We start from the raw sequence: 72,089 nt of genomic DNA on the forward strand, positions 1-72,089 counted from the left end.
TAACGAGTACTTCCTTGTATGCAATGCTTCAGGAACACCAGATCATAACAAAAGTGCCGATTGTTTATCCTTATATATACTAATCGTTCACATTTTTACTTGGATGTGTATACAAGCATCTATTTATTTCTATGCGTATTACAGTAAATTAGAATGCATATTTATGGGTTTTCCTTTTTGTAAACTTTTGTTATAATATTGGAGCTTACGTGTTTCATTATGTGGGTAAGTATGGAGTCAAACGTTTACAGTTGTCTACAAACATTTGAGAGGACGGGAACACTTGGAATATTATATGGGCCAAAATATTTGAGTTTCTTCTTGGAGTTTCTAAATTGAAGTCATGTCTAGTAACGAACCCACGACTCTTGCCAATGAGTGCGATACCTTAACGATTACGTCCAACGAGTACTCTTGTCATAAGAAGCAGCACTTATAATTTTCTTTTCTATATCATATTCCGGAGCCCAACATGATACACTGCCTCGAAACGACCCAAATTCTCAGGGCAGTTTTTTACATTTCACTACTTAAACATAAACGAACTCTTCATTCACCGTGAAATCATTGATATATACGTCAACATCATTAAGTACTCCGTTACTGATGGACTAGCACCACCCATGAATCTACTTTCCTGCATTTAAACCATATTAAGGGAAAAGCTCTCAGAAACACTGCACTGTAGAACTTTTAGGTAAGAAGACTGAAAATGTACTATAATTTATTTACGTAGAAATAGATAAAGATGAAACAAATATATTATTTTACATCTCGTTATATATATTTAGTAGTAATAACTAAAAATTGATCAAGGTAAAATACTAGCTTCAGATCAAAAATTCCATGTACGATAGTTGTTCCTCTATAATGTTCACGCATAAGCATTTGAGGAGAATATCTTTACAAAGATGGTTTTCACATGATTTATTTGAAAGCTTTTACGCAAATTAATGTTAAAACTACATTTAACGAACCGCTGTAACATAAATTAACAACTTAAAGAACTGCATAATGTTTTAAATAATGCAAATTTAATAACTTCATACTTACATATCTGATGAAATTTCTTTTGTTACAACAAAATTTGAAATTTCATTTGACGTGAAATATAGCACAATTTAGAGTATATTTAATTTATTGTCTCGCGTTACAAGTTTCTCTATGTAACTGAAAAATTTTATAATCTGATTTTTATTTTACTAGCATTAATATTATATTTAATTGTTTTAAACAATAAAATGTATGTAAAAGCCTCAATTCAAACAACGAGTATTGTTTCTATGGATACTTTTGCGAAAGTTTTCAGAGTTAGTTGAACATTGCGATATTCAGATTACTTACAATCGACTTGTAGGATTTAAGAGTGTTTGAGAGTTTTTCTGTTTTCTTTGAAAGTGAAAAGAGTTCTCTCAGATTCCACGTGAAACGAAATAAGTTAATTTTCTTGGCCGAAAAAGCAGTTTTTTGGTGCCAACAACTTAAGGTAAGATACGACATTATGTACTGTTATAAGTATAACTTTTCATGTGTACATTTGTGCTTAATATAATCTATTAACATATGTATAAAATTAGTTGCACGTTGTAATATATGTGCATGGTTATAAAGCGCATTAATTTACGTGAGCACAGATTTCTCATGAGACAAGAGAAAAATATGTTATAGCTATACTTGTTTACATGATATTCGGCCTCAAAGCAGCTTACCTTATTCCGCGCTGAGACGACACCCCTTCCCTTCCACCTTAAGTACGCTTTAGCGTGATAACACCACGTGTCCAGCTTTGCTTTGATCATTCTCATAGCTGACAAGTCAGTGCCACAAGGGCATATTAGCGAGTTGTAACTGCCTATCTCTGTAGCCCAAGTTACTGGTTATTTAAGTAAACTAGTTCATAATACAGAAAAAAAGAAATATGAGCGAGACTTTCAGTATTCGCCAGTGATATGCAAACATGTAAACTCAGTAACGAGCAAATTCACATGTTCTCATGTTGTTCATGTTTAAAAAAATACCTATAATATTAAACTCGAACACGAAATTTAACTTAGAATTATTAAAAACTAGCTGACCCGGCGAACCTCGTACCGCCTAACAGTCAATGAATGTCGTGTTAACTTTTAGCTAAACTTAATTTAGGATTTTACTAACGTAATAAAATTAATTCTAAAAATTCAATAAAAGTACAAAAATCAATTATTTCAATGGCATTTCAGCAGGACATTTGCTTTATTGAAGCTATGTATTTTTCTGCATGGGTTGCACTTGGTTGATTCTCTTCAGTGAAGAACCTTGTGGTATACATTTTTCGTTTTGTTATCAGACGCAAGAACAAATAAAGCGGATGGTTTGCCGACACGAACACATGCCACGTACAATTGACCATGATAAAAACATGCATTTTATAGATTCAGATCACAAACATTAAGGATTGGCCTTGTGAATTGTTAATCGTCATGGCGAATGCAAGATGAATTGGAAATTGAATTTGTTTAAACTCACAGAGCATATCGGTTGGGATCATCGGAATCCTCACCTTTTTATTTTCCTTTGTGTATCATCGCGTGAGTCACATTGATCATCAGTTTTCATATCACCAAACGCGTTCTATTGCATAGTTTTGGTTGGTTTAGATTTAGAAGCATGGTGAGTACCGAACCAACCTTCAGTTGTAAATTGTGTGGTGGTAAGCCAGACACATCTAAGGAGTTTAAATATTCAGTTAGATAATTGGTGGCTGCGTCTTCGTTTGTTACACAGTCAATAGATTTGAATGAATGCAGAGTACCAACGATTTTATTCTGAATTACGAAGTTTGTCATCCACATATTTGTTCTTAGCCGCCAAAATTGCTCGCACACTCAACCATTTTGTATTTTTGTGGTTATCAATGATGTTCGGTAACACTTTGCTGATGAGCATGTCTTTTGATAAGACGAAATTGCAAAAATTCAGAGGAAATGAAATCAATCCGCTCTTGTGTGTGTGAAGCACAAAGTCGGGCCATACTAACGCCGCGCTCTTCTCTTACGAATCCTCGTTCTTCTTCAGTGGATTGATTCGCAATGTTCCGAAACCTAATTGCATTACGGCTTTTTTGGGGAAAGATTAGATCTTTTTTGCGGCATTGTTAATAATAATACTCGCATAATAATATTTATTAATAACACCCGCACAAAACAAACAAATAAACCGGTAAACATTATATGCGTTTTTTAAAACAAATCATAGACATCATGAAACAAAAAAAAAACACTTTCACGACTTACAGATTATGTACTGACATGCAGCGGCACTGGAATTTTCCGAGAGTTTCTCATGCATTCTGTGTTGTCAATATGTTTTTTTTTTCTGTGGTAGTGCTGTAGTGTTAATGTGATTGAGTTATTAATTTTTAATAAATTTTAATGATAAAAGTAAACAAATCACAAAATTGGTAAAAACAATTGTCCCAAACATGGCGACGACAAACTGTTGAGCTTTAGTGTTTCTTACTCTCTCTACTTTATTCTTCAGAATAGCTTCGCTGCTATTGTTTGGCGGACATAGAGAAATAACACTCAGTTTGTACGTCTGTAACTTTGTATGTCTATGGGAAACCTGCGTGATATGAGCTGTCAATTGTGGAATATAGTGGAGTTCCAAACCTAATTTATTAAAAAATATTTTGTTAATTTTTTCTGTGAATTTTATCAATAGTTTAATAGTTATTCTGCTATTCGGGGTGGAGACGAATACAACAAATCAGAGATCATTAAAATCGGTCCAGCCGTTCTTTAGATTATAAATCGTGGAGCTAACTCGACTTTGTTTTATATATTTAATGTGGAGCGTAATAAATATACGCATTTTGGGTTTTAAAAACATTTCTTGACGCGAACAACATGCAGTTTCCGCACCCGCCGCTAGAATTCGTTGCCAAAGCAGATACGTCGACTGTTGAATCATTTTATTAGCAGACCGAAAATTTAAACTATGTAACGGCTCCGATAAAACGAAAAGGACTTTGGAAAAAATTATAAACGCCAGATTTCGACATGATATTCAACCAGGAATTTTATTAAAATACTACTCATCTTGTTAAAATTCATTAAATAGTTATTACTATAATGTTTCAATTTTGCTTTGTGAAATTTAGTTTTCGCCAATCACCACAGATGACAGCGCTGTGGTAAAACATTTCCGTTCCATACGACTTCCGAGCGATTCACGAAATCTTCTGCCAAATGCCGTAAACCAAGAGATAATATTTTACACGTCAAAATTTATATTTTAACAATTATTTTTCGTTTAGAATTGCAACTTTTATCAATACTAGCTTTACTAAAAAAAAAAAGGTTTAAAAAACATTAGTTTTAACGATACACCAGCTTACTGGCCATTACCCTTAATGGAAATTAATATAAAACTATATAAAATATGTCAAGACAATGCCGTTTAGATTTCCCAGTGTGTTTCTAGTGGTAGATTTCTAGTGGTAAAGTATATCGCGTAAACGTATTCCGGACATTTAATAATTTTTTTCTTAGAGTACGTAGAAATCACATAATATATATATATATATTCTTGAAAATCATGTAACAAATATATTGATATTATTTTATTGAAAACCTTTTGAATCAATAGACATGTTATTTGTAACTTCCTGTTAGTAGCTCCATGAGTCAGTTTCTAGAAAAATATTCAGTTTCTCCGCAGAAAACAAAAATTATATACCTTGAAAATTAAATAATTCATTTCAGATGTGATATGAGCTAAATCTGAGTCAGTTGAATGATAGAAGAAACTTCCTAGAAACCATAGTGTGTTCACTGTGGCTGTTCTAGTTAAGTTGTATATATTGAGGCTCTTACTACTGGGTTCTGGGTGTGGTGTCGATATGCCGGATTCTGCTGCCTTAGAAACTACATTTCCGATGACATGGTGGCCATATTAGGTGACCTTGACCTATGACCTTGAACTTGGTCATCCCTATTTTCCAAATTTGCCAAAAATTAATCAAAATTTGCCAAAATTCGCCAAAAGACGCCAACATTTCGTTTTTAGAAAAAAAAAGCCGAAAAAATCTAAAATAAATGGGTACAATAATAATATAACTATGTTCCCGTTTTGAGGGAAAAATTTAACGTTTTAGTCATCAAAAATGCCAGAGGCGTAAACATTCCCCATTCAGACTTAAATTCCCCGACATCAAGCCTACAATATGGCTCTGGAGAGAAGCTTTGACCTCTACCGTGATCTCGGCCATCACCATTGTACTTTTCGTTACGGCCGCCGTCTTGAAAATAGGCAAATTTAAGATGGAATAATATGAAATGAATAAAGAATTTACTTAATAAAATTTTAATAAAAAACCCCAGCCTTTTTAAAAAAAGTACACAATCTTGAAAATCCAAAATATTTGAGCTAGAATATCGGGAAATAATTTAAAATTTATAAAAAAAAATTAATAAAATTTAATTAATTAACATAAGTCATGATATTGGATACCTCGGTTTAAACCCGACAATGTCATTCGTATAAAAATGTTGATTGATTCTATCTGCTTGGAAGCCACCGACAGACTGAACTCCCACCACTAATGCAGAGCAGATATTTTGTCAACCAGTATTTCACTGCAGCCATAAGGTTTTTGTCTGCTGGAGGCCACCATCTTGGATCTTAAATTTTGTTTTCATCTGCTTGAGTGCGCTCCCACCATATTAGTTTAATTTTTACCCGCTAGAGTGCAGAATTCTTTTTTGCCAGAGCGGGCGCCAATTACTAAACTGGTAATGCAGAAAAAAAATCAAAAATCATCAGAAAAATCGCCTGTTAAAATAATGATTGACTTTATTGGCTCCTGATATAGGTTGGATCCATGAAAAAAAATTTACTCTAGGTTAAAACCACTTATTTAATAAATCATGTTCAAAATCCTAATCGTGATTACTTTCTTTTTCTACCAGCATCTAGTTAACCGATATGGCAGCCATCTTGGTAATTCGTAATATTTGACCTAGAAATTCGGAACAAATTCAGAAAATCATCTAAAAATGTTAATGGAAATATTTATTCTATATATTTTCGTCCACGGTTCAATCCTTGACAGATTAAAAAATAGTTAATTTAAATAAATTGTAATTAAAGAGACATTCGAGTAAAAACAACCAAATTACAAATAAAACATTATTATGTATTTCATACAAGTACAAAAAAAAAAACAACCACCAGCCTTTCTCGTTTATTACAGTTCTCTTAGAAGGCAAAGCGAGACCTTTATATGAACTGACATGAATTTTCAGGGCAGTTCTACCTGAAAGTCGATTAACCAGGCACATTTAGATGTTGGCTAGACACATTCAGTCAGTTGCTAGGCATTATATCGGCGGCCAAGAACATTCAGTTTGTGGTTAGGCATGTCCAGTCAGTGGCCAGACACATCCAGCAGTGACCAGCCACAGATATATGTAAGCTATTAATGTCAAGTTGGCGGACATGCACTGCAGGTTGTTGGCCATACACGCACGACAATTCTGTTGGAATGTCTATCACGTCCAGTTGGTGATAGGCACTCCAAGTTGATGGACAGACACGTCAATTCAGTGGACAGGAACGCATATTCAGTAGGTGGTGAGACGCATTCAGTTGGTAGCCAGGCGCATTCATTACGTGGTCAAACACATCCAGTCAGCAGCCAAGAGGTATATTCTTTGATAGGCCTACTCAGCGAGCATTTTAAACAGTTATGTACACATTCATGCACCTAAGCCAAGCATCTTTGAACCAAGAGATATTATTCGACGATACTCGATGAACATTTAAACATGTCATGTTCAATATCAGGCGTTAAGATCAGGCATCTCCGATACACGTGGTCTATCATGACCTGACTACAGTCTTGTAGATGCACATAGAAAGAAAAGGAAGCACATTAAAAAAAAAATCTACATTCAAGCAAGAATGCACATTTTTCAAAAAGGAAGTACATTTTAAAGCACATTCGACAGATAGGAAGCACATTTAACGAAAAGGACGTAGCTTTGGACAAAAATTTAACTCAGGATACGATCTCGTCACAGAGATACGATCTCATCAGTAAGATACGATAATACAGACTTCACTACGTACATTTAACGAAAAGGACGTACATTTTCACTGACATTCAATTCAGTAGGTTGCGATCGCCAATTTACGGTAAGCTACAATGCTTCAAACTGTCTTTGGGCCCAGCTGTATTTTGCCTAACTGCTCCAGCAACATTTGGCTACAAAGCGATTTGGCTACGAAGCTACAAATCTACGAGACTACAGGACTAGAACGCTGTAATGCTACGAGACTACATGGCTCTAACTGTCTTTAACTCCATTAAGCTGCGAGAGTTAAGTTACCTCATGTCAAAGAACTTGTTGCAAGTAGTCCTGATTCTGGCCAACAAAGGTAATCACGTGTTGTGTTGAAGTAAATATTATTTAATATTTTTGTGGGATGCAGGATGCTCACTTACGATCGCAAGAAAGAGGAGGGCTTTCCTAGACATCAAATAGAATGAAGTTCGTCTTGAATGTGAGTGTTTTTCACCTGTCTCAAAGGCATCGTAATTGATTGAGTAATAAATATTTTTATCTTAATTCCACCTGTTATAAAGTATTGGGGTGATTGTTAGGTAGCAGAAATTTATTAAACGTAATTACGTATAAACTTGCTTTTGTAATTACGAAAAAAATACATGAAGGTATATTTTGCTTAAGAATAACCAGAAACACTCTGAGAATATCAGCAGACGTCTCACGATTACACTGAGATAACAAAAAAAAACAATTTATACACGAATAATAAAGAGCATACCTATGGAGAAAAGATACAGAAAAAAATAATTTTTATGTATATTTTAAATTATTTATCGATTTTCTAGCTCAATTATTGTGGTTTTTCAAAATTGTGAACTTTTTCAAAATAGCTGAGGTTTTTTATTATAATTTGATTAAATAAATTCTTTATTAATTTTATATTTTTCCAGCTTAAATTTACCGATTTTCAAGACGGCGGCCGTAAAGAAAAGTACAATGGTGACAGCCGAGTTCTAGGTAGAGGTCAAGGTTTCTCTCCAGAGCCATATTGTAGGCTTTATATCAAGGAATTTAAGTATCAAAGGGGAATGATTAAGTCTCTGGTATTTTTTGAGGATAAAACGGGAAATTATCCATCGAAACCGTATTTTAACCTAACATAAAACCATTTATATATTCAAGAATAAGTTTTGGATATTTAGCGAATGAGTATAGCCAAAATATGCAAATACTAACGCTTTTTGCTCATTGTTAGAAAATTTGGTATTTTTTGAAGTAATTTTTTTGCTAATTTTGGCAATTTTTGACAGTATAATTCGTGGCGTCATAGGAAAAGTAGTTTGCAAAGCAACAGAACGCTCCATATCGAAACCACATACATAACCCAGTAGCAGGAGGCCCAATAATAAACAAATTAATATTGAAATTTCAATATGTGTAAACGGTAAACCAGATGTTAAAAAAATATGCATATTCTTTCAGGTACAGTGAATTCGGGCATGAAGCGCCATCGAACCTGGCCACTTATTCCATGTACTAATGGTTCGCCACCAAAGAGAAAATGCGTGGTTACTATGGACAAATCATTGCCCCCACTAGTCGAGCAGCACAGTGCCGAAACATGCTGGGAGGTCAAGAGTGGAGTGAGCCTAGCAGGACCCACGGGGAGAAAAAGAATACATTCCTCGCTTGATAGCGATGAGCCCAACGATGAGGAGGGATTCAGTAGAAAGCCACGGGTCACAGATAACATTGATCATATGGATATTGATTACCAGGCTCGCCGGAAGGTCGAGGATGGAGTGAGACTAGTAGAGCCCACAGGGAGAAGCAGAATACAATCCACTCTTGATAGCGATGACACCAACGAAGACGAAGAATTATGTAGAAAGCCTCATGTCACTGATAACATAGTCCATTTGGACCATGATTACCTGGCTGGCTGGAAGTTCGAGGATGGAGTGCGCCTAGCAGAGCCCACGGGGAGAAGCAGAATACAATCCTCTCTTGATAGCGATGACCCAACTGACAACGAGGGATTCTGTAGTAAGCCACAGGTCACTGTTAAAATTGTTCATATGGACCATGATTACTTGGCTCGCAAGAATTTCGTGGATGGAGTGTGCCTAGCAGAGCCCACGGGGAGAAGCAGAATACAATCCACTCTTAATAGCGATGACACCAACGACGACGAGGAATTCTGTAGAAAGCCTCATGTCACTGATAACATTGTCCATTTGGACCATGATTACCTGGCTGGCTGGAAGTTCGAGGATGGAGTGTGCCTAGCAGAGCCCACTGGGAGAAGCAGAATACAATCCTGGCTTGATAGCGATGACACCAACGAAGACGAGGGATTCTGTAGAAAGCCACTGGTCACTGATAATATTGTTCACATGGAGCATCATTACGTGGCTCGCAGGAAAGTCGAGGATGGAGTGAGCCTAGAAGAGCCCACGGGGAGAAGCAGGATACAATCTTCGCTTGATAGCGATGACCCCAAAAACAATGAGGGATTCTGTAGAAAGCCACTGGTCACTGATAACATTGTTCACAAGGACCATGATTACGTGGCTCACAGGAAAGACGAGGATGGAGTGAGCCTAGAAGAGCCCACGGGGAGAAGCAAGATACAATCTTCGCTTGATAGCGATGACACCTATGACAATGAGGGATTCTGTAGAAAGCAACAACATGCCACTGATAACATTAATTATATAGACTATGATTACCTGGCTCACTGGAAGGTCGAGGATGGAGTAAGTCCAGAAGAGCCCACATGGAGAATCAGAATGCAATCCTCTCTTGATAGCGATGACCCCAACGACGACGAGGGATTCTGTAGAAAGCCTAATTTCACTGATAACATTGTCCATTTGGACCATGATTACCTGGTTGGCTGGAAGGTCGAGGATGGAGTGAGCCTAGCAGAGCCAACGGGGAGATTCATAATAGAATCCTCTCTTGATAGCGATGACCCCAACGACGACGAGGGATTCGGTAGAAAGCCACAGGTGACTGATAAAATTGTTCATATGGACCATGATTACTTGGCTTGCTGGAATTTCTTGTATGGAGTGTGCCTATCAGAGCCCATGGGGAGAATCAGAATACAATCCTCTCTTGATAGCGATGACTCAAATGACATCGAGGGATTCTGTAGAAAGCCACAATTCACTAATAACATAGATCATATGGACCATGATTACCTGTCTCGCTGGAAGGTCGAGCATGGAGTGAGACTAGAAGAGCCCATGGGGAGAAGCAGAATACAATGCACTCTTAATAGCAATGACACCAACGATGACGAGGGATACTGTAGAAAGCCACATGTCACTGATAACATTGTTCACATGGACCATGATTACCTGGCTCGCAGGAAGGTCGATGATGGATTGAGCCTAGCAGAGCCCACGGGGAGAAAAGGGATACAATCTACGCTTGATAGCATAGACCCCAATGACAACGAGGGATTCTGTAGAAAGCCACAGCTCTCTGATAAAATTGTTCATATGGACCATGATTACTTGGCTCGCTGGAATTTCGTGGTTGGAGAGTGCCTAGCAGAGCCCACAGGGAGAAGCAGAATACAATCCTCTATTAAAAGCGATGACCCCAATGACGACGAGGGATTCTGTAGAAAACCTCATTTCACTGATAACATTGTCCATATTGACCATGATCAGCTGGCTCGCAGGAAGGTCGAGGATGGATTGAGCCTAGCAGAGCCCACTGGGAGAAGCAGAATACAATCCTCGCTTGATAGCAATGAAGCCAATGACGACGAGGAATTATGTAGAATGCCACAGGTCACTAATAACATAGATCATATGGACCATGATTACCTGACTCACTGGAAGGTCGAGCATGGAGTGAGACTAGTAGAGCCCACGGGGAGAAGCAGAATACAATCCTGGCTTGATAGCGATGACCCCAACGACGACGAGGGATTTGGTAGAAAGCCACAGGTCAATGATAACATTGTTCACATGGACCATGATTACCTGGCTCGCAGGAAGGTCGAGGATGGATTGAGCCTAGCAGAGCCCACGGGGAGAAGCAGGATACAATCTTCGCTTGATAGCGATGACCCAAATAACAACGAGGGATTCTGTAGTAAGCCACAGGTCACTGTTAAAATTGTTCACATGGACCATGATTACTTGGCTCGCTGGAATTTCGTGGATGGAGTGTGCCTAGCAGAGCCCACGGGGAGAAGCAGAATACAATCCACTCTTAATAGCGATGACACCAACGACGACGAGGAATTCTGTAGAAAGCCTCATGTCACTGATAACATTGTCCATTTGGACCATGATTACCTGGCTGGCTGGAAGGTCGAGGATGGAGAGTGCCTAGCAGAGCCCTCAGGGAGAAGCAGAATAGAATCCTCTTTTGAAAGCGATAACCCCAACGATGACGAGGGATTCTGTAGAATACCTCATTTCACTGATAACATTGTTCACATGGACCATGATTACCTGGCTCGCAGGAAGGTAGAGGATGTAGTGTGCCTAGCAGAGCCCATGGGGAGAAGCAGAATACAATCCTGGCTTGATAGCGATGACCCCAACGAAAACGAGGGATTCTGTAGAAAGCCAATGGTCACTGATAACTATGTTCAGATGGACCATGATTACGTGGCTCGCTGGAAGGTCGAGCATGGAGTGAGTCCAGAAGAGCCCACATGGAGAAGCAGAATACAATCCTCTCTTGAAAGCGATGACACCAACGACGACGAGGAATTCTGTAGAAAGCCTCATATCACTGATAACATTGTCCATTTGGACCATGATTACCTGGCTGGCTGGAAGGTCGAGGATGGAGTGAGCCTAGCAGAGCCCACGGGGAGATGCAGAATAGAATCCTCTCTTGATAGCGATGACCCCAACGACGACGAGGGATTCGGTAGAAAGCCACAGGTTACTGATAAAATTGTTCATATGGACCATGATTACTTGGCTCGCTGGAATTTCGTGGATGGAGAGTGCCTAGCAGAGCCCACAGGGAGAAGCAGAATACAATCCTCTCTCGAAAGCGATGACCCCAACGACGACGAGGGATTCTGTAGAATACCTCATTTCACTGATAAAATTGTTCACATGGACCATGATTACCTGGCTCGTAGGAAGGTCGAGGATGGAGTGAGCCTAGCAGAGCCCACGGGGTGAAGCAGAATACAATCCTGGCTTGATAGCGATGACCCCAACGAAGACGAGGGTTTCTGTAGAAAGCCACTGGTCACTGATAACATTGTTCACATGGACCATGATTACGTGTCTCGCAGGAAAGTAGAGGATGGAGTGAGCCTAGAAGAGCCCATGGGGAGAAGCAGGATACAATCTTCGCTTGATAGCGATGACCCCAATGACAATGATGGATTCTGTAGAAAGCAACAACATGTCACTGATAACATTAATTATATAGACCATGATTACCTGGCTCGTTGGAAGGTCGAGGATGGAGTGAGTCCAGAAGAGCCCACATGGAGAATCAGAATGCAATCCTCTCTTGATAGTGATGACCCCAACGACGACGAGGGATTCTGTAGAAAACCTAATTTCACTGATAACATTGTCCATTTGGACCATGATTACTTGGCTGGCTGGAAGGTCGAGGATGGAGTGAGCCTAGCAGAGCCCACGGGGAGAAGCAGAATACAATCCTCGCTTGATAGCGATGACACCAACGACGACGAGGAATTCTGTAGAAAGCCTCATGTCACTGATAACATTGTCCATTTGGACCATGATTACCTGGCTGGCTGGAAGGTCGAGGATGGAGAGTGCCTAGCAGAGCCCTCAGGGAGAAGCAGAATAGAATCCTCTTTTGAAAGCGATAACCCCAACGATGACGAGGGATTCTGTAGAATACCTCATTTCACTGATAACATTGTTCACATGGACCATGATTACCTGGCTCGCAGGAAGGTAGAGGATGTAGTGTGCCTAGCAGAGCCCATGGGGAGAAGCAGAATACAATTCTGGCTTGATAGCGATGACCCCAACGAAAACGAGGGATTCTGTAGAAAGCCAATGGTCACTGATAACTATGTTCAGATGGACCATGATTACGTGGCTCGCTGGAAGGTCGAGCATGGAGTATGTCCAGAAGAGCCCACATGGAGAAGCAGAATACAATCCTCTCTTGAAAGCGATGACACCAACGACGACGAGGAATTCTGTAGAAAGCCTCATATCACTGATAACATTGTCCATTTGGACCATGATTACCTGGCTGGCTGGAAGGTCGAGGATGGAGTGAGCCTAGCAGAGCCCACGGGGAGATGCAGAATAGAATCCTCTCTTGATAGCGATGACCCCAACGACGACGAGGGATTCGGTAGAAAGCCACAGGTTACTGATAAAATTGTTCATATGGACCATGATTACTTGGCTCGCTGGAATTTCGTGGATGGAGAGTGCCTAGCAGAGCCCACAGGGAGAAGCAGAATACAATCCTCTCTCGAAAGCGATGACCCCAACGACGACGAGGGATTCTGTAGAATACCTCATTTCACTGATAAAATTGTTCACATGGACCATGATTACCTGGCTCGTAGGAAGGTCGAGGATGGAGTGAGCCTAGCAGAGCCCACGGGGAGAAGCAGAATACAATCCTGGCTTGATAGCGATGACCCCAACGAAGACGAGGGTTTCTGTAGAAAGCCACTGGTCACTGATAACATTGTTCACATGGACCATGATTACGTGTCTCGCAGGAAAGTAGAGGATGGAGTGAGCCTAGAAGAGCCCATGGGGAGAAGCAGGATACAATCTTCGCTTGATAGCGATGACCCCAATGACAATGATGGATTCTGTAGAAAGCAACAACATGTCACTGATAACATTAATTATATAGACCATGATTACCTGGCTCGTTGGAAGGTCGAGGATGGAGTGAGTCCAGAAGAGCCCACATGGAGAATCAGAATGCAATCCTCTCTTGATAGTGATGACCCCAACGACGACGAGGGATTCTGTAGAAAACCTAATTTCACTGATAACATTGTCCATTTGGACCATGATTACTTGGCTGGCTGGAAGGTCGAGGATGGAGTGAGCCTAGCAGAGCCCACGGGGAGAAGCAGAATACAATCCTCGCTTGATAGCGATGACCCCATCGACTACGAGGGATTCTGTAGAAAGCCACAGGTGTCTGTTGACATTGTTCATATGGACCATGATTACCTGTCTCGCTGGAAGTTCGAGAATGGAGTGAGCCTAGCAGAGCCCACGGGGCGAGACTGAATACTTTTTCTCCTTGATAGCGATGACCTGAACAATGACGAGGGATTCTGTAGAAAGCCACAGGTTACTAATGACATTAATCATATGGACCATGTTGATTGCTATTATGATTTGTTTATTTTCGTGCGATATAAAAAATAAATAAAGATTTTTTTGTGTCTGATCAATCATCTACTTAAATATTATTTGATCCAAAATTTTTTATATAATTCATTTTGTATATGCACTTTAGACTAATGTTGTTAATACCTCGATGTCTGTAGTGTACATGTATACTTAACATTAATACCTTAATTAGGTATTTAAATGTGTTATTTTACTCAGCAGTATTTTCCGGGGAGATTTTTTATGTTCTTGATACATATATGTTTAGATTTAGTATCCCTTTTCACTACTACTTAGCTCATGCGATCTCTACGTTACCAACTCTTTGGGGAGAATGCATTTTAAGTTCTCATTACTTACACATACGAAACATACTATACTCTCACAATGTTCTTAGACTTTGTTTAATTTTCTTTTAGGCATCATTGCAACATTTTTGTTTATTTAAATACATATTTACTAATGCTTTATTTGCAATAAATACGAACAATATTTTTTTTTGTGAATGGCTCTGCAATACCACCAAAACCGTTTTATTAAACTGAAATACAAATGAACGCAACAAAACTTTCTGATTTTCAGTACAATTATTACAAATAAATTATAAATATTTAAGTAAAATTAATAAATAAAGTTTTTTCACTAAATTTAATTAAAAAATTAAATTGATTTACACATGTTTAAAACCAAAATTTATACAGACTAATTGGAAAGAGAAAATATAATATTTTTACGTTTATATTTCTTGCATATATTATTAAAAAAATTACATAACAGAAATTGTCTCATTTTTAAACACTTATATGCATCGATTTTTTTTAATTAGAGTGAGTAATTATGTTAGTAACATGCAGTGTTATAATAAAGTAACTTTAATAAGCATAGATATTGGCTTGAAAATTACACCTTTAAATCAGGTGTTCATTAATATCCATCCAAAGGGCCAACAGGAATATATATATAATATATTTTATGTATAAAGAATATGTGACAGCTACAAAATATATGACCGAATTTATACACTTTAATCTGTTTAACTGTTCATAAACCATATGAAGATTCTGTTTGGAAAGACAATAAAAATTCAGGGTGAGTGATTCCAGGGTTTCACAGATTGCAAGGTGGTCAAATGATCCGTCCGTGAGTGCTGTATGGGTGTGTACACCATCGCAACGATCAGGAGTCTGGACACAATGCACAGAACACGCGAAGAAAGCTCGCCCTGTAACAAAATAATTTAAAAAAAAAAAATATATATATAACTAGCTGTTATACAAAAACTTTCGAGTACATAAATTTAACCCCCCCCCCCCCCCAATCCACGTATCCCACATGTATCTAACAAGGATATATATATATATATATGGTTATATATATATATAACAATTATTTTGTTTATAAAGAATTTTCGCGAACTGTGGAGCAATAATTTAATGAGTGTCACGAAATGCATAAACCAACTATTTATACTGAGGAGAACATGTGCGCACACATGTCAGTTGTGCGGGCGTCGCAGGCAGAGACGTGCAGACGCCGCGCGGGAAGTAGGTCGCAGGCTGCGCTCATCAGGCTGTGCTCATCAGGCTGTGCTCATCAGGCTGTGCTCATCAGGCTGTGGGCGTGGGACTCCCGGCTCCAGGCTGTCGCGCGGATGTGTTCCCCACTGGGCGTGGCGGGCGCGTGGATCTACAGGCTCGTCGGCCGGGTGTTATTTTGTTGTTGTCACGGCACAGGAGGTCTAGTATAGGGGGCAGTTGTGATTTGTTATCGCTTTATAAAATTGAAGGATTACAAGGGTAAAAATTTACTTAAAATTTTGACAAGGATTCTGCCGTAAACTTTATATTAGCTTGTCTGTAACGCGAGAACGCTAAACCGCAATTTGGATCAATTTGCTTACGTGAACCGAAGACGGTGAATTTACAATACATTAAAAATAGTGTTTTTCCATCACACCCGAATTGAAGTGATTTTAACGTAGATAACCGAACGGAGTACGCTATTAGCCTACAATTTTTATGCCTGGCCGTACACCATTAACGTAGCGGCCATCTATGCGAGTTTTAAGTCTATCGTCAAATCTGTGAGGGAAGCCTTCTTTTTACAAACGAGAGAGCCAAACGCCCACTCGTGCATCTTCGGTTTTTTTTTTTTGGTTTATTGTAACTCATGATAACTAATGGTCAATTAGGTTAGGTTAGCTACACTATAAATACTTTAAAACATTGTGGACGGTTGATTTGGTTAAGATAGTTACATTAAAGATACTGTGAAATCATGTAAACGGTTTCCTAGCCCTGGATAGTTACATATTAAAAATTTATTTACTAAGCAACCATAAAATGATTTTACAGTATTTTTAATGTAGCTATACTTACCTAATATAACCAACCTCCACAATGTTTTAAAGTACATGTATTTATAATGTAGCTAACCTATCCTAATCGACCGCTAATTTTAATGCCACATCGATTTATACAATGAGATAAAACGAAGAAAAAAAAAAGCGAGCATGAACTTCGGGGAACTTCGGGTGTGGCTCTCTCGTCTGTGAAATGAAGGCTTCCCAATCTGTGAGGGCAGCGCCGCACTCCCTAACAGTGAACGCTGCGCTGAAAGAGCCGAGCCGAGGGTTCAAAAGGGTCGCAATCAGCCATGCAGCTGCGCCGTGCATTGGTCCGCTGGCTGCTATTGCGGGCGGATAGCTCAAGACTTCTGCGTCCGCCTCGTCGCCTGGCGTCCAACGCGCCCGAAATTTCCAGTTTGCGAGCGCCTGTTTGTGCGTGTAATTTCTCTGGGTTAAGTTCCCTTACACACGGTCCTTCATACAAATTGATTATATTTTCGGCATTCCCTGCCGCCCAGCAATGTGCGAACACCGTGCGTATAAATTGGCATTACTCCAGCTCGTTATGGTGTTCTGTGTTTCCAAATTTAGAATATTGTATTTCGAACAAAATTAGAGTTTCTGTTACTTTTTGAAGGTGTACGTCAGCACTGAACGCTGCCGTCTCAGCCATAACCCTCCCCCTTAACTTCACACGCGCCAGGCGAGTGCCGAGCGCTCGTAATAATTAATGCAATGCGTTTATAAGAGGAGGGGTTGGGAAAAGGGTGGGAGCAGGAGCCAGACTCTCGAGTATTTTACCAACTCGAGGAACAAAGGAACAGAGCGGCTCTTTATGCACGGCGCTGAGGGGGCGGTTCATGCGCCGCATAATAACGTCCTCCGCCCCTCTGCGCACCCCGCGGGTGGTGGAGGGGGGAATCAGCGACCCTCCCGCTAGAAATGCCCATTCACTCACTTAATTAGGCCCACCCCTCTTCCGCCCGCCACCTCCTCGCTGGCTGAGTGAAGGTAGAGCCCGTGTAGAGGGGGTTGGAACTGTAGTACATTTCTCACCGCAAGAGGAACGAAAAATGAACGAAAGCCTGTGTGTTTTTTTTATTATCTACTGATGTAATCTAAATCGCTGTCTATTGCATAATTGCCTCACGCTACAGATGTCTGAAGTCCTCCGTTCACACGCGAAAGTAATTGCATTACCTTGCTTACACGCCGGTGTATTGCAACAGAACGTACTGATTATATTATTATTGTTTTCTTTAAGCAGAGATCAATTCTGATCTGGCATTTGTTAATAAAGCTGTAAATTTTGTGCTTGAAATATAAAATACTCATTTGTTTTATAGTAAATGGTCACATGTTTTCTCAACTTAACATTCAAATTTTATAACCCAATGAAATTATTATTTATTATCTGTATACAACTTTTATAAGCCTTTAAGTATGGCGTAAATGCAGCCAGAAATGGAAAATGATACTGCGGATCCTTAATAGAGATTATATTGAATGTCAGCCTCGAACACTCTTAAACGTATGGGTTAGCCATTCGAAAATTGCTCGCTAACATTAAGTTTTTTTTTGCTAAAGAATAAGTTTGGACACCCCCTCCCCGATAGTGTTTGTGGATTATTCACAGCTTGCTGAAAAATAAACGCTGTCATAATTTTTGAAGTATTCTGGCCCAAACTAGTAGTAGCGTATCTGTTTGAACATACCTGAATTTCATGCTCCTTAAATAAAGAAATTTGACTTTCTTTAGTTAGCAGGATGCAGTGCCTGTCTGTAAGTCACTCCGCGCATACTCCCCGAATGTTCTCTTAATGTATAATCCACAGCAGAGTTATTCCCTCCTATAACATACTCTCTGCTGATGAGAGTTGAAAATATACTTAAAAGTACAAAAATGTTATAAAACCGATAAAATAAATTGATTGACCGATTTGCTGCAAATCGTACTTTCTGATCTGTCAGTAAAATAACTTCTGTGTTAAAAAATTCATTAAACGTCCAAACATTAATTAATACGTATTAGTTTTCGAAATACCGAATATAAAAATGTTGACTAGGAGCGACATTTTTAAAACTCACGCTTATCTGTGCGTGTAAATACTTGGTATGAATGTTTGTCAGGCCGCATGTAAGTACATACGATCGTTATAATTGCAAGCACATAATTATGTAAGCAGTGGAATAAAAATACCTTAACTTTTTCTTAAAAATTGTTTTAATTATAATTATATGTGTTTTTTTTATTTTGCGATCGTGCAAATTCTGAAATGCAGTGGGAGATAATAACAGAAGATCTGCTTCATAACTCTACTAATTTTTTCAATGTAACAGATATTTATATATTTTGCTTTATACATATTAATAAATGCAGAATGATTGTTGGTTTTTAGGAAGTAAACAATTGAATTGTTTTCCAAAATATGGATACAACCTACAAATTCATAATGTTAAAAAAAACCTTGCTCCAGTTCGGTTTTAACTGGAATACCAACTTTTAAACAAACACAAAAAAAATCTCATTTGAGAAATAGAGTTTTTTTTTACACGCTTTATATTAGCTTCACCTGTATGTTTGTATGTATGTTTGTAACCGACTCCTTTGGGTGCGATTTTGACCCACTTTAAACGGCCAGATTTCATTGAAACTTTGTAGATTTATCGAGGACTGATGACAATACACTAATTTGATAAGATTATATCATTAATCAATTTGCAAAATAAGATTTTTGTCAATTTGTTGGTAAAATTAACCAAAGACATATATGTAAAGAAAACCATTTCGCTCATGTGCGAACTCTTTTCTTTCAGTTTGTCTTTGGCGCGATATAAACACAGCCTACTAAATATTGTGACATTTAATTAAAGGAAAAGTGAGAGTGGGTTATGATTATTGTGAACAATATACTTTCTTGAAGAGAATATTATCTTTATTTGTAAAAATATGAAAGAAAAAAAAACCCTGAAATAAGGGCTTTAAATGTTATTTCTTTCGTTAAATAGAGAAACACAATTACGTCTTTGTTTCATTTTACCATTTAACCAAGAGTGAAACATTATTTTAAAACAACATTTTATGCAAATATTTCACGAAGCATGGAAAAATTGAGGTTTGATTTTGCTGTGAAACCAACAGCAGATGGGAAATCAAACACCATATGCATAACCTCAATAGCTTCACCTGATAAGCAGATTTTTGAAATCACTCGAACACCAACCTGCAAATTTACACCAAGCAGTTACAAATACTCCAAAATATGCCAAGGTCAGTAAATCATTAAATAAAAGACATCAAACACGGAAAATATGGATAAGTTTGACAGATGATATATCAAAAAACATATTTGGATAGAGAGCAAAACTTATAGTTTAAGGAATTTACCTGGAAGAAATAAAAACACTTTTAAAAATAAACCAAACTAAAAAGTAGAAAATAAATATTAGTTTAAAAAACTAAAAAACACGCTTTATATAGAAAACCAAACTAAAAAATAGAAAATAAATTTTAATAAATTTGAATTAAGAATAGTGTAAAATTTCTTTATAAATATAAATTATTAATAGTGTAAATAAGAAAATAATATATTTTATTTAAAAAAAGCGTGGGGTGATTTTTAAGATATTATCGAAATGATAAACCTTCTACTCATATCTGTCAATAAAATATTTATAACTATTGACACCATGCACCCCACCCTTTTTTTAAATAAAATATATTATTTTCTTATTTACACTATTATTAATTTATATTTATAAAAAAAATTACACTATTCTTATTTCGAAATTTATTAAAATTTATTTTCTATTTTTTAGTTTGGTTTTGTATATAAAGCGTGTTTTTTTTGGTTTTTTAAACTATTATTTATTAACTTTTTTGTTGGTTATATCTCTTTGATTAAGTAATGTAAAGAAAACCAAGATTCTTTTCTTTTGTTATTGTCAGTAAGATTTTTTTTTACTTAAGTGAATATATAACTAATTGAAAAATCATAGCGTCTAAAGTAACACTTAACATAACCATACCAGCCAAAAATTTCCCCTCACGATTTTCTTTTGGAATTTAAATTTTGAGAAGGATTTTATACCGTGCATGTATGTGAATTCGCACAATGAAATTTTTTTCAATACCGTCCACATCACCTGCATGCACTAATGCAAAACGCGCGCCACGGCCTACAATGACTATCTGTCGAGCGCTCTTCACTGTCGTGTCTTTCCATGCCTGTTCCACACTGAGCCCCACATTTACCCACGACTCAACCGGCTTCCGTTAATCCCTAAACCTTTTCAATTTTCTCAAACAGGTATGCTGCCACCGGATTATGTGGTCACATTCTATAAATACTGCATTGTTTCCCCTTCTTAAATATTCAAACCCAATGTCACGAAGGAAAATTTGCGTGTTGGTACGAGATAAATCTGGCAGCCATTCGTCACGATTCACTTTTGTTAGGATAACTTTTAAAGTGAAAAGAATATTAGCAAACATAAATTATGAATGATCCATATGTACAATCCTTAAGTTTGTTTACAGGTAATTTTCTGTTTGCTTTTCCTTTTCAGTTTTACTTTACCAGGCGTAGTTAGGGTAGAATTACGTCAATTCCGTCCTAAAGGCGTAAATGTTTCTTTCGGAACAGCCAGTTTCTTTGGAAGCTTCCTTATATTCATCGTCCGCACTCAGGAGTTTTGAAAAATTCTCAAATACTTCCAACACAACCGTGCGCTCTCTCCCTAGTCGCTACTAATGTAGTTTCATTTTGGTGTTCGACCATGCATAGAGTATATTTATGTAATCCATATAAATGCAGAGCGAATAAATGAACCTTCAAAATTGTATCTGTATGGAGTTAACGATCACAACGCCTCGCTTGGTCGCGAGACACGGCACTGACTGGCAGACTGGTATAAGAAATGCGTGTCGAAGGAAGTAGCTAAACTAAGGAAGCTTTTATCTTTGAACTTGCTTGCAGGCCAGAACCTCACTTCTCTAAACACACAGCCAAGTTTTCTCTCACGACAGCAGATTCCATTCATTGTGAACTTCATTCACGCTTTCGACCCCCATATAACTTAAACAGCAAAATTGTTTGCCCCTGATAAATCTCATTTCTGTTTGAGTTTCTGAGAATATATTATATGTATATATATATATATATGCATGTATAACTGAAACACGAAGAGTTTTTGTCTTGCGACATATTCGGTAGCGTCCTAAAACATAAATGTATAAACATAAAAAAATTCTTATAGAATACATCCGTAGGTAATGTTTTTATGTGATAGGGTTTGAAATGCTTCAAAACAGTTCCCGTTGAAGAAGTTAGGTTTATTAATATTTATGGCCCTTTTAAATGCCATTAAATGAGCAAAATATGTATCACCTAATGCATATTTCGATGCTATACAACATGAAAAAAAGTTTTCAATAAAATGGAAACATAATTTTTAATTCGTATGATAACAGCGCAAGCATAAACAAGGACAGTGCTAACGGCAGTCGGCGTGTGCCAGATAGAAAGAGAGATAAAGAGAGAGAGCCCATAAAGGGCTCCGCCTACCCGGGCACACATGCGGTGTGCAGAGCTTCAAGAAAAACAACGCGATTTCAAAACTATGCGAGATATCCAAATGGAGTATGATTACGAAAAACATATAAGAGTTCGTTGAGGGCTGAAAAGTACTTTTGATTTCGGATTAAATTTTTAAGCTGTATTTATAGATGAGTTAATTAAAATGGCTAAAACGCATGTTTTCAGAGTAATTTTTAGACGTGAAACAACCAGTATAGATTCTTGAAAGCACTTAAGGGACGTGCATTACCCCTTTATATTCATTTCTCGGCCATATAATGTTACGGTCACCGCTCAAATTTCACAGTTATCGACGAGATGACTGCGCGCCAGTTCAGAGGCGACACCGCGCTAGAAGCACCAGCGAGCGTCGCGCTTATCATCCTGCCTCACTAACACACATACACCTCTGAGACGGGCCCATTATCCTCCACGCTGCGATGTAAGAGTGGGACGCTGTGTAGTCGAACCAGCCGTGACGTCAGCTGACCTGCAGTCGCCGATGTCCCCCCCCTTGCTGGGTGTCGTTCGCTGTTGGCGCGCTGTAACAGTCACGTGATACGCTCGGCTTGATCCTCTTGTCGTTGATAGGTCAATTGCCTCACTCATCTTCCATGATTGTGTTGCCATGACAATACTCTGTTCAACTGCAGTGTCAGGCGAATGCGTTACTTTTATTACAAGCAGTTACGTGATGGAAATAACACTTAATTCTCGCTCACTGCACTGGATGAACTCAGTAGTAAAGGGTAACTGGCCGAATGCACTCAGGTGTAGCGGCGATGGGAATATATCAGGTAGGACCATCCGGCTATGTTTTTGACGTGATAAAGTCTTATAAATTCGTTGAACGCCGGCTGCACGCACGAAAAAGCATGACTCAATGTCACGTTCCGCCTGAGCCGAGCGTGCAAGCGAGAGCGCGGAACAAGCGATAGAGAGGCACGATCGGCTTGTGACGCATCTATCTCTCTTCCACTCCATCGGCCGATGCGTCCGAGTAGAAGAGAGACAGCGGCAGCACACAACCTACACGTGAACTGTTTTGTCAACTGTTTATAAAGTGAAGTGAAAAGTTAATGTGGTTTGTATGCAATTTTCCATCAATGTTTTATTATGACGTTATCGCGTAAAATTACCGTCCGTAAAACGACTTTACAGACAACCCCCTTTTTTATTTAGAACTTTTACTCAATATGTGACATGTTATTGTTATCAAAGACGGATAAATACACCATCCCCACATTACCCAACGAAGACAGCCATCGAAAAAAAAACTATGGTTTTAATTATCGTGGGGTTAGATTGGTATAAAATCTGTGAGACGCCAGCCTACGAAAGGAATGCGAAAGGTGACTGCAATACATAAGAACCTGAAAAACAATCAGGTTATCTTACACGCATGCTGAGAAAAATAAAATGTTGTAAATAACATGTGTAAGAATAGTACCAATTAAGTGTCCAAATTTTTTCAGGCTAAATGTTGTTCAAATAAGTTATTTTGGAGAGCCATTTAAGTGTTATAAAGAGGCTTTAGTTAGTTCGTTTGGAAACACTTAAAATAATTTATAATATATTGTTAAAAATAATTACATTAAATAATTTTTTCTAAATTTTTCATTAAAAAACTTTTTACTAATTAAAATTTAGTTTGGTTTTCTTTTATTATCGGAGTATGTTCTTAGGAAGCTTGAAGAAAAATATCAATTAATCACGACAGGTATTTTCTATGTTCTTAATTTTTAAGGTTCATGTCATCTGGAGCTTAATATTAATGACTTTATAAGGATGTCGTATCTAAAAACTAAAGCGGTTTTGAATTTTAAATGTCAACATTACGAGCATGGCTTGAATTTGGTTTTAACGTGTTTTTAACCTTTTTATTCTCACACTTAAAGAATTTTGTAGTTGTTTACCTAAAGGCAAATAACATAGAGCTACACAGCTTAAACTTTATAACATCATTTTTGAAATGTTTCTTCATAAAAAGGAAACAAAAAAAAAACACATCGAAAAAGTAGATTGCAGTGGCGTTCTTTCATTATCTCAGCAGTAAAGTCCCTCCGTCCAAGCACTGGCTACGCTGCTGCTCTCAAGTCTAAAGCAAACACAAACTTACAAAGTTACACGCTATTACGTGCACGAAATGAGCGTTCATGCTGGCGTAGCCGGACTCATTATTCAACTGGAAGTACTTTTCTAAACATTTCACATGCCCCAAGCACCAAGCACAAGCTGTTAGTTTCCATCCGCGCCGAAAGATGAAGCACGTCGAGAGGAGGAATAAAAAAAAAGCAATTAACGAAATTATAATTTTTAATTCCAAGACAGCGTTTACTTCACTTTTTACTATTACTGTTTCCATTTCACGAGAGCAGAAGACTGGCAAAACTTTCATTAACCAAATTCCCCGTCGCTTTCCAAAGACGAAATTAAACTTTAAAATTGCTTGCTTATCTTTCTTTCTACTTTGTGAAACTTGTTTCTGTGCCGGGCATTAATTCGTTCGTATCCCTTCGCAACTTTTTATATTCCGGCCAGCATGCCCCGCGCGCCCTCTCCGCGCGTAACGGTTTTATTTGAACTCGGCGTGGAACAAAGTGACGCCGCGCGGGCGAGGGAACCACGTAGCCGCGAAGCCACGCCCCTTCCTCCAACACCGCCGACTGCAGGCGTTCCGACTGTGTGTCTCACGTCACGAGTAGACTAGCAGACAAGTGTAACAAAATTCGGTACTTACGTATTAACGCCACCGCAGCCACAGATTTGGAATATTGTAAAATCACATGAAGGGTTGTTTAGGTCAGGATAGCTACATATTAAATTGGTAATTCCTCAGCAACAATGAGATATATTTCATAGTTTTGTATGATAGCTATAATAAACCAACCAACCGTCCACAATGTTAATTTTAGCGCAACTTCTGCTGCGGTGGAGTTAGTACGTAAGTACCCAAAAATCAAAGCGTCAAGTGGGAGGCACAGCAAGTTTTTTGGTATGTAGTACGCGCGGATTTCAGGCCTCGCAATGCTGTTGGCAGGTCCGTTTCTGAGCCACGGCTGGCATTGTTCTCACGCAAAGTGGGTCACATCGGTCATTCGTCGTGCAGCGTGTGGTAACCACTGGAGCCGGAGCTCACCGTCACTCTTCTGCCGCGAACTGCTGTGTCGCGGAGGTGAACCTCGGGGAACTCGCTCACTCGCTGGCGCCGACGTCACTCCGTGGCGACACTCGCTGGGGTTTCTGCGGCGTCTCCCTGGACTGGTCTGCATCTGGTAGTCGTCCTCCTCGCTCGCCTCCGCCGCAGGGTGCCCACAAGGAAAAAATATTTCGTACCAACTTAGGCGAGAAAAAAGTACTAGATTTGAAAAAAATAAGTACTAAATTATAATTTGTTATGGTATTAACAATTTAGGAAGTTATAATGAAAATGAAATACTCTAACTTAAAAATAACACCACACACATGCATTCCATAGTTCTTAAAAATAATAACGCTTAATAATAAAACATATTGGAGTTACTGTAATATTATTATATTAAAGAAAAAAGTACTAGATCTGAGCGTAAATGTACTAGACCACTAAAAAACTTATAAAAGTGCTAGATCTAGTAGGAAAGTAGTTACTAACTGTGGACACCCTGCTTCGCCGTGACACATGACCTGCCTGGCCGGCGAGGAACACGGGTGATGGCGTGACGATCCTGCACGCCCCTGGCTCTGCGCTACCGACCTCCGCGGTGACACGTGTCTCCTGCCACACGTGTTCCCTCCCTCCAGTGCCTCACCTAAGGAGCGTCCCGGGCCGAAGCCTGTACGCCCAGTCATGCTGGGATCAGCCACGCAGGGAGAGGGTCGCTTGCATCGCGTGCTTCTTTGTTCGGGGATTTGCCAGACGCGGCAACGATTCAGGTCATGATTAACTCCCCCATCTCAGATCTAGATTAAAACTATGTTGAGTTACGTGGAGGTAAAACCCCGCATAGACACAGAGCAAACCCTGGACACAGACATGCGGGATGTATCATAGGAGATAGAGGATGGCGTGGATGAAGAGCTGGAGAAGAGATGTAGAAGGGAGAAGAGAGTCAACCACGCGGGGGTTGGGAGTTTGGATGCGTAGTCCGCTTTCATAACTAAACCACGTCTATATTTTGTTAACGAAGGACGTCTGCCCTCTGGTCCCTCGGCTCCCTGCAGGCGGCGTTGACTCCGAGCATGTTGGCCTTGCAGCTGGCGACCACTGGCGATCCTCTACTTTCAGACGATTGGAAAGACTGTCTGTTCAGGCGGCCTATCCAGGTAATGCCGCGCCAGGGTAAAGGAATCGAGGTCCGACCCTCAGGTACGAGCATCGATTGCGTTGCAAATATGTTGCTAAAAATTGTCGGAAGCGAGGTGGGAATCAAACAAGTAAGACTGAGTCCCCGTGCAAGCTGTCCGGCATGCCTGGTTGCCAGAGATTGTGGTGTGGCCGGAGATGAGCTGAACCTGGGCGCAGATGGCCTCCGGCGATAAGATGCCGGCTCTGCGGGATGTTTCTTTGCGGAGGGTCGGTAGTATTGATCAGGACGGGCTGGAAACCCCCACGCCCTGCTTGACAAATAGAGCCGAAATAGCGCAGACAGAGTAATCCTATTAGTCCCAGCTCAAGGAGACTCCAGCTGTCCCTCCTTCCAGGCCGGCCGGAGGGTTGGGAGGGGGGTAGGAGGAGGTTGCAGACATTTGCTTGCGACTAGTCTCGCAGACACGTGCAGCCACCCTCCCCCCTTCCAGCCACCGTACTCGCCGATCTCGTTACACGTCGTGTTATTGCCGCCGCCACAAGTTGCTAACTTCCTTGCTCCCCCTCAGTCAGCAGCGGCGCAGTGACGGCATCTGCGGGAGCGAGTGAAGCGAGTGAAGCGAGTGAAGCGAGTGAAGCGAGTGAAGCTGGTGAACCGCTTCGCTCCGCAGCCCGCGACATGCGCAGTCAGCTGGCGCGCCTGCTCCCGGGAGAGATTTGTTGGCAGGAGACGAAACATGTGTGGTTTTTATTCAAGTTCCAGAAACATATACTGTTAACTGGCCTGTACACATTTTTTTTCGTTGACTCTATAAAACGAAGCTAACAGTTGTTGATTAAAAAAATAGCATACCTCATCCGTCAAGTCGAAATATTTTGTATCTTATTCCACTGGTTTCATGAAATGGAAAATGAACGAGTATTATCATGTCGTTCCGTAGACTTAAGATCAGTTACTCAGCATAACTAATTTTTTTTAAAACAATATTTATTCACTGTAACGGTTTTCTAGAATTTTATTAATTTACGTCTCTTTTACCTAATAACCTTAAACTTACATCTTGAAATTAAAATCACAAATTTGTTTGTATGAAAAGCTACCAAAATGAAACAGGTACCAAATCTATATCGGAAAAGTAAGAACTTGAGTTCTCCAAATTAAGTTTTCAAAAAAAAAATTACTTAAATGTAAAGATGTTAATATTTCGCAAATAAATAATAGTAATAAAATTAATATGTGGCCGTCACGCATACTAGAAGTGAAAATTCGTATATAGAGTACAGGAAATTTGTAGGACACACAACAATTTAAAACATATGTACAAGCGTTCAACTGTACAAGTGTACAAGCAAATGTACAGGTATGCGAGTGTATAAAAATTTATTTATTGGATAAATTGGTTTATTAATGTTGGCATCAATATACAAAATAAAAATAAAATCTTCTACCCCGCCCTTAGTACGGTACAATGTATCTACTGACTGGACTACAGCGAGAAAAAATAATGATGATTCGCAAAACTCCGCAACCTTAATATCGAGTGGTCGGTGGTCGTGCGCTAAACCAACGATATTGAAGTCATGCTGTAAGGGCTGGTATCGTTAACGTGACCCTCATCACACAGCTTAGCTCAGCACATCTCAGCTCATCACATATCAGCTCAGCACATATCAGCTCAGTATGTATCAGCTCAGCTCGGATCAGCTCAGATCAAACAGAAACTGCTTTTAACTCTGTAAGAGAACGGCGTAAAACGCACTAAGGCCTCTTAGGAGATGAAGTTTCAAGAGGAATGGAAAATAGATGGAGTTGTAATAGTTATGCCAATTTTTATTACACTTCTCCAATATATAAGGAAAAGTGTATGTGTTTGCAAATAAACGTTTATTTTATGATTGTTATTATGTTATAAGAAAAACCATTTATTTTTATTAGAAATAATTGTGTTACGCAGCATAGTATTAATCTATATTAATACAGGAGAGAGTTAGTCTGTCCGTCTGTCGAGGCAGAGAGCCTCGGCATTTGGTGCGCTGAATCTCCAGGAGTGGACTGTTCGCACCTCGAAACAAATATTTCGAAACTCATCTTGGTTACTATTTTGTTTAATTTTATTTTTCAGAGATTTTGAACCACATTTTCCCGAAGGACTTATTGACAACGGCCGTTGCGTTGTTAATGCTTCCTTCGCCTTCATGGCAACAGCTGTAGCATTGTTGATGCTTCCTTCGTTTCCATGGCAACAGCTGTGGCATTGTTGATGCTTCCTTCGATGGAGTCTTTGATTTATATTTATTTAAGTTTATCTCAGTTTAAGTGTTTTTTGTTTTTTTATTTATTTATTGTGACATTGTCCCATGTAAGGGCCGAAGGCTTTAGGGTTGGGCCGACACTAAAATAAAAATACACAGATAGTCCAGTAAGTGCGCGCACTCACTCCTCCATTATTGCCAACGGCTATTTACATTACTGAGAACTCCAAAATATAGTTTTTAATAGTTTTGTCTGTTTGTCTGTTTTTTCAGGCATCATTCGAAAACTACTGGACGGATTTTGATAATTTTTTTAATGAAAAGCTCTTTTTGTAACTTAGAAACTAGGCTATACCTAAATACAGATTTTCATCCCAAAAGGGGTAAACAAGGGGTAAATATGGTTTTACAATAATAATTAGATTTTTGAAACTAATCAAGCTTAAGAAATGATAATAGGTACTTAACATTAACATTCGAAAACTACCCAAGAAAATTGTAATACTTTACAAATGTAAACCCCCTAAGCGGTGAAAAAGGGTTAAGTATATTTTAAATTTTAATAATTAGAACTCTGAATTTAACTAAGCGTAATGAATGATTATGGGTACCAATGTTAAACATACGAAAACTTGCAACAACAATTTTTATATGTTGTACCAGGGACAGAGTAGGGTGCCAATCAGCATGTTGCTACTCCCCTAGGAGTCAGACATCCCACCATGTCCGAGGTTCAGCGCTTGTCCGTACACATTCGTGGTCGGAACAACAAAAACACCAATCAACGAGAATAGTTAATTTTACGAATTTAGAAAATATTAAAGATATTGCTGACCTAACATAAATTACCTTTTATTTTAGGTACGATCAAAAATACGCGCGCAAACCTACCAATCCCGAAAAAAAAGAAGAGATTGTAGGAATTTTCACAATAATGTTATGTATGTAATGGACCTAAATTGATATACGTATTACTCTTACATCAGGGAAAAATAAACCGAAGACGCACAAAAGCGTATTCTTCAGTGAGCGAATGTTACGGATTGCATGTCTTGGTGGACCAATAGGAGCCGAGCAAGTCGCGCGCAGTGCACACAGAGCTGCGGTGTAACTCGAAGAGGTCGCCGCGCCCTGTGACTGCACACGGTCTCCCAGGGGCCGGGGGTGGAGGTGTTTGCCTTGCCCTACAAACACAGCCGGAGCAACACCCTGCGCATACAGAGCGACCTCCGAGGGCCTCCTCCACTCCAGACCGCGGCCATCCTTCAACCGCCTCTTATCTGCCGCCTGGTCGCGGGCGTCCGGCCCCCTGCGCCGCTCATTCACACGCAAACAACACAGACCTCTGTGAGCCTGTGTGCGCTCCTGATTACCGCCGATTAGCCGTCTCTGCCTTCCCCGGAGGAACTCAATAAGCCGTCAGCCCCGCGCGACTCGTTCCGTGCTGCGTCACTCGGTCTGGCTCTACGTCATTCCATAGTAACTGCTCGTCACATGGGCCCTTGCAGTGGATGAGTAGCCGGCTGTCCAGCGCGAGGGATTCCGGGTCCGAGTCCCGAGAAACGCTTCAATTTAAACTTGTGTTGGACTTAAACACTTAGAAAGATACAACAAGAGTCAAGGAAAGCAATGCCAAGCCTCCCACGCAAAACATCAACAGGGAAGAAAGAAAAGAACTGAAAGACCTTCGCAGTGACAAACATGTCGTGATTCTAAAGGCAGACAAGGGAAATGCGACTGTAGTCATGAATACTTCAGATTATGGAGCCAAGATCCATAAACTTCTTGCCGAACCTACACATGCAGCAGTCAAGAAAAATCCTCTAAAACAAATAGAATCAACCGCAAAGAAACTGGTTACCGAATCAAGCTTAGAAGAAAACTGTACGAAACATCTAATTGTCAAAGATCCGAGAACCCCGACATTCTATGGCTTCCGAAGATACATAAGAAGGAAATTCCTCTTCGCCCAATAGTGAGTGCAATTGGCTCTTCTACCCATGCACTAGCCAGATACTTGAATTGATTCATCCGACTTTATTTATCCACTCCAACTTCTCATGTCGTAAATTCCACACATTTAATTTCTATTATTAAACAACTTTCTCTTCAACCAACAGATCTCCTGGTCAGCTTTGATGTGGTTTCTCTCTTCACTAAAGTACCTGTCCCAGAAGACCTTCAAAATCTCCTCACACATCTGGGAGAAGACAATCTGAGCAAAAACATAGTGAAGCTCACAGAACACTGTGTTTCTTCGACCTTCTTCTCGTTCAAGGGGCAGATCTACAAGCAACAGGAAGGCACTGCCATGCGCTCGCCTCTCTCTCTCTCCTATTAGCTAACATTTTTATGGCCGAATTTGAGGAGAAAACAATAAATACCAGCAAGCTTAAACCCAAGTGCTGGTACAGGTATGTTGATGACACATTTGTTATTTGGAGCCATGAAAAAAAAGCTACTAGATTTTCTAAAACACCTGAACAGCATCCATCCGAAGTAGTATACAAATGTATTTCCTGGCGCAGGCTCCAGGCGGTGGTGCCGGTGCCGGTGTCTGCCATATTGGATTGTGACGTCACGGCAGCCATCTTGGATAAGTGTAACCTTGAAATTAGACCTTGACCTTGAATTTGACCCTCAAAAATTGCCAAAATCGCCCAAAATTCCTCAAAAATCGCCAAAATTTCCATTTCTGTGGAAAAAACTTCCGCCAAAAGATCTCAAGAAATTCCACAATTCAGAAATTAGGATTTAGAAAATCCTCAAAAGTCAATTTGCCTTAGAAACCACGAAAATTCCTAAAAGAGGCTTAAGCATCCTTGTCTACAGCCTCCGATAAGCCTCTGACATCATCTAGGATTATGACCGCCATTTTGGATTATGTCGTCACCGTTGCAATTTCCGTTACGTCCGCCATCTTGAATATCTTTATTTATTATCCGATTTTAATGAATTTTTTTTATAATTTATAATAAATTCATTTAATAAAATTTTAATAAAAAACATTTAAAAAACAAGCATTTACGACGCGGAGCTCAGAGTCCTCGGTTCGAAACCGACGAGTGCAAAAAAAATTAAAAACGGCGACAGGCTGCTTTCTCACAGTGGCTGCAGGCAGACTGACCCCCACCACTTTTTACCATGCATATATATCATCAGGTAGAATGACGTCTTGTCCGCCATCTTGTATTCGTTTGCTGGTAGCCATAATCATGTTATCGTTGGCTAGAGTGCAGTAATCATTTATTACTGTGGCACCCGCCATCTTGAAATTTGGGCGCCATCTTGGAAATCCGTAATTTTTATGCTAGAAATTCGGGAAAAATTCCAAAATTCAATAAAAAATTAACTAATTAAAATAATGATTGATTAGATCGATTCCCGTCCTTGGTTCGATCCCTGACCGATACCAAACAAATTTAATTTAAAAAAACTACCACAAAAAGTGTCAGGTTTGAGGAAAAAAAACACCACAAGTTCTTTTAAAAAAAATTATTAAATAATGTATATTCTTCTACAGGATCACTTGTGAAAGCCGGCAATCCTATAATCATTTAGTTCCGCATCGGTGTGAAATGACTAATTCTTAGCTCCAATCGGTTTACACTAGACAGAGTCCAACCAGAACCTTTACTGACATAGTCCACCTCTTCTTCACAGAGTTTCTGGATACCGTGTTTAACAGTTTTCTTCACATCTTCAGAACTGTAAATTACTGCAGCCGATGTCTTGAATGCACATTATTTCACTTTGTCATCAAATGGATATGGCTTTCCATATATACAGTCCAACCACAAGTTATATTTCAAAGATCCGTTTGTTGCTACGTCATCAGTAAGCGGATTGATTATGTTCTGTCTGATATCGTCAAGAAAATTACAAATGTCTTTCGACTCACTAAGCGTATTTAGGTAAAAGTGGTCTTTCAATGTTCCACGAAATGCAGAATGTGCCAAGTAGAAAACATTATCATTCACCTGTAGAGCACCGAACACAGTCTTAGGTTTAGTTCCATTTCCAGATGCCATAGCAATCGGTTGCTGCACATCGATTTTTTTGTTTGTACGCTCACGAGTCACCAATCTAAAGCGTGGAGCCGAGATGTCTGCAGGTAGTTCAGCAGTAGGCGCACGGACTTTACCGTTACATTTGTTCGCATGTCGTCGCAAATTATCTATTCGAGTAAACCATTCATGACACTCATCGCAGCGAAACTTCATGCGAGACGGATTCTTCTTGCATATTCTCCGTTCATGTCTTCGTGCATCATGGAAAAATGCAAACGACATATCGCAGTAGCTGCAAGGATACCGTGGTGATGAAGACGAGCCTTTCAGACCTGATCCAGATACTGACGTTGCCGCAGTTGTATCATTTCCAGGCATACTCTTATGCACATCAATCATTCGCTGTTGTATAGAAACCTTTACTTTCTGCCGCGCAGCTGGTCCTTTGCATGTCTTCATGTGCGTTTTCATATTATATTTTCTGGCAAACTGCCTATGACATTTCTCACAAACAAACATTTTACGATATAGGTTCTTGGCACATTCGCTATTCTCGTGTCGTCGAGCATTGCTGTTGTTTGAGAAAATGTTGTCGCAGTAACAGCACCGATGTTCGTTAGTTGTTGTCAAATCAGCAACCATTGATGCCTCCAACGAGGGCGAAACAGCGTTCGTCGAGGTTTCCTGTACAGCTAGTACTACCGGCATTAATGTCTCTTCTGGTGGTGGTATCTCGACTTTTAAAGTCTCCTCCAGTGTTGAAGTTGACGTTGCCAACGGGATATGCCCCACCATCGTCGTCGCTGAAGTCATAGTTCCCGTAGTTGATGGTACAACCTCTATCGAGTTCGACGTTAAAGACGGTAAAGATGCCATCGAGGTCTCAAGAACAGATAATTACGCGACTTATGCACCAGAAGAAACAAACTAGGTGATCCTTACACCGTCGTCGTCAGTAACAAACTGAGCGACCTGCTGTCTAGGACTCGCTTATATACATGCAAAGGATGGAATAATACGCTAGTCATATCAGGAACCATTTACTATAATACTATAGTCTAAACAACATTTAAAAAAGAGTATCATATGTTCGAAAAAAATTGATGAGGTGTTATACGTTCGCGTCTCATGACTTCGATCTCTCCAATATACGCTAGGCTCCAAGAGTTACAATTCGCGCCACCAGATCCAAAGCTCCAACACGCAATGTACGCAATGTACGCGCAATACACGCACTTTACACGCAATAAATGTAATGAACACACAGTACACGCAGGAAACGAAATGAAGTAATAGTACACACAGTAAACGGAACAAACACGTAATATTCTCGCAATTGACGCACAGTACACGCAAAGTACACGCAATGTACGCAATATACGCAATGTACGCAAAGTACACGCAATGTACGCAATGTACGCAATATACGCAATGTACACACAATGACTACGCTTCGTTCGCGCAGGACAATCATTTAATGAAAACGAAGCACGTTGGGACGGAAATTCTATAAACCGAAAGCTCATTTAATGAAAAGGAGGCGCATTCTCTCTCGTTCATTCAACTCGGTAGGATGCGATCGTCAATGATAAGTTAGAATAGAATGTATCCATCAGTCTATGAATCCAACAGTTTTTAATTCCATTAGTCAATGGCTCCAATAGTCATTGGTTCCATCAGTCATTGACTCCAATTTTCAAAGGCTCCAATATTCATTGGATTCATGAGTCATTTACTCCAAGAGTCTTTTGGCTCCAAAATTCATTGGCTCCTACAGTCATTGGCTCCAACTGCCTTTTGTTTCAACAGCTCCAATGATATTTGACCAGAATGCTACGAGTCTAAAAGACTATGAAGCTACAAGGCTAGGAGTCTAAAAGGATCTAGCTTGTTATGAGTTATAAATGGCTGCGAGACTGCATGGCTAAAAGACCGCGTGGCTACGAAACTGTGCATGTCTACGAAGCTACTAGGATACAAGTCTTCTCGGCTCCAAATGCTCCAACAGCTCCAAATGCTCCAACCGCTCCAAAATGCCCCAAATGCTTCAAAAGGCTCAAAATGCTCCAACAGCTCCAAAAGGCTCCAAAATGCTCCAATTGCTCCAACAGCCTTTTGTTTCATCAGCGCCAATGATATTTGGCTACACTGCTACGAGTCTAAGAGACTATGAGGCCACAAGGCTACAAGTCTTCAAGTTTACGAAACTGCGAGGATACAGGACTAAAAGTCTACAAGGCTACTTGGTTACGTAGCTGCAAGTCTACAAGGCTCCAATTGTGGCACCTGTCTTCGGCTGAATTTTCTCTTTGGCTCCAACCGCTCCACCAGCATTATTTTATAACAGTACAAGGCTACTTGGTTACGTAGCTACAAGTCTACAAGGCTTCAATTGACGTATCTGTCTTCGACGGAATTTTTTCTTTTGCTCCAACCGCTCAAACAGCATTATGTTATGTTATAAGATTACAATGCTACTTGGTTACGTAGCTACAAGTCTACAAGACTCCAATTGACGTATCTGTCTTTGACGAATTTTTTTCTTTTGCTCCAACTGCTCAAACAGCATTATGTTATAAGATTTCAAGGCTACTTGGTTATGTAGCTACAAGTCTACGAGGCTCCAATGCATCGTGACTACGTGACTACGAACCATGTGGTTACAAGACTGTGCGATTGCAAGTCTACATGGTTACGTGATCGCGAGGCCACAAGACTACGAAGCTACCAGAACACAAGATTACCTGATTACGAGGCTACAGGACTACGAAGCTTACAAAACACAAGATTACGAGACTGCGAGGCTACATGACTCTAACTGACTAAAATAGCGCCATTCAGTGGTGAGAGTTAATTTATCTCATGCAAAATAACCTTATTAAAGTATTGTCGATTATTGTCAACAGACGAGACCACATGTTGCTTACAGGTAAATATTATTTATTTTATGTAGGATGTGGGATGCTCACTAACGTTCGCAAAAGAAGGTTGGCTTCGCTAGACACGAAGGAGAAGGAAGTTCGTCTTGCATGTTAGTGCTTCACAGGTGTCTCACGGTATATTATTTTACTGAGTATCTGAATAAAATTACCTGTCTTAGCCACCAAGATCAATGCAGTTTGTCTCGAAGCATATTATTTGACTGAGTAATGGTTGTTTATGTTTTATATTCCATCTGGTAAAATAATATTGCAAGTACTGATTTAGTAGCAGAAATTCACGAATTAAATGTAACTCCAAATAAAATGTCATGTCTCATTAGGTAAAAATTCCTTCATGCAGAGAGCGGTTTCTCAGAATAGACAGAAGCACTTGAAGAATCCACAGGAATATTCAGGAGCACACGGAGGAAACCACCTTCATATTAACAAGAATGATCGGGTGCACACGGAGAAAACCATCACACCTTTCTTTGATATTTGAAAATAACAGAAAAAATATTTAATAAAAATAAATAATAAAAGATTTGAAATGAAAAAAAAAAAATACATAAAATTCTGGCTTGTACTAGAACTATCTCTTGGCTCATCAATGAGAAGTTCACAAGCTAATTACATTTAATTCGTGAATTTCTGCTCGAAATCAGGTAATCTTGTGTTCTGGTAGCTTCGTAGTCTTGTGGCCTCGCGATCACGTAACCATGTAGACTTGCAATCGCACAGTCTTGTAACCACATAGTTCGTAGTCACGTAATCATGATGCATTGGAGCCTCGTAGACTTGTAGCTACATAACCAAGTAGCCTTGAAATCTTATAACATAATGCTGTTTGAGCAGTTGGAGCAAAAGAAAAAAATTCGTCGAAGACAGATACGTCAATTGGAGTCTTGTAGACTTGTAGCTACGTAACCAAGTAGCATTGTAATCTTATAACATAACATAATGCTGTTTGAGCGGTTGGAGCAAAAGAGAAAATTCCGTCGAAGACAGATACGTCAATTGAAGCCTTGTAGACTTGTAGCTACGTAACCAAGTAGCCTTGTACTGTTATAAAATAATGCTGGTGGAGCAGTTGGAGCCAAAGAGAAAATTCAGCCGAAGACAGGTGCCACAATTGGAGCCTTGTAGACTTGCAGCTACGTAACCAAGTAGCCTTGTAGACTTTTAGTCCTGTATCCTCGCAGTTTCGTAAACTTGAAGACTTGTAGCCTTGTGGCCTCATAGTCTCTTAGACTCGTAGCAGTCTAGCCAAATATCATTGGCGCTGATGAAACAAAAGGCTGTTGGAGCAATTGGAGCATTTTGGAGCCTTTTGGAGCTGTTGGAGCATTTTGAGCCTTTTGGAGCATTTGGGGCATTTTGGAGCGGTTGGAGCATTTGGAGCTGTTGGAGCATTTGGAGCCGAGAAGACTTGTATCCTAGTAGCTTCGTAGACATGCACAGTTTCGTAGCCACGCGGTCTTTTAGCCATGCAGTCTCGCAGCCATTTATAACTCATAACAAGCTAGATCCTTTTAGACTCCTAGACTTGTAGCTTCATAGTCTTTTAGACTCGTAGCATTCTGGTCAAATATCATTGGAGCTGTTGAAACAAAAGGCAGTTGGAGCCAATGACTGTAGGAGCCAATGAATTTTGGAGCCAAAAGACTCTTGGAGTAAATGACTGATGGATCCAATGAATATTGGAGCCTTTGAAAATTGGAGTCAATGACTGATGGAACCAATGACTATTGGAGCCATTGACTAATGGAATTAAAAACTGTTGGATTCATAGACTGATGGATACATTCTATTCTAACTTATCATTGACGATCGCATCCTACCGAGTTGAATGAACGAGAGAGCTTTCGGTTTATAGAATTTCCGTCCAAACGTGCTTCGTTTTCATTAAATGATTGTCCTACACGAACGAAGCGTAGTCATTGTGTGTACATTGCGTATATTGCGTACATTGCGTACATTGCGTGTACTTTGCGTACATTGCGTATATTGCGTACATTACGTGTACTTTGCGTGTACTGTGCGTCAATTACGAGAATAATACGTGTTCGTTCCGTTTACTGTGTGTACTATTACTTCATTTCGTTTCCTGCGTGTACTGTGTGTTCATTACATTTATTGGGTGTAAAGTGCGTGTATTGCGCGTACATTGCGTACATTGCGTGTTGGAGCTTTGGATCTGGTGGCGCGAATTGTAACTCTTGGAGCCTAGCGTATATTGGAGAGATCGAATTCATGAGTCGCGAACGTATAACACCTCATCGATTTTTTTCGATCATATGATCCTCTTTTTTAAATGTTGTTTTGACTCTAGTATTATTGTAAATGGTTCTTGATTTGACTAGCGTATTATTCCATCCTTTGCATGTATATAAGCGAGTCCTAGACAGCAGGTCGCTCAGTTTGTTACTGACGACGACGGTGTAAGGATCACCTAGTTTGTTTCTTCTGGTGCATAAGTCGCGTAATTACATGTTCTTGAGTCCTCGATGGCATCTTTACCGTCTTTTACGTCGAACTCGATGGAGGTTGTACCATCAACTACGGGAACCATGACTTCAGTGACGACGATGGTGGGGCATATCCCGTTGGCAACGTCGACGTCAACACTGGAGGAGACTTCAAAAGTCGAGATACCACCACCAGAAGTGACATTAATGTCGGTAGTACTAGCTGTACAGGAAACCTCGACGAACGCTGTTTTGCCCTCGATGGAGGCTTCAATGGTTGCTGATTTGACAACAACTAACGAACATCTGTGCTGTTACTGCGACAACATTTTCTCAAACAACAGCAATGCTCGACGACACGAGAATAGCGAATGTGCCAAGAACCTATATCGTAAAATGTTTGTTTGTGAGAAATGTCATAGGCAGTTTTACCATAAAATATAATATGAAAACGCACATGAAGACATGCAAAGGACCAGCTGCGCGGCAGAAAGTAAAGGTTTCTATACAACAGCGAATGATTGATGTGCATAAGAGTATGCCTGGAAATGATACAACTGCGGCAACGTCAGTATCTGGATCAGGTCTGAAAGGCTCGTCTTCATCACCACGGTATCCATGCAGCTACTGAGATATGTCGTTTGCATTTTTCCATGATGCACAAAGACATGAACGGAGTAAATGCATGAAGAATCCATCTCGCATGCAGTTTCGCTGCGATGAGTGTCACGAATGGTTTACTCGAATAGTTAATTTGCGACGACATGCGAACAAATGTAACGGTAAAGTCCGTGCGCCTACTGCTGAACTGCCTACAGACATTTAGGCTCCACGCTTTAGATTGGTGACTCGTGAGTGTACAAACAAAAAAATCGATGTGCAGCAACCGATTGCTATGGCATCTGGAAATGGAACTAAACCTAAGACTGTGTTCGGTGCTCTACAGGTGAATGATAATGGTTTCTACTTGGCACATTCTGCATTTCGTGGAACAGTGGCTGCAGTAATTTACAGTTCTGACGATGTGAAGAAAACTGTTAAACACGGTATCCAGAAACTCTGTCAAGAAGAGGAGGACTATGTCAGTAAAGGTTCTGGTTGGACTCTGTCTTGTATAAACCGATTGGAGCTAAGAATTAGTTATTTCACACCATGCGGAATTAAATGATTATAGGATTGCCGGCTTTTAAAAGTGATCCTGTAGTAGAATATAAATTATGTAATTTTTTTTTTTAAAAGAACTTGTGGTGTTTTATTTCCTCAAACCTGATACTTTTTGTGGTAGTTTTTTTAAATTAAAGTTGTTTGGTATCGGTCAGGGATCGAACCAAGGACGGGAATCGATCTAATCAATCATTATTTTAATTAGTTAATTTTTTATTGAATTTTGGAATTTTTCCCGAATTTCTAGCATAAAAATTACGGATTTCCAAGATGGCGCCCAAATTTCAAGATGGCGGGTGCCACAGTAATAAATGATTACTGCACTCTAGCCAACGATAACATGATTATGGCTACCAGCAAACGAATACAAGATGGCGGACAAGACGTCATTCTACCTGATGATATATATGCATGGAAAAAGTGGTGGGAGTCAGTCTGCCTGCAGCCACTGTGAGGAAGGAGCCTGTCGTTTTTTTTAATTTTTTTTGCACTCGTTGGGTTCGAACCGAGGACTCTGAGCTCTGCGTCGTAAATGCTTGTTTTTAAAATGTTTTTTATTAAAATTTTATTTTATGTTTTTTTTATAAATTTTAATTTTTTTCATTAAAATCGGATAATAAATAAATATTTTCAAGATGGCGTACGTAACGGAAATTGCAACGGTGACGACATAATCCAAGATGGCAGTCATAATCCTAGATGACGTCAGAGGCTTATCGGAGGCTGCACACAAGGATGTATAAGCCTCTTTTAGGAATTTTCGTGGTTTCTAAGGCAAATTGACTTTTGAGGATTTTCTAAATCCTAATTTTTGAATTGTGGAATTTTTTGAGATTTTTTGGCGGAATTTTTTTCCACAGAAATGGAAATTTTGGCGATTTTTGAGGAATTTTGGGCGATTTTGGCAATTTTTGAGGGTCAAATTCAAGGTAAAGGTCAAATTTCAAGATCATACTCATCCAAGATGGCTGCCGTGACGTCACAATCCTATATGGCGGACACCGGCACCGACACCACCGCCTGGAGCCTGCGCCAGGAAATACATTTGTATACTACTATCCGAACATACAATTCACCATGGAGGTGGAAGTAGAAGGGAAATTACGTTTTCTGGATGTCTTGGTCACAAGAGGAAATGATAATCACGTCGGCCACCTTGTTTACAGAAAGCCAACCCACACAGACATGGATCTACAGGCAAGTTCACACCACCCTCCATCTCAGAAGTGAACAGTCATCTCAACTTTGGTAAACAAAGCTCGAGCCGTTTGTGAAGAAGACAATATTGGGGAAGAAATGAAATATCTTACAAGTGCTCTTCAAGCGAATGGTTATTTAAAGTCAGAAATCAGGAAAGCCATGAAACCACCTCAACATAAAAAGAAAGAACCTCTTCCTAATAAAGCCTTTATTTCTTATGTCAATGGAATTTTTGACCAAGTGGCAAGAATTCTTAGGAAGCATGAAATTCACACAGTTCTCAAACCCATAAACAAGACTGAGGGGTCTCTGATATCGGTTAAAGACAAAAACTCCTGCCGAAAACATAGCCGGCGTGTACAAGATTCCATGTTCCTGTGGCAAGGTATATATAGGATAAACTGGCAGACGAATAATCACAAGGGTTAAAGAACACATCAGTGACTACAAACATGAAAACCCACGATCAGCTATAGCAGAACACTCCATGGAAACCAGACACAGCTATGATTTGGACCAATTCCACACCATATCCAACATCCGACAATACAAGAAAAGATACATTCGAGAATCAGTAGAAATATTAAAACACCCAGCATACATTAATAGAGAAGATGGCTACAAATTAAGCAAAATATGGAATCCACACATTAAAAAAATCTCTAAACATAGCTCCACATCCAACAGACAGATCGCCCCTGATTGGCAAAACAGCCCAGCCAACCAGAAGAAAGGAAGGATCTGAATGGCCCACAGCTGCAGCCAATCAGGAAGCACCTTTCCCATAGGAGAGAGTATATAAAGGCAGGATAACTGATAAGAACCTCAGTAGGTAACTGCTCCCTGATGATGGCGACTTTAATGTTGACCGAAACGTCGGTGAATTATTTGCCAAGCACACAGCTACAACCCAGAAGCCAAGCTACTTAAGAGTCAAGGATTTGAGAAGTGAAAAAAATTGATTACTATTAAAGGAGGAATGGTTGGCAGATTGGTAATAAAAGAATGCTCATGTACGGACGTGTGAAGTTATACTTAATTCGCTTAGTAAAAAATTAACTTTAATTTTGTATGCAAATAATTAATATGCATAAAATAATAAAAAAGTACTGGAGTGATATTATAAAGTTATAAGGTTGTTAAAGTATAAATTCAATCAAATTAAAATAAAACAATACTCAGTATTCGATATTAACATAAACACATTTATAAAAGTAAATTTTTAATTTAGTAAAATTATCAAGATATATCTTAATTATAACGAAAATCAATTAATAAGCTTAATGTTTATCCTAATTTCTAAGTTTTAATTATTAATTAAATCTTAATGTAATCATTTATAATGCAAATATGGTCTACATGCGGAATATAACCTCACTTATATAATTACACATAATAATAAACTCGAAAATGTTTATAAACAGAATTTATATCACTAATATTCACAATAAATAATTGTTTTTGTAAAATGTTCAAGTATTCAATATCATTTTAAAGCATAAGTTTTAAAAGCACATATGTAATTGTTATTTGTATGTAGATTTTTTACATGAAGCCTTTATTCGTCCTGTGATAATTACGTTGCATGGTGCGCGTGCATCGTAAAAATTCATTCTAATTATTTCGTAGCGCTTGAAGAACTATAACATCAAAAATGGTTTCGGATCACGTGTACCATGCTATCCTCGATTCCTTGTGGTCTAACCCGGACTTATTTTGCTAGCGGGGAAACGTGACGGACGTTGCCATGCCCGGGTGTGTTTTCTCCGGTTAATCTCGTTTCCCTCCAATCTTCAATTCTACAAATTCTTATCAGTCCATTACAACATCTCCTCTCGACATATCTAATGACATCGATGTCGACGTGACAGTATAGCTAAATCAGCTTAATGTCTCGTCAGGTACTAATTACGTCAGGGACTGAAGTGTTTATAATAATAAATTATTCGCAGTGATTTTTCAATGGTTTACTCATTTAACAGCAAATATATTAATAAACTTCATGCACCAATTCTCGATAAAGTACACTGATTTGTGGGTTAGCAGAAATTTGTTAATTTAATTTTTATTAAAATTTTATTTTAACTGACTGAAGCAACGCTGCCATCTTTGGGTTAAAATCCTGTGTAACGTGAAATACTATCCCACAACGACATTCAAATTTATAAGTACATAGGGTACAGTTTAATTTTCTCTAAAATTTTCTTTCATTTCTGTTAACACATTTAATCATCGGAAATATCACATGTAAATTTATTATATGGTATACTGCATTCTCTTAAAACTCAATCCCTTGCTGACAAGAATCATTAGATATTTCCTTACTTTTTATGAACATAGTGAATATTTTACTAAAGTACATTGGATGCTTAGCTTTTTATGGAACTGTTAGTACCCTGTGAACATTTTATTGGATTATTTAGACGCGTGATGGATATCTGTAGCTTTAACTTGAAACTTCCAGAGCCGACGATCTTGAAAATAATTTGTCATAATCCATAATCCATAATCCGTCTTCAACATCATTGCACATATTATAAAATTCATTTTACTTACCATGTGGTATCCATACAGGTCAGAAGCCCATTGCAGTCTGCAGAGAAGTCAGATTACTTAGCTTACAGTAGCTCGACACTTTGCCAGTTCAGAAGACGTTTAACAACCGGTTTAAATATAGTCCCCAACCCACTTCAGTATCAGTGAAGATTAGAGACAACATTTCTTTGAGATGACTGTGAGTTTGGTTACTGCCATTCCAGTCAGGAGCGGCAGATATTCATGCTTCCAGTATACTCAGTTACAAAAGATCGGGAACACAGCTATTTCTTCGAACCATGGGATATGCACGCGCGCAATATTAACATTCCGCATGCACAGAGCACAATTCAATTTGAACTGCCTCTTTATGTCAGACATCCCAGCATGTTGAGATGCACGAGGTATTTATGTTACTGCATATCGTTTTAAGCAAGAAGGTTTTCGGAGAAGGGTTCCTTATATCCTCCCCCGGTTGTAACCATATTAAATTAGGCCAACTGATTTCCTTCGTATTCAGCCTCGTGGCTTCCACGCTAGCGCCCCCCCCCCCCCCACCCCCACTAGAGTTCCACTCGGGCCAAAGTCTGTCTCTTACACACCGTACTACATAAAATAAGAGTCCCCACCATGGGCAGTGTGATTTTACACCTTCCAGAGTTGATGGTTTTTACTATTGTGCTCAAGTAAAATATTATTTATAAAAAGTGTAAAACTACAATAGCAACTGTTTGATAAATATTTCAAATATTTTGGTGTATTTTCACTAGTTGTTATGTAAACAGAAAAATGCATGCGGAAATTACCGCTTTACTTGTTGACAGGCTAGAGTCTTAAATTCGTGACCATCTTGCACATTAATTATTAATGAAGTGATGGCTAAACCGCATCTATAACTTACTATATGCGTTATAACCTAATGTAAATGAAATGGGATTTTGTGGAAATGAATATGTCTTTTACATGATCGTTGTAAATTAACTGCGACAAATGTAATTAATGGACTTAAAAATAGAATTATAAAAGATTTGTTTTTTAATTAAGTTAACTTTTTTGTATGTGTATATTTCACAATAGAGACCCAATGTGTAATATAATACTGAATTAATTTATAGATAATATGCTTGTTCGTGGATTTAATTGGAGCCTGTGCCACAATTTTAATTTTTTAGATACTTCTGTGTAAATTTCCCAATTGGTATATGTTAAAAAAATAATATTTAATATTACATAACTTTATAGGTATAATTTTAGGCATATTGTTTGACAGTGTAGTGCTGGAGGATGCTGTAGCCGCGCGGAGACCGCGTGCTTGCAAGCAGGCCCTCAGCCTCGCTGGCAGAGACCGCGTGCTTGCAAGCAGGCCCTCAGCCTCGCTGGCGGAGACCGCGTGCTTGCAAGCAGACACTCAGCCTCGCTGGCGGAGACCGCTTGCTTGCAAGCAGGCCATCAGCCTCGCTGGCGGAGACCGCGTGCTTGCAAGCAGACACTCAGCCTCGCTGGCGGAGACCGCGTGCTTGCAAGCAGGCCCTCAGCCTCGCTGGCGGAGACCGCGTGCTTGCAAGCAGGCCCTCATCCTCGCTGGCAGAGACCGCGTGCTTGCAAGCAGACACTCAGCCTCGCTAGTGGAGACCGCGTGCTTGCAAGCAGGCCATCAGCCTCGCTGGCGGAGACCGCGTGCTTGCAAGCAGACACTCAGCCTCGCTGGCGGAGACCGCGTGCTTGCAAGCAGGCCATCAGCCTCGCTAGGCGGCCGCCTGCAGTCAGCGGAGGAGCACGTCGCAGTCGCCAGACCAGGCCCTCAGTGCAGAGGCTGCTGGGCACTTCTGGTTCTCTCTCAGCGTGTCTTGAGAGGCATAACTTAAAACAGTCATAGCTTAGAATTATTGAAAAAAACTATGTAACTTAGAACTGTCATTAGACATAACAGTTATAAAGTAGACACATAACTTAGAAATACACAACGCTGAAACACGTGAATTAAATACATTGTAACTGAGAAATTAATAACGTAGAACTATCACATCTTAGAAACACACAAATTAGAACTATCACAACTTAAAAACAAACAACTTAGAAAAATCATATCTTAGACAGTCGTAACTTAGAAACACGCAATTTAAAACGGCCATAACTTAAAAACACATAATTTAGAAACACACAACGCCGAAAAACGCAACATAGAAAATCATAACTTTGAACTAAAATAACTTATAAATATCAAAATAAGAACTTTTCATGTAACTTAGAAACACATATCGCCGAAACACACAACTTAGAAACTTCATATCTTAAAAAATTCATAACTCAGAACTGTCACAACACAAAATATTCTATTTTGTGTGTTTCTAAGTTATGTTTTTTTAAGTTGTGTATTTCTTAGTTATGGTAGCACTCCAATCAGTGTTTTCTTTCTGCCAAAAATTATTAACCTTAAATCTTCTTTCTGTTAGATAAATTTTAAACTTCAAGGTCAGGCTTTCAAGCACTGCAAGAAACGGAATAGCGCAATCACGCAACAGTAACACGCAACTAATGCAATAAAACTACGGTCGTTTAAAAAGCACGAACGTCTCAAGTCGTTACCAACACTACAAATTAAAATTGTAAAAATATAAAAAAAACTCTCTCTAGGTGTTTTTGGAGATGCATTTTTATAATAAAAAGGATAAAATGTTTAAATTAATAAAAATAAATTTACATATGTTATTACTGTAGTACTAAGCGAGTTTTTAATAAGTGATTAAGCGAAGCATACAATAAAAAAAATCGTAGCTTTCTATACATACAAAATCTGTGTCTGTCAAAGTTTTCGAAATTATTTATTTTATATAGAAGGTGGAAAGCAAGAATTTTAAATGAGAATAATACTTACGTTGGTTTTTTTGCGCCTTGCGTGATTTCCAAACCGTGATTTGGTTATTTAACGTGTTGTTTTTTTATTATTTTAATTTTTTTTGCGTTTCCTTTGTAGTTTATTAACCCCATCTAGAGATAAACAAAACGCTTGGCCATAACATGAGGTCAATCGGAAAACCTAAAGTTAAATATTATGGAGCTTCTATAGATAATGTTTGTCAAAAGTCGATTCCTTAATGTCCAGATCAGATAGAAAGCTATTTACGTAAAAAAGAAAGAATGTATAGTGATGGCGCTGTTTATGTTTACCTGTACACTATTGCGGAGGTGAAGAATTATCGTATGTTAACGAGCTTGTACTTATTACTGGGATGCATAGTAGTGGCACATTAAGTGTGGATAGTCATAGTGTATATAGTTGCTGAGAAGTTAATTTTTAAGAACTCAAATGTGAGACCTACAATTTGATAAATTAATACTGTTAGTTTAACACACAACAAATAGTGAGTGAGGAGGAAGTTACTGGAAATAAGACTGGTCTGCTATAGTTATATAATAAGCTGTTGAGTTAATGTTGTTGCAGGCTTGTATTTGTGAGACCTAATATTAACAGATTACATGGGGGCAATTAATGTATTTGTGTAAATAATTTATTTATTTATGTATTATTTAATAAAGTTGCATGCAGCACTCCGCTAATATATTATTTATTTAACTAAACCAAAGAATTTAGGAGTAAGTTTACACCGTTGGTAAATATATATAACTGGTAATGTTTTGTGTTTACATTGAAATTAAGTGCTAATGATAATCGGGACTTGGTATAAAATTAAAGTAATCTCAGACTGCTATATTAAAGTAAATTATTGTAGAATAATCTACGAAGTGTTGATGCATATTTTACTTGCATGTATGTAAATGGTTTGTGGGATTATTTAATGACAGTATTAAGTGCAGTGTATAGTGTGGCACTGTGCAGGGCGCAGTCCTGTTTCCACTGCTTCACGAGCCATGTACAGGTATCCCCCCTGCGTGTAGTTGTTGTTTAGATGAATGAGCAAATAAAAAAATGTCCACTCGTGACAGAAGTGAAACTTCTTGCTTATTAGTTACAGATAGAGATAAATTACTAATATGTTTAATAGCACAAGTTATAATCATTGAGAATAATAAGAACGCAATTATGATCTCAAATGAAATAACTCTTTTCCACACGAATAAATACATTGTAGATTCTTTAAATAAAAAAAAAATGTACTAACATTTTTTCTCGTACATTTAAAACAAACTTTGATTTTAAATAACTCTTAAACTCGAAGCTTGCCGATAATTACGTAGTTTATGCAGCTTAACTAATTTTCCGAATGGACGTGTGTAGTCTGAAGTAGGTATATCTGGCATGTGAAATTGACAACATGGCATACAAATAGGACCTAGCTCAATGCTACTTTGTTGAGCTCCATTCACCCACAACTATACTACAATTGAGAAATATTCATGCCTCTTAGTTTAACTTAACATATTTACACACTCGTGAGCTCATAACTATAATACAGTATGTGATTTAGTTAATCAAATGATAATTCGTGACAAAAAATTACTCATGTAAAACTAAAGCATGAGAAGCATTATACCAGCAGAAATATTTAGTTACACAGTTAAAACAATACTCACATAACAGAGTTTAACAATACTCATTTACACAAGTAATTAAATTAATAATTCAGTTATGAAATATCAATATTTTCTTTCCAATATGGCCCGTGACACGGTGCACAACAATAAGCTCAACCCCGCTGTGTTGCCCTCTGCCCAAATACTAGATGCCAGCAAGTCGGGGTGGCGTCAGGCGCAGGCGACCCGCCTATCCCTGCAGCATGGCAGGGTTCAACCTGAGCCGCACGCCGCCACGTGGAGCCCGCTCAAGGCTGCTCCAGCGATCACCGCCCGCACCAACGGCCTCGGAGTGGGGATAGCACGACGTCCACCCACAAGGAACAACTGTGCACAAGGGCGTAAGTGAGTGAGAGCGCAAGAGAGCAAGAGCGCAATAGCGGAAGAGCTCTAGAGCGCAAGTATGCTGCGTCATTTCTACCTTTCCCTGCCTTCACCTCTATTGGTTACCCCACCATGTGCATAATTATTCCCCTCCCCTCCCGGTTCCACCACCACATGCATAGCTATTTCCCCTCACGCGAACAATATTTCGTAACACTCGAAAATTGTTACCCCTTCAGCAATGAAGTTTCACTTCAAAAATATTTTGGAAATGCGCCAATCTGTCAGATCTTTTCTTTGGTGCTTGGTGCAATTTGTTTACAGATCTATTTAAGGAGCTTTGAACTAACTTCACTTATTTCCCTAGTTTCTTTTGTTTTTACCGTTCTCTTTCCTCTCGTAGATTGTCCCTTTCGTTTGCTTGGAGCGTGATAAGGGAGTGGAAACAGCTCAAAGTCACATACAATCCTACATTAAAACGCCAACCGCTCCAGTTGTTACGGAGACCTCATTACTTTAAGAGTTGAAACATGTTTACAGAGGCTTAATGTTCAACTATCGCGATAGAACCAAACTTAAAATATTTGTTTACTAACACTATCAACAATGGTAGATTTATCTCGAAACTACATTGGCTAACATTTACGTTTCGAACTAGTTGTGGCGTGCACATTCGTGTACATAGCCTGACGTGCATTCGCTTGGGGTTTTTGATGTGTAACATCTTAGATCTCAGTATACGGCATTTACTAGGAACGGAATTCACATGGAACAGAAGTATGGAAACACGGTGCTGCCATCCGTCAGGGATGGAACGAACCAAAGTTCACAAAGCCAAAGGGATAATTTACAACATTAACTGTTTAGTGAATTTTAACAAGGTGGATAGTATTTTAATAACATTTCTCGTCGAAAATCAGGTCCAAAGCTGGGGTTTAGTGTTTTTGAAATCTTTTTCGCTTTTATCGGAGCTGTTTCAATATAGTTAAAAATTTCGGTCAGCTAATAATATGATTTAACTGTCGATCTAGTTGCTACGGCAGCGAATTCTAGCTGTGGTTGCGGAAACTACGTGTGATTCGCGTGAATAAATGTTGTTGGTAATACCATTTGCGTATATTTATCACGCTTGGCAATATTTTAAATAATTCTACGTTGAAGTTCGTGTTCAATTGTTCGTATTGTAAGTGTATTTGCAACATGAGACCACACGGATTTGCTGGTTGCCGTGGTTAGATGTTACACATCACTGGCGATCACTGAAAGACTCGCTGACATTTTTTTTTTGTGAACCCAGCATTACTCGCGGTTCCGCCATTGACTCAGTTGCGTGTGGTTGGGATGTTCCTCCTGCGGGGGTGATCACTGTCCAGTGCCTTCCTTCCCAGGCCGGCCTCGGGTCTAGCGGTCAGGGGTCGTAGGTTCGCATCCCAGCTCGCGCATTGGAGCTTCTGTAACCAGCAAGTCTGGAAGCCGGTGCATGGCTCCGGTTTTAATATCCTCTACATTTTAAAAATTGCTCATTCTGCTCTTCAGCGAAGTACAGACTAATTCTCTATCATCAATTTGTTAATCAATGTTGTAGCAAACAGGTGGTATTTTCGTGTGACTGTGTCCCCAGAGACTTAATTATCCAGTTTTAACTAGAATCAAACGTCTTAGTGATTAGTGAATCCTTCATGCACCATTTATATTTCTCCTTTACTTAGAAATTTTTTGAGCCCTGTTTGAAATATGAATTTATTACATCTCTGTTATGGAGTTGATATGTACCTAGAAACTTAACTGTAACTGGCTATCACAAATATTAAAATGCTAATTTTACTCCAAACCTGACTATCCTAATTTATGGACATGTTTCAGACGTAAGAAATTTTTATCTTTTCACTTTCAATATGATGTTAAGTCATGCAAATAAAATTTTATTGATTTTCTACCAACTTAATAGGGATAATTCCACGGTTAAGTTTATGATGTACTTACTACATGCAGTTAAGGTCATTAAAGCATTTTTTAGGTCAGTTATAAAAGTGTTTATATCAGCCTGAATGAAGACAGTGTTTGATTCAACACACATCTGCAGTTTGATGGAGTGTTACACCACTTGCCTCTCGCCGAAGTGACACAGCTTCGAGTCCTGAGAAACGTCACGAACGACTCTGTGGTAAGTGGTATTTCCCTACTTTCTGTCGCTTCCTCTGTCTGTTTGCACTTCATCGCTGCTTTCACAGGGGGATCGGAGAACACATTCCCACATCTAATCCACCTGTTTCCTGTCGGCTTATAGCGGGTTCAAGTCATGACCGCAACCCTGTCAGTTGATTGAAATGAGACTGAACTCCACTGTCAGCCCGCAACTACTGCACCTCATACACACCCAGAGGTGATGTGGCTTTTCAGGGCCTGCGGTTCGATGCGGAGGGCGTGACAGTGTGTATTTATATAATTATAATTATTGTGTATTGTATTTTCGACTAAAATATAATTATGAGTTGCTTTTTTGGAGTAAGAGAGAAGCTCCACTCTAGTTGGATCCTCTAGGGTTTATTCTATTGTTATGTTGCCTTTAGGGAGTTTTTTTTTTCTCTCTACCTTGTTCAATACCTGGTTCTAAAGAGTCGGACCACGAAATCTGCAAACTGCTGCTACCAATGTTATGAAAATACAGTTGTGTGAGGAATAAAGAGAGAGACCACAAAGGATGTTTTTATATAGATAATTGTCGGTTTTTTTCTGTGACAGCCAGTATTATTACAAATGTTGATTTTTAACACTTGTGTAGTTTGTAATAATAAGCTTCATGTTGGTTTCTTCTTGTGTAATGACGATACTTAAATTGTGTTTCATTTACGTGGTACCGCACACCTGTTAAAATACAGTGAAGAAAGTTATTTGTACTATAGTTCCTTATTTGTGCTCATTAATTTATTTCATGTGGGCAGTTTTCTTCACTAACTATTGCGAGTATTTTTGATGGCCATCTTTTACTCCGAAAAAAATATTTTAGTTTTCCAAACATAACGTCATCCTTCAAATTGTAAGCAATAATTAGTTTGTTTCTTGACCTCCTTTATCCGTTATAATGTTTCTGGTGATTTAGTTTTCTTTATAAGTGCTATTGACCTTAATTCTATATTTATTGTGATTGGTATCACATTCTCTGCGTTTGATTACCTTTCTTGAATTACACCTTTGTGGGTAACTGATTATGTAAATATTAATTCTAATCATATGTGTATATGATAAAATTAATTATATAAGTATAGAATTTATCTGTACTGTTTGTTAAATAAAGTAAGTGGTATATTTTTTATTTAAAAGAATGGAATCAATATCGATATCACACAATTTTCTTCTTGTTAACGTTCCGACACGTTTAAAATTGTGACTTAAGTTATTCATACGTAAAAAATTTAGGTTTTGTACTCCACATAATTTTTTTTTCCAGAAAACAAAATAGCAGTATTCTTTTGAAATGAACGATGTAGTGAACATTCGGTTCCAAAAACACCACTCTTTTTTTATTCTGTAAATATCAGTTCGTAATACCGGCTGTGGAATAAAATAAAGGACCGATATAGCTTTTTTTTACTGTTTTTCTCAAATGCGTTCTTTTGTGGGCGGAGTGTCATTTTAACGCCTTTCCATTATCTTTATGGTGTCATTTCTACCCGCAAGCGTTTTCTTAGCTCGCTAGATAGCCCATCTAGTGCATTAGGGGAAGGTAGGTGGGGAGAATGGCGTAAAAAAATATTCGCGCTATCTCCCTTCATTGTGCCCACAGGTCTCGCTTTTAGGCCACGGATATCCAGTTCGCGGTACGCACTGGTAGCTTCTGATAACCGAATACTTCGTGTCTTGTAAATGTATATATCCAGATTATTTTAGTTTTCCCCTTCAACCCATGTGCGTATCTGCTGTGTCTGTTTAGCTTTATGGTAACAATATTACCTTTTTGTTGGAAAAAAACTCAAAATTATTTGATGTAAAGTAACTTAAAGTAATTTTCAATATCATTTGCCACGTTAAAATACAAAAGTCAAACTTTAAACGTAACGCTGCAAAAAGTAATATTTTAAGGACTGTAATAGAATCCAACTTCTTACATTATAAAAAAATGTATTGTTAATTTTTAAAAGACAGTTTTTTTTTCTTTTCTTTCAGTAACAAACATACTCGTATTTAGTTAAAAATAAGGGCTGATGTGGATATCCATATAGTAAACTCATTTGCATTTATTAATGTCAACGTACATACAATTTTAAAATTTTACATAACTTAATAAAATTTATGGGGGAAATCACATTTTGTTTTACTAAGCAATTATTTTCTCTGTGCCATTCCAGCGACAAAATATCCCTCAAGAAATTGTTAAACTAAAAAACTTTAAAAAATAAATGAAACACCGTTTCCCTTTTAAGTTGTTGGATCAGTAACGGTCTCTAAGTTAGTTCACGTCCGATTAACTGTGTACGTAATAACGACACCACGAATACGTGTGCATATTCGCCCATAAATATTATGATTCGTTCTGAATTGAATACTTGTTTTGTGCTTCACAAATCAAAAATAACTAAACTGATGGTCTCAGGAAAATTAATTAATTTTGTTATTCCATAAATGAATATTCATCAGAATAGAAATCTTATATCTCATTATTACTTTGCCAGCACACTTTTATTACTTACACCAAATTAACTTTTTATTAATCTCTAATAACTTCATCAAATCTCTTAAAATCACCCTCACGTTTAAATGCAAAGATGTTCACGAACATGATAGTAAGAAATAACATTTATTAATATTAATAACATAGGTCATAGTATTGATCAAATGGATTAATCATGTGTATGGCGCTTCACATTGATAATATAATCGCTACTGCGCTATATCCAGCAAGTATTAGCAGCATGCCACCTTCCCGAAACTTGTTTTTCACCAACAAAAACCGTTTAATCTTCCAGTAATTACTCGGTATATTATGATGATAACTCTTACGACGAAAACTTTTGTATAAGATGCCCGTGGTCAGAACTCCGCGGAAAATGTGAACAAAAACCAGTACCACATGAAACTTGAAATTCGACACTTACAGTAGCTGAAGTCGTCTCGCCGGAAGAAACGGCCGTGTATTGCAAGGCCAACAACCCCGCTAGCTGTCTTTCCTCGTATCAGGCGCACAAGGAAAATCGCCCATTTTTCAAAACAGGCAGGATACAGCCCATTTCCCACAGCACAGGAAACCAGCAACGCCACAGTGTGACTTTAAACTGTCGAACCGTTGATTGGCATTTTCTTAAAATTTGGTACGTAGGCAAGTATGGCCGTTAAAATTTTTAAGTTCGCCTGTGAGGAAAATTTGCCGAAGGATTTTCGATATAATTAACAATCGCATTACTTTAATTTTTTTGCATGGAATCCAAAGAGATTAGTGTGATCATGATACGGCATGCCTCAAAGTGAACTGAAGGAAATGACAAACCTGTTAAATGTGATTGATTCATATCTCATACTTCTGTAAAAATTTATTCGTTGCGTAATCTTATAAAAAAACTGCTCAATCATCTACATTTCGTATTATTTAGTTGGTAGTCTATCGACTACATTGCAATTATTGTTATTAGTTATGTGGTTAAAGATTTACAAAGTCACTCAAAAAACGTAACATCACTAGGTCCCAGTTCGAGGCTCACTACTTGTTAAAAGTGTATTGGTGTTGTTCACGACCCGTGATCTACGTTACTGTTCTCGTCCGGATAGCGGGTCCACGTGAACAGCGCCGCGCGAACACACGGCTGATTGCGAGGCCGGGCTGAGGTGACTCACGAGGTTCGCGTGTGGCCGAGGTGGGGCCTAACTGCGCGCCCCCTGGCGATAGTGGCCCCCCCGGGCCCCCTGTAATTACATCCGCCATGTCATAACATGCCTGCGGCGAGGAGTGTTTGCTCATATGAGGCCAGGCTTCGCCGACGGGAGGGCGCGCTCTTATTGGAAATGCCTCGGAAAAGTGATATTGCCGCGGTGGGGGACGCGGCGCAGCGGCGGTTAGAAAGGAAAAGGAGGCTAGGAGTGGGGGAATCGATTTGGACCGCATGAGGCGGTGATGGAGGGGGAACATGGGGGGGGAGGGGTGCCATCGTGAGGGAACGAGCGAGACGGGCAAGTTAAATGCACCGACTACTCCCTTGCCCTGCAGCATTTGAGAGTGGACCAGGCGCGGCCTGGTTTTGAAAGAACGGCTTTCAACGGCTTTCAGCTGACGCAGGCACGCACGGGTGTATACCATTTGTCCGAACATCCACTTCTCCGAATGACCACTTGTCACCTCCAGTTGCTATTCCCGCTCCGCCAGGCCCACTCACCTAGTGCACGCTGATCAGCACTGGTTCAAAGTTCACTGACGATGTCATCACCGCCTTTAAATTCACATAACTAGACTTCATTAGGCATACAAGGGTGGGCATCCGGGTCTACTGCAAATAGGACTTTATGACATGACGTGGACGTCCAGGATAAATGTTTTAGTAAATTTTCAGAGCGATGACTGTTCCTTCATTTTAAATTAAAAGAATCACAAAACGTGAAGCAAAGCCACGTACAGCATAGCTATCTCAGTCTGCTGGCAATGCTTCCTGACTTCTGGAAATACCTCAAACAGAAAATAAAATGGTCCGAGCTTCATTTAAGTTCCTCGCCTATATTTATATAAAGAATAAAATATTATTAGAATCGCGGTAAAATTTAAGCGCTTTTGTAATATTTGTATTCCAGAAATGTGTGAAGTATGTTCGCATTAACGACTAACTCTTCTCAAAATTTCCTGTGAATACAATGGTTAATGCAATAATTTCTTTAAAATTATTTAAATCAGTCTCTCTATTTTAAGATAACTGACAAAAGTGAATTTTTGTTTTCTATTTTACTAAGTGTATTTTAAATCCATAATGGAACAAAATAAGAATTAGTTTGCTATATATATAGTGTTCTTTTTATATATTATAGTTATATATATGACGAGATATAACGTCACATGGATAAATATCCTTCCAAAGTTTCGTGCGATAAGTGCATACATACACGTCATAAGATGCTGGATGATGTATGTGTAATTGTTGCGTCAGAAGAAAGGTGAAATTAAATTATTAATGTCTTAAATTTATACGAAATTCTATCCAACAACTAATATAATATTATATTACAGAAAACATTAAATGTACAACAAATAAATTAAATGTGGTAATTGTAAATAAAACCAATCTATATAATGTTCAAGCACTTTTATCTTCGCTATAACAAGACAAAGAATAATAGGCTAAATTCACTACCGAAAAATTATGTTTCCAATTATAGAAGAAAGAATACATTTTTATTGCAAGACTGTTGAAGAGAAATTGGAAGCTAAATAAAAAAAAAAAATATTTTTTAAGGACTGTGAAATTTTATGTTGTTTCAAGATAGATGACAAAAAAAACAATTTTTCTCAGCTTTTTTTTTGTAGTAGACAAAACATAAACATAAACTAACAAAGCTTTTATTTTCCCTATTCCCTTGTGATTTTTTCTTTTTGTTTTGTTAATGTAACATTTTCTTCTTTTTAAAATGAGATCATATTTCGAAACGAATATCTATAAACACATAACTTTCTTTGGCTCGTTGCCATTTTAAAACCCCAAAATACGAGTCATTGAGTTGAAAAACTATAAATTGATGAACAGCGTCTTGTAATTCATAATAAATGAATTTATTCCGGTCTATTTCAGTATTTAAGTGCATAGATGGCTAAAGTTTGCTGTTAAATTCTTCTACGGCCATTATTTAACTATAGCCACGTATTTAACAACAATCATTTACAAATGTCCTCTTTTACTACAGTAAATTGAAATTTATAAGAACATTGTTTTAACGTTGTCCATGGCATAAATATGTATCACTGCACGTAGATTTATTTTAAAAAATTGATTACAATTTTTAACTTTGTCCAGTACCTACGGTGGATTCCCATATTATAGCCTGACTCAAGGTCACAGGTAATACAATGTTGGTTTCCATAACATCAGTGTGGTCGTGGCGTCATCCAATATGACGTCTGGATGACAGCTTGGTCGTGACGTCATCCCGAGTATTTTACACCGTCTCCACGCTCCACGCTCCACGCTCCAGTACCGGACAAACTATATTGCTAACTCCCAATTTCTTAACTTTCGCTTGATTATATTCGAGATATCATTTGATATAGTAAAAAAATTGAACACCTTTATCCCCCTTAGAGATTGAATATTAGAATTGGAATATATTGGGTATAGCATAGTGTAAATTAAACGACGTTGTTAACCACACATGTCTCATCTGATTACTTTCAGTTGGGAAATGTAACAGGCAGAAGAACATGTACGGATTAAAAAAAAAACAACGTAAAATTTGAATTACAAATAATTAAAATCCGGTTTCAGATGGTTTATTTTCATAAATACCGACAGACCTTAATCGTTTTAATATTGGTGTTCATATTGCACAAAGCTCTACATAAGTGGATTTTAAAATACCGTACATGAGACATTCCAGTTTTTCTTGCGCGGTATTGTGTACGAAATATGTGGTGCAATGTTTACTCATATTCGAACTGAAAATATCAGAGTTTAGAAATGAACTCAATTCAATTGATTTATTCTGCTTTACTTGGCGAGGGCAGCTAAATTGTGACCACTTATAGGTAAAACCTTGAATAATACATTTAAACTTTTAGGTTTTAGTGTGTAACACTTTTATTTATTTTATTTGTTGTTAATTTAATAATTGCAACTAATTTTGAGTTGAGAGGTCATGAGTTCTTGACCAAATAAATAATTGGCTGACTTAAACCGAGGAGGCCACTATGAGAGTTGGCCATTGGACAGTTGGCCAGATAGGCACAGGTAAGGCTATGCCATATATAGTTTGATTCCCAATGCTCTTCGAACCCGAGCCAACTTCTCCGTCGGTTCCCCTCTTCCCCTCTTCACTCTCACTAACCTTTCATCACGTTTCCTTTCGTCCTTCGCGGACGGCTTAAAGTTTTTATGCCTGACGTCACGCCACCTCCCCCGCTCCAAAAACAACGTATCCTTTATTCATTACGTCTCTCGGGACGGCAGATGCTGGCACGAAAACGCCACGGGAAAGATAGAAAAGGTGCGGCGGAGGGAGAAGAAAAGAAAGAGAAAAAAAATTACATAACCAGAGCGAATATGCCCCGGTTGAAACTTTTTTCCTTAAACTCCGTGAAAAATAGATGGCGACCAACGGAACGAAGAGGGGGCCGGAAAGAGAGGAAAGAAGGAATCGTAGAGGAAGCCAAATGAAACGTACTAGGCCGTGACGGCGCACGAAGAAACTGTCGGGATTTCTGCTCTCCTCCTCCTCCTTTTTCTTCTTTCCCTCCTTTTCCATAACTCTACTCCCCTCTTCAGCCGGACCAGAGCATCTCCCCCGCCCCCCTTCCAAAGTTACAGTTCGATATCTTCCTGCACGTCTCACGAATAATGCACACTTTTCAGTCTCTGATCTGCAGGCGAGGCGCGGAGGGGCCACTTCCTGCGCTGTTTCCGTGGGACGAGCCCCTAAGAACCTTCAGCTGAGCTTAACGACAAGACCTGGATGGAGCCACGAGGAACTATTTTAATGCGCGAACTCGCGGCGACACAGCCGCTTGTTCCAAGCTCCTCCCGCGCCAATGGCACAGGAGCTTGCACCAGGTCCAACAGCACAGCGGGGATTCACACGGACAATGGATCCGATACGTTCCTGTGTATCAAGTTTTAGTGAATTCTCAAAGGCCATTTCGTCCTATATTATAAAGGTATGTTACTAAACGAAATATAAAATTTAATGCTGCAAAAATGCTAAAGTAATCTTGTCATCACGGAGAATATGTATGTTTTCTATAATACAGAGTGGGGCATAGGAACCAAGTGTTTATAAAATAATATTGTTTTTGGTTTTTCTTTTGCTCTAAATATATGATAAGTTGAACAATATATGTAAGAAATAAAGAATTTTAATATTCATGAACGGTATGTGATTACCGTTTTCGTTGAAGCAATGTAGACGTCGTTCACGAAAATTGTCTTCCCCGCTTTCCAGCAGGTCTCTGTTAATTCGAGTGATTTCTCGATGGATCGCTTACGTCAATTCATCTAACGTACGAGATTTCGAAACGTAAAACACGCGACTTGAGATATACCTATGTAAAAAAAAATCACATAGTGCAAGTCAGGAGATCGAGGAGGTTATAAAACTTCACCAAATATCGAAATGAGACGGTTAGGAAACAGGCAACGAAGAACATCCATACATGTTCTGGCGGTGTGTGCCGTGGTCCCATCTTGCTGAAACCACAAATCTTGAAGATTTTCTTTGTAAATCAGGTATTAAATAGGTGTTTACCATATTAATGTGACGCTCAGATGTAACAGTAACGTTTACTACATTTTCAGTGCTGTGCGGATTGGATAGTTACACTTGTCTAACAGAATAATCCAGTATCTGCCTATTCGATGGCATCATTACCACTATTAACGTCGACTTGGATGGAAGACCTACCATCAACAGCGCAGGGCCCCATGGCAATTGTGTCAACAGTTTACACCTACTCTCCCACCACTGCATGAGATTTCGATGCATGCAATATCTTCCGCAGAGCAGACCTTGAAGACTTCCGAGGTTGACCTTTTACCGGTGTTACTATGGTTGTCAACAGTGCCAGTGATATCGGTAAAGGAAGTATGTTCCATTACCCAACTGTATTTACTGTAACAACATGAAAAAACTTGAAAACTTGTGATTGTGTAATACGCAATTGTAATAATAATTCTGAATGCTTTAAATATCAGTGCAACAGGTGTTGTAGACAGTTTATATACTATGGAAAATTGAAAAGGCACATAATGTTTTGCAAAGAACTGGTTAACCATTCATCAGAATCAAACTGTATATTTTGTGGCAAAACATTAGCAAATATTCCAAGTGCAAAACATCATGAAATATACCAATGTCCTTATAATGATTTCGACATTTATTCGCAGCGTGAAAAATGTGGTGTACCAATGAGTCGACCTGATAAACTGAAAGGTCATGTAAACACATGTAAAGGACTCGTTTTAATTCGTGGGTAACAGATGTCTAAATCAAGAAACGCTAAAGACTTTAGTAATTTGCTTGTTTTTTGTACTCGTAGTAGTTTAGAATTTATGTAATTAATTTTTTGTTTTGTAATTTTGTTGTTTTATTTCTAGAAACTGTAAGTTTGGTGGTACACTTGATTAAATTATCATTTTTGAATCGAGCAGGGATCTAACCAATCAATTAATTAATAAGTGATTTTTTGATGATTTTTGTAATTTTTTTTCCGAATTTCTGGTTAAATAATTAAAAAAATTACAAGATGGGGGCCAATATGTCATAATCGGCTTAATGGAATTTTGTAGTAAAGAAATTTAGGCATATTTTAGGACATTTACCCATATTTATTGAAATTAAGGTTTTTTTAAATGAAATTATTTTTTTTTACATCGGTCAAGCAACGAACCACGAGCAAGAATCGATAATGTCAGACAGTATATAAGTTGCAGATTTTAAAAATATATTTTTTAATTATTTTTCCGAATTTCAAGATAAATAAATACAGATTTCCAAGATGGCGCCCAAATTTCAAGATTGCAATCACTACAGTAATAAACAATTACTGCACTTTAGTGAGTTGAAAATTAAACTAATATGGTGGTAGTGCCCTCTAGCAGACAAAAACAATATGTCGTATCCAAGATGGTGGCCTCTATCAAAAAAAAGATGGCGAACATGATGTAATATTAGCAGGCGATATATATAACCTGGCATTAGTGGTGGTAAGTTAGTCTATCGTTGGCTTCTGTGAAGAAAGGATCTGTCACTATTTTTATTTTTGCCCTCATTGGGTTCAAACCGAGGACCTCGAGCTTAATGATGCATGTTCATTTGAATTTAAATTAAATTAAAATTTAATTATTTTAATTTTTTAAAAATTTAAAAAAAATTCTGTTTTTTTATTAGTAAATTATGAAATTTGAAGATGGCGGGCAATTTTTTAAAAGGCGGAATGAAATTTATTAAAAAGTGATTAATTTAATTTTTTGTTAGATAAAAAAATTTCTTAAATTTTTGTGAAAATAATTACAGATTTTCAAGGTGGTGGCCATAACGAAATTTTCAACTATTATGTCATCATTCAAAATGGCGGAATGTCTTAGAAAACAAAATGGCGGATAAGGTGTTAAATTCAAAATGGCGGAAATTTCTAGAAAACAAAATAGTGGAAAACAAAATTTTGGTAAACAAATTAGCTGAATCAAATTTTGACGTCGGAGTCAAGGTCAAGGTCAAACAAGATGGCCGCCGTGACGTCACAATCAAAGATGGTGAAAATCGGCTTCGGCTCCACGCTGAAAACCCAAGCGCCTGTCTGGCCAATATATACTACTAGAGTCATTATTGAATTTCCGGCGGAGTTCACGTACCGCAGGCACCGACAATCATGCGCGAATATTCGTTTCTCTAACGTCCACGGCTCCATGATGGCAACTGAAAAATAAATAATTTGAATCAAGAAATGGATAAGCCGCACGCCCCTCCCCTTTTTATTGGTGGAATACTACTCAGTCAAAAAACACTTGGTTCCAGTGCCCCACTCTTGCTTAACAATTGGCTAAATATGTCTTGTTAATTTTACCTAATCATGTTGCTCTTAAAAAATAGTTTTAATAATCAATACCTCCTTACCTAGACCTTCATATTAAATACCATAAAATCCTGCTTTCCGAATAATTATTTAGTTGAATCAACTAACTATCTGCACTAGGTTAAAACGGTTGAAATAATCAGTTTTCAGGAAGAATAATTATTATTCCGCAGTGATAGAAATGTTTATCATTTGGGTATTTTCTTGAATTTTCCATTGATTTTAATTTATTACACAGTTGAATATTATTACCGAGGAAAATGGGAAAGTGAGCTTGCTTTGGTGACCTAAAAGAAAAATGAATGGCCACACTGCACATAAATTTCACGAGTAGAAAGATAAAACGGGGAATTTTGAGGCATGTAAATAGAATTGAACGGCCTTGGATGAGTGGTGGAAGGTAGGACGTTATACAATTTATGAACAGTGATAAAACTAATATTTTTATTTTACATTCTACTTCAAGGAGAGTAGTGAAAAAGATGGTGAGTTACATTTTCTGATTTTTATAGGTTTGTGTATAATTCTGCTGAATTTATGATCACATTAGATGTATTCGTCAATTTAATGAAAATATGTATAATGTTTTGACTATTATTTATAATTTATTTCTCAATACTTTTGGAAACAAAAAATAACAAAACCTGAGTGGACGCCAGAAAAATTTATGTTAATCATTTAATATTCCTTCAATTTAAAAAAAAAACATATTATCAATTTACTTTTTATTTTTACGATGTATAATTTTACAAAAGTTGATTTTCAAGACATTTTTTAAAAAAAAATAAGTTCATTATGGTGTAACTTAGGTACCGCTAAGGTTTATTAGAATGTGTTACGTTCCTCGACCAAGCCTGCACAAGAGTGCACTTGAAAGATAAAATCCTGGGGTGAATGGAGAGTGATAGGAATGGCGCTGGGAAATGCTGTTCGGCCCGTGCAGGTACGAACTATTGTCGCCGTCTGGAAGTCTCACTCTGGGACGCAGAAGTTCCCCCAGCTCCAGCGATGGCGGGACGGGCCATCAAACATCCTGCTTTTATGACAGTTCGTTATCATTTTATAGCTCGCCTCGCTGAGGCGGCGCGACCCCGGAACGACACATTAAATATAGAGCGACCACGCGCCGAGAAAATAAAACTTTATGGCTGTGTGGCTTCCAAGGTTTGTGTTGTGCCATTAGCTGAAATGCGTAGAAAAAAAACCAGTATGTAGTCAGAACCAAGAGCGAGTAACAATTGGAAGTTTCAATTGAAACTGAAGATGAAAAAACGGGATAACAGGGTAAAACTTCGTAGACAGACATCTCGAAACTTCATCACAAAATCATAAGGGAAGAAAACTTACTCCTTCAGCTGAATGAAAACTCTTAGTTTAAGGTATTTGCTAATAGTAAAATTAACAAGATTAGTAAAATCAGGCCCTCAACACAAATTACAAAATAGTTCTCCAAAAACTACCAAAATAGTCACAAAAATATGACTGCGATATTACGTAAATATTTATAGTAAAATTTACTCTGCCAGTTAAGCCCCTAAATGCGGCCCCCGGGGCACAAGCCCTATAGTTATGTCGCTCGTGGTCGAGGCTCGAACCCACGCTATGCTGAGTGCAGCAATGCGGGGAGGAAGTGGCTGGATTCAGGAACGCAGGTTGTAGTCCCTCTGTAAGCGGTGTGTGGGTGTAACTGCAGGTGGATGGTCACAGGGAGAGTGAAATCGGGGCGAGATTGTCTCATCGGTGTTCTGATTGTAAACACACATTGTGCGACGCAAGCATCAAAGGGCGTGGAGATTACCACAGGAAGAAGCTGCATGATTACAAACACAAAATTTTTCCTTAAACTCGTAAGCTGAGTATGAACACACTTTTCGGACGGGATTCATCGCACCGGTGCTACGTTATACACCACGTGTTGATCAGTTGGCGGTATTAAAATGAATTAAATAATGTAACATTTTAGTGGCACGATTTTTTTGACGTGACAACGTCTAATAAATCGACGAACGCCAGCTCCACGCACGAAAAAGTGTCCCGTTACGCACATTGTTCCGTTACGCTATGTACCGTTACGCACATTTTTTCCGTTACGCTGTGTCCCGTTACGCTCAATGTACGCTTGCGCTGCATCTATCTCTCTTCCACTCGATTGGCCTATGCGTCCGAGGAGAAGAAAGACAGCGGCAGCACACAACTTACATCTACACGTGAACTGTTTCGTCGACTGTTTATAAAGTGAAGTGAAAAGTCAATGTGGTTTTCATTGCTTATTACAACAACAATTTCGCAATAAAGGTTAATTATTCTTGCATTTTAAAAATCTGATTACTAGTATAATTTCAAGTATTTATTCTTTTATTTTTTTTAAAAAAGTAGCATCTGTCGGCGAGTGCAGTAATAATAGGTTATGTTAGATATTTGATTACAGTTTATTTATATGAAAACTTGTTCATAATTATATTTAAACGAAAAGTTAATGTGGTTTTCATTGCTTATTACAACAACAATTTCGGCAATAAAGGTAAATTTTTCTTGCATTTTAAATATCTGAATATTAGTATAATTTCAAGTATTTATTCTTTTATTATTAAAAAAAGTAGCATCTGTCGGCGAGTGCAGTTATAATGGGTTATGTTAGATATTTGATTATAGTTTATTTATATATAATCTTGGTCATGATTATATTTAAACTTTATAGCTAAACGTCAGTTTTTAAAATTAATTATAAGTCATCTACACGTGTACTGTTTCGTCGACTGTTTATAAAGTGAAGTGAAAAAATGTGGTTTTCATTGCTTATTACAACAAGAATTTCGGCAATAAAGGTTAATTATTATTGTATTTTAAAAATCTGATTAATAGAATAATTTCAAGTATTTATTCTTTTATTATTAAAAAAGTAGCATCTGTCGGCGAGTGGAGTAATAATATGTTACGTTAAAATTGACTAAAGAATTATGGTGATTCATATAATTGATAATAGATATTTGATTACAGTTTATTTATATGAAAACTTGTTCATAATTAAATTTAAACTTTAAAGCTAACGCCAGTTTTTAAAATTAATTACAAGTCATCTACACGTGTACTGTTTCGTCGACTGTTTATAAAGTGAAGTGAAAAAATGTGGTTTTCATTTGCTTATTACAACAAGAATTGTGGAAATAAATGTAAATTATTATTGCATTTTAAAAATCTGATTAATAGTATAATTTCAAGTATTTATTCTTTTATTATTAAAATAAAAATGATTCAATTTTGTTCATAAAAGTATGCAATCATTTCCTCAATGTTTTGTTATGACGTTGTCACGTTAAGTTATCGTCCGTAAACCGACTTTACAGACAACCAATTTTGTTTTAACAAAGCTGGGTGTATTAGGAGCCAAACCTATTTATAATGAAGGTTTACGTACACAGTATTTGAGGTTAGGAAGTGTTATCACAGTACTTATATTTATGGTTTTATGTTTGCTATGGCAAAACATAGGATTGCATCACTGACGACACAAATTTATTTTTCTCCATGTTGAAAAGAAATAATAATTAAACAAATCTCACAGTTTTAAAATGATTGAAACAAAATTTGGTTTTCTGTAAACACGGTTTACGGACGATATTTTAACGTGACTACGTCATAACCATAGAAATGAGAGGGAGGGATAGAAAGGCCACTCTCTGAATAACAGCTAGAACGCTATTTGCAGCGCTGTTGTGGCAGTGCACAGTACTAACCGTATAAACATTGGTGGAAGAATGACCTAAGTAGCTATTTATGCTAAAACTACCTATGTCACAAGCTAGCATTACTATTGAAGTTTGCAATTACATCTACAGCATTAAGTGGGTGGAGAGTTTTCAGCTTCTCGACGTTTATTCTCTGTATCCATTCATTGTATACCGTTTCTTCGTAAACTGGGAAGCGTTGTCTAACAGCAAATTTATCATCGCAACCAGGCACACAGCATTTTTGTACACGTGGCGGCATTGTATTTTACTTAATACGTTATTTTATACTCAATTCAATAATCTTACCTCAATGAAAATATGACCACTAAATAATTGAATAAATAAACGCCAGATATTTTCCAGTTTCCACATACGAAGCAATAAGCAAGTAGCACGCAAATAACCTAAAGTCCTAAACAAAAATACGAAAGAAAAATTGCCGCCATTACAAATGAGCCTTGGCAACGAATCGTAAACAAACATTGAGCAGTGAGCACACTAGCGCTCTTACGGCCGTGCACACAAACAAAACGTTGTTCAAGCATCTCTCTAATGAGTGCACATCCCGTGGTCATAACAAAACATTGATAAAATGATTCACATACTTTTATGAATAAAATTGAATCATTTTTATTTCAAAATAAAATAATAAATACTTGAAATTATACTAGTAATCAGATTTTTAAAATGCAAGAATAATTAACCTTTTTTTGCCGAAATTGTTGTTGTAATAAGCAATGAAAACCACATTAACTTTTCGTTTAAATATAATTATGAACAAGTTTTCATATTAATAAACTGTAATCAAATATCTAACAACTTATTATTACTGCACTCGCCGACAAATGCTACTTTTTTTTAATAATAAAAGAATAAATACTTGAAATTATACTAGTAATCAGATTTTTAAAATGCAAGAATAATTAACCTTTTTTTGCCGAAATTGTTGTTGTAATAAGCAATGAAAACCACATTAACTTTTCGTTTAAATATAATTATGAACAAGTTTTCATATTAATAAACTGTAATCAAATATCTAACAACTTATTATTACTGCACTCGCCGACAAATGCTACTTTTTTTTAATAATAAAGAATAAATACTTGAAATTATAATAGTAATCAGATTCATATTCTTACGTACATTTGACGTAGAAATTATTTCTTATTTCATATTTATAAACACATTTTTATGTTTTCACTTCTGTCGGTGCGGCGCAAGCGTACAATGAGCGTAACGGGACACCGCGTAAAGGAACAATGAGCGTAACGGGACACCGCGTAACGGGACACATCGTAACGGAACAATGTCCGTAACGGGACACTTTTTCGTGCGTACAGCCGGCGTTCATCGATTTATTAGACTTTGTCACGTCAAAAAAATGGTTGATTTGACCACACATCAAAGTATTCAGTTATTGCTTGCCATTGACGTCATGACTTGTACCTTGGCTCACAAGTCTCGGCGGGTAGTGACGGAACACACGCCGCGTGTTGGCTCGCAATCACCGAGCATAGCAGGTGATTCGGTGGGGCGGGGAGAATACCGCAATTCTCCGCGAGAGTTCGTACTCAGCCCGCTGTGGTGCAAGGGTCGTACAGGGCGGTGGGGGGTGGGAGGTGCTCCAGACGCCGGGAGGTCGAGATGTTCGGCGCTCCTCGTTTCTCGAGCAATTTGCACTCCCCGCGCCCCTGATGCGCTTCTACCGCTCCTGCCTGAGACACCTCCCCCAGCCGTCTATCTCTCCTCTTCTGGTGTCTGCGCGCGGCACCCCTGACTTGGTTTCGGAAATAGTCCAGTCATTATATACATTTGGAAATGCAAATGAACCGAGAAAACTAAATTTTGGATATAGAAAAGCTTAACTACAAATTATTGTCGACCAAAATTACCTTGTGCATTCTCCGACATCTTGAAAAAAGTGTTAAATTCAGTTTTTTCGTCATAACTCGGTTCCCCGTTGAGATATTACTTAATATTATAAACGCGAAAGTTTGTAAGTATTGATGGATTTGTTACCCTTTCACGTAAAAACTACGGAATGGATTTGAATGAAATTTGGCCTACAGCTAGCTTATAACCTGGATTAACACATAGACCCCATATTAATATGAAATTCCATCCCTAAGGGAGTGAAAAAGTGATATTTTCATTTTATAACAGAAAAAATCATAGGTCATAGACATACAAATAGTGAGTGAGTGTCATTTATTTATGTCTGACACACGATCATACACATAGTAAGGTCTGGCAAATTAATATTTTTCTCCTTGGTAAGACCAGTCCGCTTAGAGGCGCTAATAACAGTTTTGTTCTTAACTTCGTCAATAGATAGAGTTGCCTTAAATTTTAAACGCACCATCGTTTGATGCGTTTGTCATGTCTTTAATTTTCGTTTGTTTGTGCCGTATGCGTTCCTATACCATTCATCCGATTGCGATGAAATTTTGGTGATTTGTTATGCGCATGCCCATGAAGGTTACTGAGACCGTGTAACTATTTTTCAATAGTTGGAGCACGAATCGTGTCAAAAAATTTGTTTATTTCATTTTATATAGCGGCACTTCGTCTGTTTTTGTTGTATAAGTGCGCACGCATGACACAATTTATTTAAATATAAAAGAGAGACAGAGATAGAGTGATATATATATATATATATATTATATAAGTTATAGACGGAGAGATAAGTTGAGATAGAGCGAGGTATAGAGAATTAAATGGGCTAGATAAAGAGATATACCTATAGAGATATAGAGCTATATAGAGACTTATATATAGAAGATATAGATATAGTGGGAAGTATATATGTAGATATAAAGAGATAAATAGATAGAGATATACATAGATGTATATAGATGTAGATAGATATAAATATATATAGAGAGATGGATAGATGATTTGTATATGTGGAACTACTTCAAACATATTAAAAACAACACAGAATGAGGCATTGTAATGCAGGCCGAGCATTAGCTAGAGAATGGAATCTATTCAATATTAGTAATCTCTCATTTTTCTGATTTTTTCTATATTGCTTTATAAAGTCTAAATTACATACAGACCAGGTAAATAACTATAAACTGGCAGAACATCGTCTGTCGGGATCTGAAAGTGATAAAAATTAATTTTCACACTTGACATTCAAATTAAGAAGACAATTACTAACTACACCCTGTGTTCAGCCCGGGAAACGCCGGGTATTGTAGCTAGTACGAAAATATTTATGCAATACATTTTTGTTGCTTTTTTTACGATCTGCAATTATGGTCTTTTACATTTTTCACGTATCGTTCATCGTAATTGAGATATCGATCGAAAAAAAACATATATTTGCGGAGTGAAATTCGTTTTTTTGCTATTTAATTTTTTCTCGTGAAAGGCAAGAGGAATAATCATGTAAAATCACAATAATTAAAATTTGTGTATTGGCATGACATAAACAATATGTTTAATATAAAATAGTTTTCACAGTAATACTGGGTTCGGATCATTGCCCCGACATTTATGCTTTGTGTTGTCCCAGTACCTTTATTAGTTTAAAGTTGTTTGCAAACCGTTTCCTGAATAAATTTCCAGTCTTAAATTCTCTTATTAATAATAAGCATGATACTAAAAATTTGGTCTAATTATTTAGTACTCGAATATCTTTTCCATGGTTAAAGAATATTCTTTAATGAAAAATGAATAAAAATATATAATTCTGCGCGATTTTTGTAAGAAATACTTAAGTAGGTAGTAGTATCTTGAAAACGTAAGTAGTTCATATATGCAAAAAATAACTATAGACATGAGTTGTACAACGTTACAGTATATTTTTGTAGTAATACAAACTATTGCCAGGCAACTTGTTTTCAAAAAATAAATCTTTTCTTTAATCGCAGTATTTTTTTTTTCTGTGTGGCACCTGTTTCATCACGGTACAAGCTTCTTACCAACAAGTTAAATTCTACAAGTTGGCGGAACCGTCCAGTTACAAGTACCTTCTTCATATTTAACAAAATCAGTCTTGGAAACTTGTTAATGACAAGCGAGTTTTCGGAAGTTTACAAGTTATTTATTTGTAGGCTACTAAATAAAACCTAGGTCATTTAAAACTTTAGCTTATAAAATTGTCTTTGACATTTATTCTACATTGCTTATTTTCTTCCTTACTCACATCTTAACTTAGTTAGGTTGCATGTACAAATTACGGATCCAAATTGTTCTAGACAGTTTTGGTGTAGTTCTCCCTCTGTTGAGATAAAGAAAAATTCCTTATGGGACACCCTACTGGCATAGGCAAATTTCGAAGTACATATTTTTCTTCTGGAAATGTTTAGGAAACGTCTATAAACTCCTGAAACATTTTAAGAACTTAATGTACATAACAACCGATAGGTTCGCAAATATTAAAAAAAAAAGTTTTATTTATCATTTTATAATATTCCATGCTGCGAAAATATTTCGAATGTTTTTAAATTAATGCATTGAATGTCAGCTAATTTCATATTATGTATACTAAGGTAGTAGCGTAATTATTTTTCTAATCCAAAAACTATTTTTCATCCCTTCATAGTAGTGTAAAACTGTTTTTGGACAAAGGTTTAAGATAATATTAAGATAGTTATTAATAAATTCTGATGAATTTAATACTAAGGAAATTATATATTTTTAATTACAACCTCGGTTTTTATGGTAGTTGATTGTTTGATCCAAAATTGTTTGAGCGAAAAGATTCAAACAAAAGTTTAGGACTTTTACAATAAATTACAATGGTTTTGATAGTGCGTATTGAATTTAAAAAAAATCAATATTTTGTCTTTATACTCTTGTTATTTTCACCCCTTGCATAAATGATTATTACTTAAAATTGACTTCAGAAAAAAGTTTTCAACATATATATATAAAGTTAAACAAAAATAAATATTTATTCAATAGCGTTCATGGTAGCGAAATTTTGATTTATTTTCTTATTACACGACTAGGATTTTTGACCCCTAGCAGTGATGGTTTGTTTTATCAAAAATTGTTTAAGGCGATATATTTCGATGAAAATTATAAGAATTACGAACGATCTAAACGGATTTGATAGTGTACCTACTAATGGAGTTATGGATTTTTTAAATTATAACCCTCTTTTTTCAAATTATTGCAGCAATGATTCGTCTAATCAAAAATTATTTCTGATAAAAGTTTTATATAAAAATTATAATATTAAAAAACAATCTGATAGAATATTCTGGTGTGCCTACGAAGGCAGTTACAATTTTTTTTGTCCTCCAACCCTTGTTTATTCCACCCCTTGCAGTAATGGTTTCTCGAATAAAAAAATTTTCAGACTTAAGTTACAGATAATAATTTCAGTTTTTACAATAAAACAGAACAGATTTAACAGTGTACATGGTACGTAAATTATATATTTTTTATTTTTCCCCTTTATTTTTTAAAAACCCCTGCAACAATGGTTCTACTTATCAAAAATTGTTTCAGACAAAAGTTTCAGATAAAGATTATAACGTTAATCCATAATTTGTACGAATACGATTTTGTGCATACGAAGGGAGTTATGATTTGTTTTGTCTTCCAACCCTTGTTTTTTCAACCCCTTGCAGTTATTGTTTGTCGTAACAAAAACTTTTTTAGACAAAATATTTTGGTATTATTTCTACGAGTTAAAATGCGTTCAAATTGATGTTATATTTTCCATATTATGAGAGCTACAGCGATTATTATGCTTTTCTATAAACTTCCCTATTTCTACCCCTTTGGTTGGATATTGCCCATTAACTAACTCGACTGACATTTTTCACTACTAGATTTTATGTATTAGTAATGCATGTGAAAAATTGCGACAGTGTTCGTGTCCACAAAAATTACACACGCACACAAAAATAAATAAATAAATATATGTATAAACTTTTGGGTTGACGACGGTTTTGGGGTCTATGGACCATGAAACGAAAAACCAAAAAAAATTTTCCGAAAGTCGCACTATTCTAACGGATACAATAGTTAGTATTTATTTGAAATTTACCAAAAAATACAGAAATGCAGCATTAATTTGTTTATAATTTTAGCACAATCAAACAATGACTTATTGTCAACAGTACATTGACAAAATTAGGCCGTGTTTAATAACCTTGTCTGTTACAAGTGTACCAACTACACGTGTAACACATCCAAATTAAACTATTATTTGTTTATGAAAACACTTTGAAATCTCTGCAAATCTCGTAATCGTAAATATTGCGATTTCAAGAGCTTGATTTTACAATTGTTAATATCATGATTCGTGCCTTATTGAACCAGGCCAATGCTGTACTCTCGCTGGTTTACTTTCTTCTTTGACCCTTTCATTCTGTAAAAACAGTAATTTAATATTTAGCACCTTTAATTATTAGAGTAGTTTAAAATTTTCTGTCCTTTAGGTTTCTTCCACCTTATTTGAAGGCTTATAAAAGAAAATTCACGTATAAGTAAACGTCCAAAAAACGTAAAATCATTGTTTGTTTGAGAGGAACCACTTCTTGTTTGTGTATGCTATATGAATACCAGTGATACGCAAAAATTTGAAACTATCAAGCCTTAGCAAAAAAAAAAAAAAATATCGAAAATTATATTATATAAAATTATATATATAAAATTAATACGTCCTAGGCAACCGGTAAACCCAAGTGGCCGTACTTTTGTTCCAATCTCTCTAATATAGCTAATTATTGGGCCAACAAATTGGCATGAAAATTACTTCTAATACTGCTGTGAATCAATTTTATGAGTACCTTCTTGTCAAAATCTTTATTGCCAAACCATATAAGAGGACTAAGTTTAGCCTAAGAAAAATAATATGTAACGATTTGAAGCGTTATATGTCAAGTTATTTTCAGAACAGCGAAAACAATTGTTTTAAGATCGAAACTGTTAAAATAATATATATATACAACCAATCATGTTTAAATGAGGTAAAAATAACTAAGTGAAAGAAGCACAGGGCCAGCGAGGATTAAAAAAAAAAAATGAAATCTAGCAGTGGTTTATTGCGGCGCGCCTGTGGGGTACTGAGCGAACGTACATGAGTAACTGCTCTAACTGAACATGAGCCAGGCAGCGCCGGGCCTGCGCGCAGGACTGCCAACCTCCCGGGCGGACACGACCGCGGCCCGAGGCGCGGCCAGCGGAACAGAGCAAACAAGGCGGGGTGAAGTATTCGCTCCGGAGCAGAACTTCCCCGAGAACCCACGGGGGGTGGGGGTGAGGGAGAGAGAGAGAGAGAGAGAGAGAGAGAGAGCGCACTCCGAGCAACTGCAGTCGGCGGCGGACGAGCAGTCGTGGGAGAGACTCGCGAGGAAACAGCGGATGCAATACTGTTACGATTTATAGTGTGGGGAGAACTGGGTTCGTGAGGGATAGCCCAATTCCACAGTTTTAGTGATTACTAGTGTTTACGTTAATCTATATATATAAAAATGAAACCCGTTTTCCTTGGTCACGGCATCACGCGTGAACGGCTGGACCGATTTCACTAATTTTTTTTTGTTGTGTTTGCTATGGTCAGGAGAAGGTTCTTATGAAAGAAAAAATTAAGAAAATTGTGCGGAAAATTAGAAAATT

The sequence above is a fragment of the Bacillus rossius genome, chromosome 10, assembly GCF_032445375.1.
Source record: "Bacillus rossius redtenbacheri isolate Brsri chromosome 10, Brsri_v3, whole genome shotgun sequence".
Lineage (NCBI taxonomy): Eukaryota > Metazoa > Arthropoda > Insecta > Phasmatodea > Bacillidae > Bacillus > Bacillus rossius.